The sequence below is a fragment of the Carya illinoinensis genome, chromosome 5, assembly GCF_018687715.1.
Source record: "Carya illinoinensis cultivar Pawnee chromosome 5, C.illinoinensisPawnee_v1, whole genome shotgun sequence".
Classification (NCBI taxonomy): domain Eukaryota; kingdom Viridiplantae; phylum Streptophyta; class Magnoliopsida; order Fagales; family Juglandaceae; genus Carya; species Carya illinoinensis.
The window spans coordinates 10,140-82,228 of record NC_056756.1 but is presented as its reverse complement, the minus strand read 5'-3'; the positions used below and the strand labels follow the sequence as shown (position 1 = coordinate 82,228).

The 72,089-nt window shown below is 36.3% G+C and overlaps 2 protein-coding genes across 2 annotated transcripts; one reads left to right on the top strand and one right to left on the bottom strand.

Moving 5' to 3' along the window:
* The first annotated feature begins 36,596 nt into the window (after positions 1–36,596).
* Positions 36,597–43,771, top strand: LOC122310942 (ferric reduction oxidase 7, chloroplastic-like). Its single transcript, XM_043125221.1, has 9 exons — positions 36,597–37,172; positions 38,467–38,572; positions 38,724–38,915; positions 39,025–39,259; positions 40,931–41,258; positions 41,342–41,615; positions 41,895–42,150; positions 42,248–42,677; positions 43,474–43,771. The coding sequence occupies exons 1-9, from the start codon at positions 36,728–36,730 to the stop codon at positions 43,641–43,643; spliced, it is 2,436 nt and encodes an 811-aa protein (XP_042981155.1). The 5' UTR covers positions 36,597–36,727; the 3' UTR covers positions 43,644–43,771.
* A 6,810-nt stretch (positions 43,772–50,581) lies between these two features.
* LOC122308858 (ferric reduction oxidase 7, chloroplastic-like) lies at positions 50,582–63,056 on the bottom strand. Its single transcript, XM_043122128.1, has 9 exons — positions 62,672–63,056; positions 60,241–60,346; positions 59,899–60,090; positions 59,550–59,784; positions 52,555–52,882; positions 52,198–52,471; positions 51,663–51,918; positions 51,136–51,565; positions 50,582–50,986 (listed from the first exon to the last, which is right to left on the bottom strand). Exons 1-9 carry the CDS (start codon positions 62,913–62,915, stop codon positions 50,967–50,969), a joined length of 2,085 nt encoding a protein of 694 aa, XP_042978062.1. The 5' UTR covers positions 62,916–63,056; the 3' UTR covers positions 50,582–50,966.
* Positions 63,057–72,089: the final 9,033 nt, after the last annotated feature.

Sequence of the window (72,089 nt, the reverse complement as noted above, 5' to 3'; positions counted from 1 at the left end):
AAAATTTTAAGAGATTTACAACATTATTCTATGAGCTTTAATGTAAATTTGTTCCCTTCTTGCTCATACTTGGTTACTTGATGTACTTGACTCCATTGTATAGACAACTTGAGTTTGAGACTCCTTTATTCTTTGAATTCATTTGTTATCATTAAAATCCATGTGTAGATATATAATTATATGAAACTTGAAACATTGGGTTCAACAATCTCTCCCTTTTTGATGATGACAAATACTTGATAGAACTTGAAACCTGTATTAATACTTAAGCTCCTCCTGAGAATGTGCGTTAGTTTTTCAAGCAAAAGTATAAATATAATTCTAAGCATATATAACAAGTTTTGCAATTTAAACAATTTTAATGTTCTAGTCCAAAACTTCTCCATCTTTTAGCATCATTAAAAAGGATCAGTAGCAAGTAAATGGACTGAAGAGAACGATGTGTTAGTAGAAACTATAAATAGTTAAAAAATTAGAGCCGCCTGTGACCCGACAAGTGCTACAAAGCCTTGAGGTCTAAATCTATGAATTTAGTATGGCTGAAGATTTAAACAATCGCCTGATGTTGTTGACAAACATTATCGAGCAGAAATTTGATGGCTCTATGTTTTGATTTAATCTCACTGACTTAGCAAGAAAACTTTTGACAATATGTGTCCTTCATATCTTCTATTTTTTTTACTAAATAAGATTTGAAGAGATGATAGCTTGTCTTGTTTTTTATGATATCTCTATAAAATCAATCTTAAAGTTCATCCAATCCGTATCAAATTTTCTTTTCATCTCTATAACTCATCTGCATTATTTCAATATTCTCGTTTTAAGCTTTCAATTCTTTTCTCAATGGCTCATTCTTCTAACATTCCTATGGATTCATCCATAAGGTATTCTACACCTCAATCTCCTGTCTTTTCTGTAGCTACTAGCTACCATTGGTGCCATGTTGTAGCAAGAGAATAATAATTGTGCTAATAAGTCAGATTTCGATGCTATCTATGACTTGGTGAGTCTCGGGACTCGCTACTCCTCCTCTATAGTTGTTTTTTTCAGCAGCTACAAGCCAAAACCCATGAGGTTGAAAAACTTAAAGAATAAATTGTTGTACTTCAGTGAATTGTTCAAGAGTCTCACACAAGGGAATGAATCATTCGGCAGAAGAATAAACAGTTGAAATCTCTATTAGATTAAAGTATTTATAAAAATTCTCTCTCTATTTTTATTGACTTTGGTCTGTCTTTTAAGAGATATTCATAGCATGCATCATACCTATTTCTCTTCTAATTATACATAATCTATCTTCTGGTAAAGGTTTTGTGAAAATATCTGCTAATTGATCATGTGTGTTTGTGAACTTTAGTACTATATCGCCTTTCCGCAAATGATCTCGAAGAAAATAATATCTTATTTCAATATGCTTAGATCTAGAATGTTATATTGGGTTCTTTGAAAGATTTATAGCACTTGTATTATCACATTTGATTGGAATGTGATTATACATGAGTTTAAAATCTTCAAGTTGTTATTTCATGTAAAGAATTTGAGCACAATAACCACCCGTAGCAACGTATTCTACCTCAGCAATAGATAATGCAACAGAATTTTATTTTTTACTAAACTAGAAAATTAGTGCATGACCTAAGAAACGACATACTCTACTAGTACCTTTTCGATCAATTTTGCAACAAGAATAATTTGCATCTGTGTAGCTGATTAGATTAAAAGATTTGTGTTTAAGGTACCATAACCCTAGGTCAATTGTACTACTAAGATATCTAAGAATGCACTTAATTGCAATTAGATGAGATTCACATGGAGATAATTGAAAGCGTGCACATAAACACACACTAAACATAATATCTAGTCTATTGGTTGTCAAATATAATAAGCTACTAATTATACATCGATATACTTTCAAGTCAATTGTCTTACCGGATTCAACTTTTTCAAGTTTAGTGGATGAGCTCATTGGTGTTCCATTTTTCTTAGCACCTTTCATCCCAAACTTTTTGAATAATTTCTTAATATATTTTGACTGATTAATCAATATTCCACTTTTTGTTTGCTTGATTTGCAATCATAATTTTTTAAAATAATGCACTTATCCATTTTGAAAGTAACTGTAATTCTTTTATCACATAATTGACTTATGCTCAAAAGATTATGTTTTAAACTTTCAACAAGTAGAACATCTTCAATTATGAGATAAGATTTATTATCAATTTTACCTATTCCAATGATCTTCCCTTTCGAGTTGTCTCCAAAAGTCACGTATCATTCTTATTTAGATCTAAGATCAAAGAACTTAGTTTTATCTTCCGTAATGTGACTTGAACATCCACTATTTAAAAATTATTTACTTTTGCTTGTAGAGGACTTTATGCATACTTATAAAAACAATTAAAATGATTTTCTTTGTACCTAAGTTCTTTGGGTCCTTCATTTATTAGTATTAGAAGAAACAAGATTTTTAGGTACCCATATGACCCTAATAGTCATTGTATGCTTTCTTCTAATAGGACAAGTATGATAATTATGACTATTTCTATTACAAAAATTGTAAATAATATATGGCATATATGAAGAACTTGAGTGATTATAATAGTATCTTTCTTTGAAAAAATTATTTTTATGAAAATAATTTTGATACTGGATTTTGATGTAGAAGGATTATCAAAAAAGTTTTTATAAGATTTGTATTTTTTTGGGCATATATCCCAAGCCTGCTTTAACACACCTTTGACTACTAAGAAGTTTTGCAAAATTTCTTTTTCCATTAGTAAAGTTTCAACAATATTTTCTAAATCAGTTTTCTTCTTTTTCAACTCAAGATTTTCATTTTTTAAAAATGCTTTCTTTTCTTAAAACATCAATTTCGTTTGTTAAAGAAGAATTTTTCTTTTTCAAAGTAGTATACTTGATACCCAATTTTCAAGTTCCTCATATATCTCTTCTAAAATATTTTACAATTCTTCATATGAATGATCTTCAATATTATCAAGATTTGTTATCTCAATGTCATCTTTAGCCTTAAGACAAAGATTTGCTGATTCTTCATTGCTTACTTCACTATCTGAACTACTTGAATCATTATTCCATGTAGTTTTCATTACTTTCTTACCATTATTTCGATCTTTCTTTAGCAGATGACAATCTAGGTTGATATGACTAGACTTATTGCATTTATAACAAATTAAAGTGTGATTTTTACCTGAATCTTTCTTGAAAAACTTTTTGAAAGATTTCCTCGGATGAGCTTTATTTTTCTTTAAGAACCTCTTAATTCTTCTTGTTAACATCGTAAATTCTTCATCTTTGTCGTCATTTTTCTCATCTTCATCACTTTCACTTTCATGAGAAACAACTTTAAGTGTCAAGCTTTTCTTTGGCTTTCCTTCTTCGTCTCCTCTTTTCAATGTGTACTCATGTGTGGTAAGTGGCTTGATAAGTTCATTTACTTCAAGATTCTTGAGATATTTAGCTTCAAGAATCACTATCACTTTTGATTTCCAATATTTTTGTAGAGAGTTGAGAATTTTTATTACTATCTCTACCTTAGAATAAATTTTTTCAAGAGCTGTCAAGCTGTTTATGATATTTGTAAAACGAGTGTACGTACTAGAAATAGATTCATCATCATGCATCTTAAACATTTCATATTCATGAGTAAGAATATAAATTTTTGATTCCTTAACTTGCAAAGTTCCTTAATAAATAACTTTTAAGTTATTCTAAATTTTTTTTGCCGTAGCGCAAGTCATTATTCTATTAAACTCATTTCCATTGAGAGTATTATATAATAAATTCATAGCAGTTAAATTCAATGTATAAAGTCTATTATCTTCACAATCAAACTTTTCTTCTTCTTTTTTGACCTTTACTCCATCAATCACTTTTGTTGGAATATAAGGTCCATTTACAATGCATTTCCAGATGTCTAGATCTTGAGCCTGAAGGAATATTTTCATTTTAACTTTACAGAATGAGTAATTGTTTCCACAAAAGAGTGGAGGCTGACTGCTAAATTGAACTTCATCAAATGAAGCTGCAATGTTAGCCATAACATTTTAACTCAAAAGATAGTTAATCTTTTAACAGAGCCCTTACTCTGATATCAATTGTTACTGATCATAGGTAGCATTTATGTCACGTAACAATTGTACCTACCAGACTAGCCAGCCATCGTCTCTACCGGTGCACCGTCACACATGGTCAGAGAGTCTTGCTTCGGTGACACAGTTACAAGTGAGAGTTCTCATGAGTGATCTGCTGTATGAATAATATAGGTCAACTAGCTCTGATACCAATTGTTGTCCATATGATTAACACAAGAGGGGGTGAATTGAGTTGCATTTAAAAATTAACAATTATAAATTAAATATAAAATATAAAATATAAAAAAAAAATACGAAATAACAATAAATATAAAGAGTAAGGGTAAGAGAGAAGTAAACTCAGTATGTTAACGAGGTTCGGCACCACTACCTACCTCCTCGCCTCAAGCTACCCCTTGAGGATTCCCAACTTCACTATTTAACCTCTTTTAGGTAGAGATAGAAACCTATTACACCTTTAAACAATACCGCTACAAAGGATCCGTATAGAACACCCTCTACACTTGCAATCACCTTACACGTGGTGATTCAATTATTCCCTGTGTAGAACACTTTCTACACGCATAAGGGTTATACACACCCTTTTACTGATACAAGAGCTGATAATGGATATGTTATTAGATAACACTTCTCAATGAGTGGAATAAGAACAACACAATGCAAACTATATTTCTCTTAAAATGAACAAGGGTTAAGACTCAAAACATAGAGAAGAGATAATGAAAGATTTGAATGAATGTTGTATGCTCTTGGTGTTGTGAATGTGAAGCTCTCAAATGATTTATTTATATGCATATGAGATTTCATATTCAAACTTAAAAGGATTTACATGTCAAAGACAACATCATTCACTTTTCTAAAATATTCAAATAGAAGTTTTTTTTTTTTTTCATTTGTCAAGGAAAACATCATTCACTTTTCAAAAATTTCAAACTTAATTTTCAAAAATTTCAAACTTAATTTTTTTACTTTTCGCATATGACAAGAGTACACTTTACTTTTCAAAATTTTCAAACAAAATCATCTATTTTTACATAAGTCAAAAAGAGCATCAATCATTTTTGAAAATATTCAAATAAAACATATACATGTGAAAGATGACAATCAATCATTTTTAATATTTTCAAAATTTTCAAGCAAAATCATCTACCTTTTGTATAAGTCAAAAAAAGCATAAATCACTTTTGAAAATATTCAAATAATGCATGCATATGTAAAAGATGACAATCAATTATCTTTCAAAATTTTCAAATTTAATTTTCAAAATATTCATGCACATGTGAGAAATGTATTTTAATGTTTTATGATAAAATATTAATTTTGAATCTTATCCTAATTTTGAATTTTTAAGAGATTTGTAACATTACTCTATGAGATTTAATGTGAATTTATTCCCTTCTTGCTTATGCTTGGTTCTTTGATGTACTTGACTCCATTGTGTAGACAACTTGAGTTTGAGACTACTTTATTCTTTGAGTTTATTTGTTATTATTAAAATCCATGTGTAGATATATAATTACATGAATCTTGAAATCTTGGGTTCAACAAAGATTTTTCCTATCTCTTCTTTAGATAATCTTTTTGAACCATTGTAATATTTAGGACCATGCTTTGGACAATGTCGTACTAATATGTTTGTAATACTTTGGATAATGATTTAGACCATTTTGTGCTGGTGTTGTAATATTTTGCTGGCAAGATGTTGCTCTCTTTGGGCTTTACATTGTAATCTTCAAGCTCACTTGCTCCATCACGAGTGTTTGGACATAGTTAGGTAGGGCCCACTACGAGTCTTTGGACTCTACTTTGGTTGTTAAGCAAGGGAGTCGTGGGGTCTTGGCCTCCACGCCCTTTGGTTGCACCTTAAATCTTTAGACTCAACTTTGGTGGCTAAGTATGAAGGTTTTTAGGTCTTTTGACTTCCACTCCCTTTGGTTGTAATGCGAGTCTTTAGGCTCGATTTTGGTGTCTAAGTATAGGGGTCGTGGGGTCTTTTGACCTCTATGCCCTTTGGCTGCATTGCGAGTCTTTAGACTTAACTTTTGCCGCTTAGTATAGGGGTCATCGGTACACAAATTGTTCAACCATTTGTCTTTATTGATCTTGCTTTATTGAATACATAGGAAAAAAGAATCAAGGGTAAAAATTTTTCAAATGCTCAGATTTCCAAGGGTGCTGTAACTCCTTTCCTTGGCTATCATTGATCCAATATGACCCCGGTTGGTTGTTAGCGACTACTATGTATGACTCTTCCTAACGTGGCTCGAACTTTCCTTCATATTGTGTTGTCACTCCCGTTTCTTTGAGAACTAGGTTGCCTATTGTAAAGGATCTGGGCTTGACTCACTTGTTGAAGTAGCGCTCTGTCCTTTCATGAAGGACATTTTGGATCTCAGCTTCTCTATTTCCTCCTCTATGAGGTCGAGGTGCTCCTCCAACACGTTGTTGTTCTCAGTTTGGCTAAAATGGCAAGTTCTGTGTGTAGGCAAACCAACTTCCACAGGGGCGACTGCTTCGCACCTAAAAGCCAATGTGAACGGTGTTTCACCTGTTGGGGTTGTCATGGTTGTTTTGCATGCCCACAACACTCTTGGGAGTAGCTTTTCTAATCACTCTCTCTTCCTATTAGTTAGCTTATTTTTTAAAATCCAAAGTAAATACTTGTTTGTCACCTCCGCTTACCCGTTGGCTTGTGGGTGCCGAGTATTTGTCGTGGATTCCCAGCCCTTTGCACCATTCATTGTAATGTTCTGAGTCAAACTACTTCCCATTATTGGATCTTATACTGTGTGGGATTTTGAATCGATAAATGATGTTCTTCCATAGAAACTTAGTGATAATGTTTGCGGCTATAATCGCAAGGGGTTCCGCCTCCCCCCGTTTTGTGAAATAGAGTACGACAACGACTATATGCTTTATCCCCTTTCCCTGGTGGGAAAGGGCCAACTAGGTCAACTCCCTATTGAGTGAGTGTCCATGGGGTGGTGATAGAGAATAACTTCTCCAAGGGGTAGTTCGCGATGGGGGCATAGATCTGGCATTTGATACATTTTTTCACAAATTGCTTGGCATCCTTGAGGGCTAGTAATAGCCCGCCCTAAGGGCTTTTCTTGCCAATGCCTTTCCACCAGAATGGTTCCCGTAGATGCCCTCATGGATCTCCATAAGGACATATTGTGCTTCCTCAGGCATGATGCATCTTAGCAAGAGGGCGGCAAATCCTTTTTTTTGTCAAGGATTCCGCCAACTTTGACAAACCATGTTGCGCTCCTTTTGATTTTCTTTGCTGCCTCTTTGTCCTCGGGGAGCTTGCTTGAGTCCAGGTACTCATAAATTGTCTCGGTCCATTTTGGCCCCGTGGGCCCTACCTAGCTTACTTGCATTCCAATTGCTGAGATCTCTATCACCCTTCTATGCACCTCCCAGGGGAGATTTACCTCATCCCTTGCGGAGGCAGCTTTGACCAGTCTGTTAACTATCGTGTTGTCTTCTCTCGGTATCTGTTCAAGACTAAAATAGGGCAGTTGTTCATGGATCTCTAACACCTGACTTAGGTATTTTTTTCAGTTTTTTCCCTTTCATGGTGTACGCCCTGGTGACTTAGTTTACCACAACTTGGGAATCTGTCTTTGCTTCAATCTCTACAACGCCTAGAGCTTTGGCGATCGAGAGCCAACTATCAAAGCTTCATATTTGGCTTCATTATTAATGGTTTTGAATGTGAGTGTGACCATGTAATAGTGCTTTTTCTGACTTTCTTCAACATGTGGATCCGTATTCTTCCTCCTGTTTGACAAATGGATTCGTCAACGAAAACTCGCTAGGGTTGCTAGTGGGGTGTAACTTCAGCTTTTATTGGGAACCCGGTGAACTTGACGATGAAATTTGCCAAATTTTCTCCCTTCACTGCACTTCTGGGTATGTACTTGACATCGAATTCATTGAGTTCTATTGACCATGCAACTAATTTACCTGAGCTATTTGGTTTTTGCAGTATTCTCCCAAGGCATTAGGAAGTTGTTCTTGGAGCATGCTTTATTCAGGTCTATGAAATTGACATACATTCTCCACTTCCCATTAGCTTTCTTTACCAACACCATGTTGGAGAGTCACTATGGGTAGTATGTTTCTCTTATAAATCCCACGACTAAAAGGTGATCAATCTCCTCAGCTATGGCTGTGCACTTCTCTGTGCTGAAGGTTCTCTTCTTTTGTCATATCTTCTTTACTGCTGGGTCAACACATAGCTTGTGTTCCACGATGGTGTTGTCAATTCCTAGCATGTCTTCATGGCTCCAGGTGAATACATCCTTGTGCTCAATCAGTAGTTGTTTTAACGCTTCTCTATATTCGGGTGGGAGTCTTGTTCCCACATGAGTTGTGCTTGGACGATCTGGGTGCATTGTTATCAACTCCCAGAGGCTCATTTGCTTCTACTTGCATTAGATTATTCTCATCCCTAGTCTCCAAATCTTTGCCAGTTACGACTAATGGTGAAGGGGGTAGCTTAGTGCTTGAGTTTTCTGTGACACATAACCTTGGCGCCTTCGCCTTGAGTTCTTGCACGTAGCATTCCTAAGCCAAGATTTGCTCCCTTCGAACCTCGCCGATGCTTGTTTCTATTGGAAACTTTATTTTCAGGCAGTAGGTAGAAGTGATAACTTTCAAATAATTCAAAGTTGGGTGCCCCAATATAGCGTTTTAGGAAAAGGGGGCTTTAACCATCAAGAAGTCTATCATTGTTATAACCATGTTGGCCCCCTGATTGACCGTGACTAGTAATGCGATGGTGCCCATTGGTTGAAAAGCCTTGCAGGAAAATCCCTTAAGAGGGGTTGGTTATTAGGGTTAATGCCCATTTTGGCAAAGGCATCCCATAATAAGATGTCAGTTGAGCTCCTGTGATGTCCTCAACCTTCACTTGGGTTGGAATAGAGACTTAGAGCGTCGGGACATGTAACACAAGATTACATATTCTCCCGGTACATGACAGTTAACATGCAATGCATCCTATAAGTGTAACTAGAATAATACAATATTCATAGTGGATTAAGGGTGACTAAATAAAGCTTCTGCTAGTATAACTAAATATCCCAATTCATTCATAACTATCATAAGTTCAAACCAAATAGTAACATAATATTAGTACATTTATTCATGATAAGAAGTTTCTATAGTTAAATCAACTGCTGCATGCGTTCTAATGCATGAAATGCTAGGGCTATAAACATCAAGATGAGGTCTAGTCTTTTGTTGAGGTCTAGCTCCTCTTCAATCACTTGGATCCATTAGTCCATCTAGTCCGTCCTTGTCGGGTCCTAACACAACTTCTATCATTCCGAGTGGAATGATAATGGGTCCACAAATGGTGAGATTTACTTGAAATATCAGTAAGTTAGACAACTAACATGCATAAAAATAAATTATACATGATGAATGATAAATATAAAATACATGCAGTGCAAAAAAATGAGTATATGTTTCCCATCCATATTCTACAATATTTTCAGAAAAACTGAGATGCACATTTTCTTACAGAGAATATTTTTCACTTTAATTGACAAAAGTATCATAACATTTCATCATTATTAGCAATTCATACTTAATCGTAACATCATAACATATGGTATCGTCACAGTTTCCTACATGCACTGTGAATATTTGCTGGTGACTGTAGTACAACTCACTTTAAAACTAATATAACATAACATAACATAACATAATATCATAACATGTACACCCACCAGTCTTAGGTGTCATAACATTTGACTTCACTATGACATTATTTAAAAAGAACCTATTCTAAGCCTGTTTACTATTTTTCATCAACTCAGGGTTACCACTCTATTTTTCAGTACTCTAGAGTAAACAGAGGAGTTCCACTAGAATAATTTTCCATCCTCACCTTTGGAGACGTGACAAAAATTATTTTCATGCTATATTTGAAAAATGTAGTTAATGACATGTGCGCATGTGGTAAGCTTTCGTGTGAAAATGACATTTATATGCAATATGCTAAAAACAGTGAAACTTTCATATGTCATGTAGGTATGTACTCAATATATCATATAACATAATTTTTCATGCTCAAAATGACAATTATAACATGAATGCGACATTTATCAATAAATCATAAATAAGCTATCAAGATGTAAATTAGATGACAACTTACAAATTTCCTGAGTTTGGAAATATCGTAGGGGCTGAAATCAAATTCATACTAAATTAGAATTTTTACTATTACGGAAGATGTTCATAATCAAAAGGTTTTAAAAATTGATATTTATAAAAATACCCCTAAACTCTAAAAAATTGCCACTAAGGGCCTTAATTTTTTACTATTTGCAAACAAATCTTGAATTTAACCAAACTTCATGAACCTCATATTTTTCATATTCTAAAACCATATATAAGCTTATAATTGTAAAATTCAAAGTGGAACTAGCTCAAATATTTTCAACCCCTGGCATGCACTCTAGTTGATACCTAAGTGTACTTTTGACTATTGATCCCCATGAATGCATGCATATACAATTTTCTTAAATAAAAAATAATCACTATAGTCCTTGAAGACATGATAAAGGCTAAATCTTAAGTGAGCAAGTTCATCCCAACACTTAATTATGGCTAAAAATCTTAATCTTTATTAATCATCTATTAATCAAGCATGATGCTCTTAGCCTAAATCACAAAGGTATGCTTTCAAAATTTACCAAAAACATGTATTTTCATTCTTATCCCAATCATAAGGTCTTCTAAATTCTCATTGATCAAGCCTAGGCCAAATAAATGAAAACTTCATAAAAGAAGCATGATTTAATCAAAACCTTGCATGCTTGATGATCAACATAAGGTAGAATTAAAACCTATCATAGCATGCTTCTAATCTCAAAATCAAGCCTTCAATGATCATTTTAAGACATTAAAAAATTATATCAAAATATACTGAGACATGCCATAACTAAAAATTTCACTTAAAACAATTTAAACACTTAATCCATCCTTAATTAACCCTATTTTGAATTAAGCATGGTAACATTTTCTAAACTCAACCAAAATTCACTTCAACACTTAAAAGCAAGACTTGATATGAAAAATCATATCTAGGGTAGGAAAACGTACAATTTTAGTGGCACTCTAAAGCTCCCAACACAAGAACTCCCAAGAACATCCAAGCACGAACATCTTTTGGATTCACTCTCAACTCTTAGAAGGAAGAAGGTTCTCAATGCTTAAGAGAAGCTTGGAGATGAGGTGTGGAGGAAATGAGGGAGTGGAGGGACCTTTAATAGGAAGCAATGAGGGAGGGAGTATTGGCCTTAGTCCATGGTGATTGGGTGAAGTGGGCGGTGGTGTGAGGTGAAGTTTCCAGATTGGTTGCAGTGTAGGTGAATAGTGAATCAAATGAAATGATTTTCTTCATTTTCAGATGTTTCCATGCAAGGAGAGGGTACAGGTGCTGCCATGGTGCAGGCAGCATTTGAAGAAAAATAAAAGAAAAAAGTTTATAACATCAAGCACAGTAGCTGACGGATTCAAGGATGAAATCCTTGGATAGTTTCGATCATTTCCTTGACTCACCCTCTTGTCCTCTCCTCATGGATTTTTTTATTTAACTCATGAATCACTCTTGGAAGGCTTTTCCAGGTGGTGAAAGAAGGGGGATTGGCTGCCAAGTGATGATGGAGTGGCAGCTCAAAGGGAAGAGGTGAAGGCAAGGGTGTTGCCGAGTGGTGGTGGCTTGATGCCATTGGTTTGGTGTATTATTCTGTGGGAAAAGCTTGGAAAATTGTTGATAATGAATTTGAGGGTCTCTTGGGGATTGGATGGTGATGGAGGTGACATGAGGGTGTGGATCATTTGAGAGCAAAAAATAAAACCAAAATGCAAGCATTTGGTTTCCATCCAACTAGTGTTTAGGTGCATTTGGTTTTGGATTTTTGATTGGGTTCTTGAAACCAATTTCATCTAAACATTGGTCTGGTTCTAAAGGGATGATATGAGGTGTTTAAGACCATAGTGCCCAAGAAAAAGGCACAAAAATTTTGGGCTAGGGGCTGTTCAGCCCATTGCACACAATGGCACACATGTCTGCCGATTGGTGTGGTTTAATGGTTTTGATATGTCATTACTCTTAATGACATGTATGGAGACTTATCTACGGTTCTAATATGATCTAAAAATGATGCAATTGAATAATAAAACAAGAAAATTTTAGACAAAAAAGGCTAAAAAGATTAAGAAAGAAAATTTAACTCAAAACATGGTTTAAAGATCACTAATTATGGGTAAGTTGATTAATATCCTTAACTCAAGTTAGAAGCTTGATTATGGATAATTAGGAGTCTTAAGGGGCATGGGGTTCCATTTGAGCTCGAGAAAACCAATGGTATAGTCTATTGGGCTTCAAATAGAAGAATGAAAAAAATGCAAGAAAAGGCTTTTGGCCTTGTTGGGCTTAAAAGGCCTTGAGTGTGAGTTGCATGGTTCATAGGCTTTGGGTGTGAGTTGTTGGGTGGCCTTGGTTCCAGATTTTGAGAAATTATGATAGGTCTCAAGATCCACAAAGATGGGGCTTGAAAAGCTTGCCTTATCATAAATGACCCTTGGGTCAAACCTAACACCAAGTTAGGCCTAAGAGGCCTTATGCCTTCCTCATACTTGGGCCAATCGTTCCAAAGGCCAACCCACCATGACTTAAATTCTTATAAGACTTTTAAGTCTTGGCCCATAACTTTCTAAAGGTTCTAAGGGCCCTAAGTGAATCGCTAATGGGCTTGCTTACTAAACCACTTAGTCTTAACCCTCAAGCTTAACCATTAATGACACTAAGTGCCATAGTTTAAATAAGTCTAATTATCTCCAATCAAATAAAAAATAAAATGATATAATAACAATTCTTAAAAATATATATATCTATATATATAAAGGTTAATCCTAATGGGTAATTAGGCGGGGTGTTATAGCTCTTGCTGTCAATCAAGATCTGCCTAGTCGTATAGCTTGTGATTAACAAAGTGATTACCAAGGCATCATCATGGGGGTATAGGACGCCTTGGCAGTCCTCTTCTCCGAAGGAAATAATAGGTGTGGTACCCAATCTGGGATGCTTGAAGGGTTTATCCACCGAGTACAATTCATGATACCTTGCTTGATGAGCGTGAGCCTTTCTACTAGATGTTGTCACTCCCTTGCTAGCAAATCCACTTGCTATGGTGCAGATTTCTCCCAAGGGTGCTTGGTCTTGGTCGAATTGTTGCTGGGGGGGGGGGGGGGGGGGGGGGGGGGGGATGTCTTGCCTTCATTCTCTATCTTGTCTCTGTCTTTTTGCGCTCTCTTTCTGCTTGGACTCGCACCATCGAACTTCTTCCCTTCTTGGCTTAATGTGGTTGGTTAAAATTCATTCGAGTTCCCTGCTTCCTGCTATTTCGGCTACTCTCTTCTTCATGGTTGAGCAATCTTCTATCCAATAGGTATCCGATTGGTGGTACTTACAATAGCGTTGGCCTCTTGTAGGTGGTCGTGTATCTTTCCTTGTAGTTCTAGACTTTTCTCGTATGCTCAGGTTGTTGTGGATTAGGTGAGACCCTTGGTCTCGCTAGATGGACTGTCTCTCATGCTCCTCGCCTTGGTGACTGGACCCAGCCTTCCTGTCTCTCGAACTACTTGAATTTTTGGTTTCTGATTTCACCTCTTACTTTCTAGGCTCCAAGAGGGCCTACAACGTGTCCTCTGCATTAACATAATTGTCAGCCTTGTCCATGAATTCCCTTAAAGTCAAGGGGGTTTTCCTAGCCAACTTGGTGATAAATGGACTTCGGGGCCATATGCCTCACAGTAGGGCGGCTAGTGTGATCTTTTTATCAGGATCATCCGTGGTCAGTTTCTCCTTGTTGAATTGGATCAAATACGCTTTAAAGCTCTCTCCTTCTCTTTGCTTCATGATGAGAAGGTAAGCTGCGGGTCGTCGGCGTCTCCTGCTCGTCATGAGTTGTGTTAAGAGTCTTTAGCCAACTCTTCAAAGTTGTTGATAGACCCTGGCCGCAAAGTTCCAAACCAACCGCGTGCTATTCCTTTCAAGTTCAATGGGAAAGCACGACAAGCGACCTCTCTTGGGAAGCCGTGGAGAGTCATGTGCACTTAAAATCCTCCAAGTGATCTACAATATCCCTGGATCCATCATACATACTGATATGGGGGACTTCGAACTTGGGTTGGAGTGGCACCTCCATTACCTCACCACTGTAGGGAAGATCCGTCAAGCTCAGCAACTGCTCTATAGAGAAAGATCCTCCTGCCATCTCCTTGTATTTATCCAAGAGGCTCCAAAGTTCATCGAGTAGTCTCTTCTTTTCTAGCTTCTTAACATTGACTTTGCCTACACTTTGTGCATCTCCTTCTGTCTAATCATTGTTGACTAGTGGTGTACTAGCATTCTGCCACTTCAACACTTCATTCTCCTCTCGCAGCTGCTTTACCAGAGATGTCGCCTTTTTCAAATTTTCTTCAACATCCGCTAGCCTCGCTTCAATCACTGTCGTATTCATCTCTTGATCTTAGGTTATCTGTGATTGCGTGGTAGTTGGCATTTGAAAGTCACGTTGAAGTTTGTAAAGATCCCATAGACAGCACTACTATTAAGTACATGTTTCACACCACCAATAATACAGATGAACTGCAATGAAATGAGAGGGAGACAAGGGGTTGCTGGAGGAACTTCGATGCCTAAGTTAGGGAGAAGTGATTTCAATATAAGTATATGAATGGATGTCATAAATGTGTTACTTTTAGGTGTTATTTATCGGAGCTTGATGATGGTGATAATGACTGATTTTCAAAGTTTATCTTGAAGACTCTCTGTATAAAGTGGAGTGATCACTTGCCTAATCAATTGGAGGTGATATCTTTTCTCATTATCTATAACATATATCAACAAGACCAATATTTAGGCTCGTAGTTTAGCCCCTGGCACCTCAAACTTGGGCCCTTTAGTCTATGGTCTTATTCCTCTAAATCCCTAAATATGTAAGGGTTCAAAATGATGCTAGTATTGACAGCTTCATGTGCAGCAGCAAAATTGAGTGTTGATGGCTCATGTGCAGCAGGAAGAATTGGAATGAACTAGTAGTTTTGTTAGTTAAGAATGGTGTGAATATGGTAGCTCGTGTGTGTATGTGTAATGTCGTTTTGAGTTTAGTGTGTATTGATAGAACGATGTACTTACTTTGTCGTATGGGTTAAATGAACAACTACAAAAACAGAATGGAAGGAAGGGAATACTGCATGAAGAATTCAACTTTGTTTGACTTTCTCTCTCTATCTCTCTCTAAATCTCTTTCTCTACTTCTTGAAGCTTTATGAGTCACTAGTAAGGGGATCCATTATAGTTGGTATCAGGAGTTATGGCTAAAGGGATGCAATCCTATGCACAAGTGGTGGATTCTTTGAATCACCTTAGACAGCAACAAGATCATCATCAAAAGCAGCTTGAAGATACAATTGTTGCTTTGGTTCAATAGCAAGAAACTGTAGGAATTGACAAGGAGATTCAAGATAAAAGGTTTGTAGAAGTTATACAACAAATCTCAAGAATATCAGTAAATGGATCAACGGGTCATGAAGATATGGGCAGAAATCTCAAGGGCAATAATGAATTGCATGAAGGAAGTGATGAAGTGCATTATCGTGAGCCAGTTGATAGAGGAATCTTTAAAAACATAAAGATAGAATTTCCATGATTTTCTAGTGGGAATCCTGTGACTTGGGTGTATAAAGCTAATCAATACTTTTTATACTATCAAGTGCCACCAGGGCAAAGGATCTTTTTTGCTTCTTTTTACATGGAGGAAGAAGCCTTGGTTTGGTTCCAAAATTCCAGTGAAGCATGCCCTTTTCATTCTAAGTGAAGCATGCCCTTTACTCAAGCATTATAAGTGAGGTTTGGATGATCTATTTATGATGATCCAATGAAGGCTCTCACGAGGTTGAAACAATTGGGTACTGTAGCAGCTTACAAGACAAAATTTGACTTGATTTCTAGTAGACTCAAGGGGATTTTAGAGAAGAACAAGCTGAGTTTCTTTATAAGTGGCTTGAAAGATGAAGTGAGGTTTACTGTGAAGATGTTTAATCCCAAGAACTTGAATGATGTAGTTGGTTTAGCCAAGATTCAAGAACAAAACATTTGGAGTACAAAAAAGACTTCGATGAATGGCTTTTATGATCTAGGGGATAGTGTATAGAGATAAGTGCAAACCCTTTCTATTTTAGGAACTCCTCCTAGAGGGAAAGCTATTTCTAAAGTACCTTATCAAAGAATTTCAAAAGCTCGGATGCAAGATCGAAGAAAAAAGGGTCTTTGCAATTTTTTGTGAGGAAAAATGGCATCAAGGCCATAAGTGTATGAAACCAAGATTGTATGTTTTGGAAGGCATGGATTTGCCTCAAATGGAGTCGTGGGAATCACAAGAAGAAATTCAGCAGTCACAAAAAGATGAGTGATGAGTGCACGAAAGTGTACTCTGAACATTGCTTTTATGAGTTTAATTGCTAGATTATATGTGTTATTTAAGCATTTTAATTATATTTTTCCAAGTAAAACTTTAATTTCATAATGCCCAAGTTTTGATTCCGTGTCTAATGATTTTATTGCAAGAATGAATTTAAAAATGATTAAACTAAAGTCTGGCTAATAAATAAGAAGAGAAAAATCAATGGAGAATTTCATACATCCAAATTCAAAGAAATTCGAGTCATAAACAAAGAAAGAAAGAGCAATTAATGAAAAATATTCAGAATCCATAGTCTCTTTGAGTATCTATTAGTATTATGGTCATATCTTCCTCTGCTGATATCCGATTATGGCTATTCAAGATGCCTTGGAAAGCTAACTCAATGGGCTACAGTTGTTCCAAAAATAGCCATTTCCTAGTTCGGTAGTTTACTAAGCGAAAAATGGCCTGGAATCTACATGTGAAAATCTAGAGTATTACCTACCCAAGTTTGCACACGATTTTCTTTCCATATTGTGGATAGCTCGTGAAATAGAGAGCCAAGGGGTAGAAAAGAAAGATCCCTTCTTGTTTTGGGGGACACTAATCTTCTAGAAAAAAAAATTCTTATTTTTTCAAATGGAGAGCTAATTCCTTGGTGAGATTATGGATGAACTTGTTTGAATGATGATGATTTCAATTCTATTGGATTCATGTAATAAACTTTCTTGCTGATATAATTCTTGCTAATATAATTCTTGTTTATCATCTCTTATTAGTCTACCTTTTATTTGGATAAGTTTACAACCAATGCTTTTCATAAATTTAGTCATGCTTTCTCTATGAGATTGTTAAGGTGTTTATCATCTAGTTGTTGATCTTATAGGTATGATTCTCTGTTGTAGTATTGTTATTAAGTATATTGTCATCTTTGAATCTAATTCTAATAGTATAGCAATTCGTGCTTTCAAAAGAAGGGTGGTTTCATGAATTACATTTGAACAAATTAGTTATAAAGTTATATTTTCTGATTAGAAAGTCTAGTGCTACGATTTCTAATTGAGTATCCAATGAATCTAGTATGGATAGAATTATCAAGTTCAAGTAAGGGATTCTCGATACTTCACTGCTATTAATTTTGGTCAAACCTTTTCATTATTACATTTTGGCTTTTTAGTTTATTTCTTTTCGAAAAGCATTCATCTTACATTACTACTTTGATTTTTGTTCTCTTAAATTTTTAGTCTTTTTTAGTGTTTCTACTATCTCCTTGTGGAATCAACGCCCCAATTTATATTACAACAACTGTGTTATTTTTTGGGCCTAATCAATGAGCATAAGCAAGGATAAGTTGTTGCTGGTGTTGCCTCAATTTCAGTCCAAGCATTGGTTGGAACACCAAGTCCAAAGACTATGAGAGTTTTTGGCCAGATTAAGAAAAGAAGAGTCACTATTTTGATAGACACTGGCAGTACCCATAATTTTATGGATACTATGGTAGCAATCAAGTGTGGATTGCTAGGACAGAAATATGCTCCTATGTAGGTTAGAATTGCAAATGGTGATATGGTGGGTAGTGATAGGAGTTGTAGTGATGTGGCCCTACATATACAAGGTATAAATTTTGTATCTAATCTACTTACCTTAAATTTGGGTGGTTGTGATGTAGTATTGGGGGTACAGTGGCTACTGTCACTAGGGCCTATCCTTTGGGATTTTGACAAGTTGCATATGTAGTTTACTTACAAGGGAGTCTTTACATGTTTAAAAACATTAGCCTCCACTTCTAGCAACCTTGTTGATGATGTTGAGGCTGCTAAACTCTCTTAAATGGAGAACAAAGGCTTATTTTTACAGATAATTTCAATTTAGTCTCAAGAGGTGTTGCATGATGTGTTGCCCAGATGACTGACACAAGTGGGGGGGTGAATTGAGTTGTATTAAAAAAAATAATTATAAATCAAATATACAATATAAATATAAACAAAATATGAAATAGCAATAAATATAAAGAGTACGGATAAAAGAGAAGCAAACTCAGTATCTTAACGAAGTTCGGCCCCACTGCCTACATCCTCGCCTCAAGCTACCCCTTGAAGATTTTCAAATTCACTATTCAACTTCCTTCAGGTGGAGATAAAAACCTATTACACCTTTGAACAGCACCGCTACAAAGGATCTGTGTAGAACACCCTCTATACTTACAATCACCTTACATGTGGTGATTCAACTATTCCCTGTGTAGAACACTTTCTACACGTACAAGGGTTATACACACCCTTTTACTGATACAAGAGCTGATAGTGGATAGGTTATCAGAAAACACTTCTCAATGAGTGAAATAAGAATAATACAGCGCAAACTATATCTCTCAAAATGAACAAGAATTAAGGCTCAATGCTTAGAGAAGAGAGAATGAAAGCTTTGAATGAATGTTGTACGCTCTTGGTATTATAAATGTGAAGCTCTCAAATGATCTATTTATAGACATGAGATTTCATATTCAAATTTAAAAAGATTCACATGTCAAAGACGACATCATTCACTTTTTCAAAAAATTCAAATAAAAGGTTCTTCTTTTTCAATTGTCAAAGACAACATCATTCATTTTTCAAAAACTTCAAACCTAATCTTTTACTTTTGGCATATGACAAAAGGAGCACACTTTACTTTACAAATATTTCAAAACTAATCTTTTACTTTTTGCATATGACAAAAGGAGCACACTTTACTTTTCAAATTTTTCAAACCTAATCTTTTTACTTTTTACATATGACAAAAGGAACACATTTTACTTTTCAAATATTTCAAACAAAAACATCTACCTTTTGCATAAGTCAAAAAAAGTATCAATCACTTTTGAACATATTCAAATAAACATGCACATGTGAAAGATGACAATCAATCATCTTTAATATTTTCAAAGTTCAAACCTTTAATCAATGCATGCACATGTAAAAGATGACAATCAATCATCTTTCAAAATTTTCAAATTTAATTTTCAAAATATTCATGCACATGTGGAAAATGTATTTTAATGCTTTATGATAAAATATTAATTTTGAGCCTTAATCCTAATTTTGAATTTTTAAGAGATTTACAACATTACTCTATAACTTTAATGTGAACTTGTTCCCTTCTTGCTCATGCTTGTTTCCTTGATGTGCTTGACTCCATTGTGTAGACAACTTGAGTTTGAGACTTCTTTATTCTTTGAATTCATTTGTTATCATCAAAATCCATGTGTAGATATAAAATTACACAAAACTTGAAACTTTGGGTTCAACAATCCCCCCTTTTTGATGATGACAAATACTTTTTTTGTATTTTTTTTTTCTAATCAAGCTTGTTATATTATATATAAAGGAAGTTACATTGGTACATAGATCAAGGAGGATCAAAAAGAAAGTAATGAAAAGAACTATCTAAGGGTATGCTTCCAGAAACATGATTGGTTGCTGCCCATTGCGCTACAGAGTGCGCACATCGATTTGCAATTCGGTGTATTTTGGCTATTACCCACTATTCATGAAGATCAAAGAAGTGTTGGATATCACTTATGATAGGATTGATTTGCCAATTTGGAGAAGATGAAGCGTCTTCTACTGCTGTAATTACTTGTTGAGAGTCTCCTTCAAAGATGACCCGAGAGTGATGAGATGAGTCAGCCAGTCTTGTAGCTAGGAGAGTTGCACTTGATTCTGCCACTAGAGGATTTGTTGAATTGATTTTTCTAGTCTGTATTTTTAAGACTTTACCTGAGTGATCTCTGCAGACTACTGAAATAGTGGAGAAGTTGTCTCGAACTGCAGCATCAAAAGAGTAGCTTAAGAAACTTCTGAGTGGTGGTTTCAATTTTTTGATCTTCTTATTTTGCTTTAATTTGCAAGCGACTTGATAGTTGAGGTAGATTTTGTTCAACTGAGTTTTGGCTGTCTCCATTGAGAAGTTGAGCTGGTTATGCACAATATCATTTCGCTGTTTCCAAAGGAAGTCTAGAATTATGACTGCAAAGAGTTGGAAATGGTGGATCTCTGTGTCTTGAAGGCCTAATTCTTCTTTTGGATGGAGAATCATTCTAATCCAATCTATAATTGAGTGAACTGGCAAGTTTTTGAAGTTTAGAGGCCATGAGCTTTGACTCCATAATATTCTCACTATAGGACATTTGACGAAGAGATGGAGTAATGTTTCCTCAGCTTGGTTGCATAATAAACATTCATCTGAAATCGAACTTGAGATAACTTCATTCAATCTTGTCTTGGTTGGGAGCATGTTTCATTGCAGCTTCCATAGTAGTAATTTATGTCTTTTATGAATTTTCAAGTTCCAAATTGACCTGAAGATATGTTGTGCTTGGGCTACATTTTGAGTTGTCTCTGATTGTCCATTGATAATCACTTGGTATGCCGATTTAACTGTGAATTTGCCATTCTTGGATGGGGTCCAGATCATTTTGTCTTGGAGTTGAGAGAAGGTCGGGATTTGGATTTTCTGGATTTCATGATTGCTCTCTCTGTCAAAAAGAGTCTGCATTTTCCCTAGATCCCATTGTTTTGGATTACCTGTGATGATTTCCGAGACTTTCATTTTTGGATGTGCTTGATCCATTCCCTGTAGTGGTTTTGGTCTGAAATTAGACAATGTTGGTATCCATGGTGAATCCCATAAACTAGTATTGGCGCCATTGTTGATTTGGATGCATCTTCCTTTGCTGAGTGTTTCTCTTGTTTGTAGAATACCTTTCCAAAAGTAAGAGCCTGACTAATTTTGTATTGCCTACCAAAAGTTTGTATGTCTGAGATATTTTGCTGCTAAGATTTTATCCAAAGGCCATTATTTTTTTCATTGACTTCCCAGCCTATTTTTGTAAGTAGTGTCTTATTCACATCCGTCATTTGTTTGATTCCAAGACCTCCAAGTTTTTTAGGTTGGCATATGAATTTCCAGGATTTAAGGGTTAAGTTATGAGACTTGTCTTTTGGGAATCCCCACCAAAAGTTTTTGAAGTTTGTATGTAGGATCTTGCACAATATTTTAGGGAGCAGGAAGGTTGACATAGTATAAGTGGGGATGGTGTTGGCTACAGTTCTTATCAACATCTTTCTTCCTGCTTGTGAGAGGGTTTTTAATTTCCATCCTTCTAATTTTGTCTCCACTCGGCCTAGTAGATCCTGAAAATTTTCTTTCTTATTTCTGCCAATAGATGTTGGGAGATCCAGATATTTCATTTGTGCTGTGGATATCTTATAAGGAAGTAGAAGGTGGATTTCCGTTTTGGTTGCAGGGGTCACATTCCATGTGATAAAGATGGTAGATTTATGCATATTGATCTTCTGGCAAGACCACTGTTGGAATGTTTCAATGCTTTCTTTGATTACTTGTGCACTGTCTGTTGTAACTTTAGCAAAAATAATCGTGTCATCTGCAAATAGAAGGTGTGATACTGACGGGCTGTGCCTACTGATTTTTATCCCTTCTAATTGTCCTCTCGCTTCCTGTTTTCTAAAAGAATCCTTGATAGTACCTCTGTTACTAGGATAAAGAGGAAATGGGATATTGGGTCTCCTTGTCTTAATCCTCTTTGTGCTTTGAAGAAACCATAAAGATTGCCGTTAATGAGGATCGAAAAGGTAGCTGTGGTAATACACTCTTGAATCAATTTTATCCAATCTGTGCTATATCCCACTAACTTCATGACCAAGAATAAGAAGTCCCATTCAACCATATCAAAGGCTTTTTCCAAGTCTAACTTTATTGCCATCAGACCTTTTTTCCCACCTTTCTTTTTGAGATGATGGAATAATTCATGGGCAATTATAGTGTTCTCCCTTATGTGACGACCTGAGACAAAAGCTGTTTGAAGTGGGGATATAATGTCATCTAAAGTTGCTTTGAAATGGTTGGCCAAAATTTTGGTAATGATTTTGTAGATGACATTTGTGAGGCTGATTGGACGATAATGGCTCGGGTTATTTAGATTTTGAATTTTTGGGATGAGAGCTAGATTGGTATGTTTCATTTGCTTTAGCAGCTTTCCACTCACAAAAAAATTCTGCACTACTCCAATTACTTCCTTTTTGATAATATGCCAATAGTGCCTAAAGAAGAGCGTTGTCATACCATTCGGGACTAGTGCTTTGTGGTTTGGAATTTGTTTGAGAGCACCTAATATTTCCAGTTCATTTGGCACTGCTAAGAGAGTTTCATTTTCTTGGTCTGTGATTTGCTTCTCAAATAACCTTTCTAGGTTGTCTGGGAAGATTGGATTTGATGAAGTATATATGGACCTAAAATGACTAACAAAAGCATTTTCAATAATAAATTGGTCCATAGACCAATTACCTGAGTTGAGCTTGATGGTCTCTATTGAGTTTCTTCTTCTTTTGATCGTCGTTGATAAGTGGAAGAATTTGGTATTTAGATCCGTTGAGGTGAGCCATGATGTCCTTGACTTTTGGTGCCATAGTGATTCCTCATATTCGTGCTGCTTGTGGAGGTTGTGCTGTAAATAAGCTTCTCTTTCCTAAGTGAACTCACTTATTGGCTTACTCTGTACATCCAGTAATTCTAATTCCAGGTTTTGAATATTATTTTGGATTCGCCCGAAGTAGTTTTTGTTCCAGAGTTTAAGAGCTTATTTGGTTGTTTGGATTTTCCTGCATAGAATATAGGCTGGCTTTCCTTGAAAGAATTTGCTCCACGCTTCTCGGATGATATTCTGACTGATGGGTTCATGGATCCATAATTCTTCAAATTTGAAGGAGGAAGCTGGTTTCTGATTTTTGGACGTTTGTAGTAGAATCGGATGATGATCTGAAGCTGACGATGCCAGAATTTGTAGCGATGCGTCGGGAAAAAGTAATCTCCATTCTTTATTTGCAATCACTCTGTACAGTCGTTCTCTGATTAGTGCCATTCCACTTCTATTGTTAGTCCATGTATATCTCGGACCCGAGTATCCAATATCTATGAGACCATGAGTATCCATTGTATATTTGAGTCCACGGTTTTGATTTTGATGGAAAGGCCATCCCCCATGCTTCTCTTGTTGATTAGTCACTTCATTAAAATCTCCCATACACATCCATGAACCTTTGAATGTATGCTGTATTGAGTCCAGGTGATTCAAGAAGCTTGCTTTTAAATTATGATGTGCTGGAGCATAGACATAGGTTAATAGCCAAGGGTGATGAGATGGATCCAAGTACACCAAAACAGTAATAGCATTCATATTTATATTGACCGGTTCAATATCCATTCCCGGTCTCCACAAAAGTAGTAATCCCCATTTTTTACCAACAGCTGGAGAACTAACAAAAAGATGGAAACCTAAACTATTTACAATAGATATGGTGCGATCATCCGTCACTAAGGTTTCCGACAAAAAAACTAGGTCAGGGTTATATTTCCTAATATTTGCCCTTAAGTTTCTGATTGTTTTGGGTCGGGCTAGTCCCCTGCAATTCCAGGCTATCGTCCTCATTTAGTTCTTGGAGGCATTTTGTAGCTTGCCTCACTAGTTGTTTTGGATTGATCAAGGGATGGTGGAGTGGATTTACTGTAGGGATTGAATCTGAATTTTCCTTTTGGTTTTTTTCCCTTTCCCATTGAGCTTGAATTCAGTTCCAGTAGTGTAAGGGCCATTTCAGCTTCCTCTGAATTTTGTTTATTTTCTATATCAAGCATGGACTCGATTGTTGCTATTTTGCTGAGACGTTGTGATTTTCTTTTTGGTGCTTCAGTGGGTTCCAATTGATGATTCACTGGGATGACTGATTCGGTAAAATTCATGTCCTGCGAGCTCGGGATGACAACTTTAGTTAATTCCTCCATTTTCCTTTTTGTTTTCACCGATGATGATGAAATGGATGCTGTCTGCGTGGGACTTTTATCTTGACTTGGGCTTTTATCCTCTAGTAGCTAGAGAGTGAGTGCACTGGAAGTATGGATTTTAACAAACGGGTTGATGTCCATTGGGATAGGAATTGCTAGGCCCCCCGTGTATGTTGACTGATAATGCTGGACGTGATTAGCTTTTGGTGGGCCCATGAAGAGGGGTCTCGTTTCGGCTTGAGATATGGAGTTTACAGAGGGCGTGCTTTGTTAGGCCAAACCAAGCCCGAGTCCTTGAGTATCTTGCATCGGCTTCAGGTTTTTTATTGCAGAAAAAATCTACTTCCACTGCTTGTTCCATGTTTGAGAGTTGACTTCTTGAGATAGCTTTAATGCGTTCTGTACCTACACGTGAGAGATTTTCTGCAGTTAGAGATAAATCTTGGATTTGGTTGCAGTAGGAACCGATATTGATGGGTGCAATCGGTGGCTCCACAGTGATAATATTTATTTCGTTAGTTGGGGAAATGAATGTATTTTGATCACTGTAGTTGAACAGTGCATGCGTTTTTGCAGAGTCTGTTTGCAGGAAAAGATCTGCTGAAGCTTGGTTGCCGACTAGAAATGGGTTGTGCTTGGAGCTTTCTCCGGCGACTGGAAGTGAGTTAATTGGCTGGAGAGTGAGCCATTCACCTGGATTAATAAGATGATTTCCTGGCTTTTTTCTAGGTACCATACCACTCTCATTATAACCTCTTGTAAGTATTTGTTTTCCTTTAGAAACGGGCTAAGTGAAATCCTCTGTTTGTTGCTCTGTTTTGACTTGGATTGCATGATTGACTTCCCCACTAGATTGAGAGTTAAAGGTTTCGGTGGTAGTATTCGTGAGATTAGTGTCCCTATTCTGCCCTCTAACTGTTTGATGAAAAGCTTGTGTATTGCCGAGAGTGTTGACATATTCTGCTCTTAACCATGGGCCATAAGTGAGTGTTGTAGAGGTTGAATGTAGGAAACCACAGAAAACTTGTGAGTGGCTGAGTCTTCCACAATAGTAGCAAAAGTCCGTGAGTTTTTCATACTTGATTGCTATCCAAATTTTAGTGTTGTCTTCTTTAGGCATCATGAAACCTTATTGAAGAGGTTTTGTTACATCAATCTCAACCTTGAGTCTAATGTATTTTCTGAAAGCTAAACCATAGAGAGGGTCTTCTTCCACCTTAATGAGATCACCAAGGGCTTTCCCAATTTCAACAGCATTATCAAAGGTTATATAATCTAGTGGAAGACCATATATTTGTACATAAAACGTAGCATGGTTTAGATTGATTTCTTGGAGAGTAACTCTAGGAGGCCAAGATTTAAGAACTAACAGGTGCCCTTTAAAATTCCAAGGGGCTTGGTTGATGACTCGTAGCTTGTCTTGGAGATTTCTAAATGTGAAAATGAACTTGTTTATCTCCAAGTCTTCTATGAGAAAATTTGGGATAAAATTCCAGGATGCTTTTATGCATGAGTGCATGGCATATTTGTTAAGAGGTCGATCAGCTACTAACCTTCCTATCAGGATTTTGTTTGAAGTGACTATTTCTCTTTCTGGTGCAGGTTGTAATTTGAGATCATGCCATGACAATGCTTCAGTTAGAGTGATGAGAGATTCCAGATCCATTTTCGATCAGCTACTAATCTTTCTATCAGAGAAGCAACAATAAGTGCAAAAGAGACTAACACCTCCTAGATGATGACAAATACATGATAGAACTTGAAGCCTGTATTAATACTTAAGCTCCCCCTGAGAATGTGCATTAGTTTTTCAAGCAAAAGTATAAATATAATTCCAAACATATATAACAAATTTAGCAATTTAAACAATATTAATGTTCTAGTCTAACACTTCTCCCCCTTTTGGCATCATTAAAAAGGATTTGCAGCAAGTAAATGGACTAAAGAAAACGGTGCGTTAGTAGAAACTGTAGATAATTGAAAAAATGGATCCGTCTGTGACCCGACAAGTGTGGCTGGTGATTTAAAAAAATCGCTTGATGTTATTGACAAACGAGATTGAAAGCTCCAAGTTTCTAAAAAAATGTCATTTTCACTGATCGGTGAAAAAAATCACATTGCTCTTTGACTTGGATGATAGCTCGTCTTGTTCTTTATGCTATCTCTATAAAATCAGTCTTAAAGTTCATCCAATCCGCATCAAGTTTTCTTCTCATCTCTATAACTCATCTGCATTCCTTCAACATTCTCATTTTAAGCCTTTTATTCTTTTCTCAATGGCTCATTCTTCTAACATTTCTTTAAATCCATCCATGAAACATTCTGCACCTTAACCTCCTATCCTTTCTGTAGCTGCCATTGGTGTCATGTTGCAGTAAGAAAATAATAATTTGGCTAATAAGTCAGATTCTGATGCTATCTATGACTTGGTGAGTCTTGGGACTCGCTACTCTTCCTCTATTGTTGCTTTTTCCCAGCGGCTACAAGTCAGAAATCATGAAGTTGAAAAACTCAAAAAATAAATTGTTGTACTTCAACGAATTGTTTAAGAATCTCACACAAAAGAATGAACCATTTGGCAAAAGAATAAACAGTTGAAATCTTTATTAGATTCTTCATTCTGCTTGCCGGTTCCCATGGATAAGAATGACATGATATTGTATGAAGAGAATGAGCGTCTCAAATATGAGGCTAAGAATCTCAAGTTTATGTAAAAGTATTTAAAAAATCTATCTTTATTTTTATTGACTACGGTCTATCTTTTAAGAGATATTCATAGCATGCATCATACCTATTTCTCTTCTGATCATACATAATCTATCTTCTAGTAAAGGTTTTGTGAAAATATCTGCTAACTGATCGTGTGTGTTTGTGAACTCTAGTACTATATCGTCTTTCTGCACATGATCTCGAAGAAAATAATATCTTATTTCAATATGCTTAGTTCTAGAATGTTATATTGGGTTCTTTCAAAGATTTATAACACTTGTATTATCACATTTGATTGGAATGTGATTATACATGAGTTTAAAATTTTCAAATTGTTGCTTCATGTAGAGAACTTGAGCGCAACAACTACCCGCAGTAACATATTCTGCCTCAGTTGTAGATAGTGCAATAGAATTTTATTTTTTACTAAACCAGGAAACTAGTGCATGACCTAAGAAATGACATGCTCCACTAGTGTTTTTTCGGTCTATTTTACAACCAGCATAATCAGCATCCGTGTAGCTGATTAGATTAAAAGATATGTACTTAGGGTACCATAACCTTAAGTTAATTGTACCACTAAGATATCTAAGAATGCGCTTAACTGCAATTAAATGTGATTCTTTTGGAGATGATTGAAAACGTGCACACAAGCACACACTAAACATAATATCTGGTCTACTGGCTGTCAAATATAATAAGTTACCAATTATACCTCGATATACCTTCGAATCAACTGGTTTACTGGTTTCATCTTTATCAAGTTTAGTTGATGGGCTCATTGGTGTTCCAATTTCCTTAGCACCTACCATCCCAAACTTCTTCAGTAATTCTTTAATATATTTTGATTGATTGATGAATGTCTCACTTTTTGCTTGCTTAATTTGCAATCCGAGAAAGAATGTAAGTTCTCCCATCATGCTCATTTCAAATTCTTCATGCATAGTTTTAACAAAAACTTGGCACATATTTTCATTAGTAGCACTGAATATTATATCATTAACATAAATATGAATAAAAAGAATATCATCATTTTCGTATTTAATGAAAAGAGTTGTATCGATTTTTCCTCTTGAAAAACCTTTTTCGATCAAGAAACCACAGAGTCTCTCGTACCAAGCTCTAAGAACTTGTTTGAGTTTATATAGTACTTTTGTAAGTTTGAAAACATGATTTGGAGAAATATGATCTTCAAAACCTGGAGGTTACTCAACATATACCTATTCATTTATAAAACCATTTAAGAAAGCACTTTTAACATCCATTTGAAAAAGTTTGAAATTTTTATAACAAGCATATGCAAGTAGCATTTGAATAGCTTCTAATCTTACGACTGGTGCATATGTCTCATCATAATCGATTCCTTCTTCTTGATTAAAACCTTGGGCTACAAGTCGAGCCTAATTTCTAGTAATGACTCTGGACTCATCTTTCTTGTTTCTAAAAACCCATTTTGTTCCAATAACAGTATGATTTTTAGGTCTAGGAACAAGTATCCAAATATCATTTCTTTCAAATTGATTCAACTCTTCTTGCATAGCTAGAATCAAGATTCATCAAGAAATGTGTCATCAATATTTTTGGGTTCAATCTGAAATAGAAAAGCAGTATGATTGCAAATATTTCTAAGAGATGATCGAGTACTTACACCTCGTGAAAGTTCTCCCAAAATTTGTTCCACTGGATGATCTTTCACAAATTTTCACTGTTTGGTTGCATCTTGTATTAAATTTTGATGATCTTTTCTGATGGTTCCATATTGAACTTCTTCTATTGTATTCTCTTTGTTGAGATTGAGACTTTTCGTGTTATTTATACCTCCTATTTCTTCATCAATAGATTTCTTGGAGAGTGGAGAATTAGATTCATTAAATACTACACGCATAGATTTTTGTACAATCAAAGTCTTTTTATTGAATATTCTATAAGTTTTACTATTAGTAGAATACCCGAGAAAAATACATTCATCAGATTTTGCATCTAACTTGCTTAAATTATCCCTGTCATTAAAAATAAAACATTTGCATCCAAATACATGAAAGTAACCATTGTTGAGTTTTTTCTCATTCCAAAGCTCATAAGGGGTTTTATCTAATTTAGACCTTAGCATAACTCTATTTATAACATAACATGCAGTACTTACCACTTTGGCCTAAAAATAACTAGACAAGTTGTTCTCATTGAGCATTGTTCTTGCCATCTCTTGAAGAAATCTATTTTTCCTCTCTACTACCCTATTTTGTTGAGGAGTTCGAGGAGCAGAAAAATTATGCACAAAACTATTTTCATTACAAAATATTTCAATATTTTTATTAGCAAACTCTTTTCTCCTATCATTTCAGATACTTGAAATAGTATAACTATTTTCATTTTGAATTCTCTTGCATAACTTGGTAAAGGCATTATGTGCCTCATCTTTATTAGCAATAAAGATTACCCAAGTATATTTAGAGAAATCATCAACAATAACAAATGCATAATATTTTCCTCCTAAACTTGCAACTCTATTTGGTCCAAAAAGATCCATGTGTATCAGTTGCAATTATCTAGTAGTGGAAATATGTTTCTTGATTTTAAAAAAAGTTTTTGTTTGTTTACCAAATTGGCATGCATCACAAATTTTGTCTTTAAGAAAATTTATTTTTGGTAAACCTCTCACAAGATCATTTTTTGAAAGTTTGGAAATAAGTTCTATGTTAGTATGACCTAATCTTCTATACCATAACCAACTAGTTTCATTTTGAACTGAAAAGTAAATAGTATCTTGTGAGGTAATTTCTTCAAAATCGATTGTATAAACATTATTGCTTCTAAAAGTAATAAAACAAATATTACAATCATGATAATTCAAAATAATGCACTTATCCATTTTGAAAGTAACTGTAAATCATTTATCACATAATTAATTTATGCTCAAAAGATTATGTTTTAGACCTTCAACAAGTAGAACATCTTCAATTATGAGAGAATATTCATTACCAATTTTACATATTCCCACGATCTTCCCTTTCGAGTTGTCTCCAAATGTCGCGTGTCCCTCTTTTTTAGATCTAAGATCAAAGAACTTAGTCTTATCTCTCGTCATGTGTCTTGAACATCCACTATCTAAAAATCATTTATTTTTGCTTATAGATGACTTCATGCATACCTATAAAAACAATTAAAATGATTTTTCTTAGTACCCAAGTTCTTTGGATCCTTTATTTATTAGTATTAGAATAAAAAAAAATTTAGGTACCTATATGCCCCTAATAGTCATTGTATGATTTCTTCTAATAGGACAAGTATGATAATTATGACAATTTCTATTACAGAAATTACAAATAGCATGTGATATATATGAAGAACTTGAATGATTATAATAGTATTTTTTTTTGACAAAATTATTTTAATGAAAAGAATTTTGAATATTGGTCTTTGATGTAAAAGAATTATCAAAGAAATTTTTATAAGGTTTATATTCTTGTTTTGGCATATATCCCAAGCCTGCCTTGTCAAAAACACATCTTTGACCACCAAGAAGTTTTTCAAAATTTCTTTTTCCATTCGTAAAGTTTTCAACAATATTTTTTAAATCGGTTTTCTTTTTATTCAACTTAAGATTTTCATCTTTCAAAATGATACTTTCTTTTCTTAAAATATCAATTTCGTTTGTTAAAGAAGAATTTTTCTTTTTCAAAGCAGTATGCTTGATACCCAATTTTTCAAATTCCTCATATACCTCGTTCAAAATATTTTACAATTCTTTATATGAAAGATCTTCAATAGTATCAAGATTTGTTACCTCAATATCATCTTTAGCCATAAGATAAAAATTTGCTGATTTTCCATTACTTGCTTTATTATTGAGCTACTTGAATCATTATCGCATGTAGCTTTCATTACTTTTTTGCCCTTGTTTCGATCTTTCATTAGTAGAGGACAATTTGGTTTGATATGACCAGGGTTATTGCATTTATAACAAATTAAAGTGTCATTTTTACCTAATTATTTCTTAGAAAACTTTTTGAAGGATTTCCTTGGAGGAGTTTTATTTTTCTTTAAAAACCTCTGAATTCTTCTTGTTATTATCGCAATTTCTTCATCTTTGTCTTCATTTTCCTCATCTTCATTACTTTCACTTTCATGAGGAATAGTTTTAAGTGCCAAACTCTTCTTTGGCTTTCCTTCTTCTTCTCCTTTTTTCAATGTGTACTCATGGGTGATAAGTGACCCGATGAGTTCATTCATTTCGAGCTTCTTGAGGTCTCTAGCTTCAAGAATCGCTGTCACTTTTGATTCCCAACATTTTGGTAGAGCGTTGAGAATTTTTTTTACTATCTCCACCTTGGAATAAATTTTGCCAAGAGCTGTCAAGCTGTTTATAATGTTAGTAAAACGAGTGTGTATACTAGAAATAGATTCATCATCATTTATCTTAAACATTTCATATTCATGAGTAAGAATATAAATTTTTGATTCCTTGACTTGCGAAGTTCCTTCATAAGTAGCTTCCAAGTTATCCCAAATTTATTTTACCGTAGCACAAGTTATTATTCTATTAAACTCATTTCCATTGAGAGCATTAAATAATAAATTCATAACAGTTAAATTCAAAGTATAAAGTCTATCGTCTTCACGATCAAACTCTTCTTCTTCCTTTTTGACCTTTACTCCATCAACCACTTTTGTTGGAATATAAGGTCCATTTACAATGCATTTCCAGATTTCTCGACCTTGAGTCTGAAAGAATATTCTCATTCTAACTTTTCAGAATGAGTAATTATCTCCACAAAAGAGTGGAGGCCAACTGTTAGATTGACTTTCACCAAATGAAGTTGCAATGTTAGCTATAAGATCTTAACTCAAAATATAATTAATTTTATAATACAACTCTTAGCTCTGATACCAATTATTGCCCAGATGACTAACACAAGAGGGGGGTGAATTGAGTTGTATTAAAAAAAAATGACAATTATAAATCAAATATACAATATAAAATATAAACAAAATATGAAATAGTAATAAATATAAAGAGTAAGGGTAAGAGAGAAGTAAACTCAGTATGTTAACGAGGTTCGGCCCTACTACCTATGTTCTCGCCTCAAGCTACCTTTTGAGGATTCTCAAATTCACTATTCAATCTCCTTTAAGTGGAGATAGAAACCTATTACACCTTTAAATAACACCGCTACAAAGGATCCGTGTAGAACACCCTCTACACTTACAATCACTTTACACGTAGTGATTCAACTATTCCCGGTGTAGAACACTTTCTACACACACAAGGGTTATACATACCCTTTTATTGATACAAGAATTGATAGTGGGTAGGTTATCAGAAAACACTCATCAATGAGTGAAATAAGAACAATACAGTACAAACTATATCTCTCAAAATGAACAAAAATTAAGGCTCAATGCTTAGAGAAGAGAGAATGAAAGCTTTGAATGAATGTTGTATGCTCTTGGTGTTGTAAATGTGAAGCTCTCAAATGATCTATTTATAGACATATGAGATTTCATATTCAAATTTAAAAAGATTCACATATCAAAGATAACATCATTCACTTTTTCAAAAAATTTAAATAGAAGGTTCTTCTTTTTTAATTGTCAAAGACAACATCATTCATTTTTCAAAAATTTCAAACCTAATCTTTGACTTTTGGCATATGACAAAAGGAACACACTTTACTTTTCAAATATTTCAAATCTAATTTTTTATTTTTTGCATATGACAAAAAGAGTACACTTTATTTTTAAAATTTTTCAAACCTAATCTTTTTACTTTTTGCATATGATAAAAGGAGTACATTTTACTTTTCAAATATTTTAAACAAAAACATTTACCTTTTGCATAAGTCAAAAAAAGTATTAATCATTTTTGAAAATATTCAAATAAAACATGCACATATGAAAGATGACAATCAATCATCTTTAATATTTTCAAAGTTCAAACCTTTAATCAAGGCATGCACATGTAAAAGATGACAATTAATTATCTTTCAAAATTTTCAAATTTAATTTTCAAAATATTCATGCACATGTAAAAAATATATTTTAATGCTTTATGATAAAATATTAATTTTGAGCCTTAATCCTAATTTTGAATTTTTAAGAGATTTACAACATTACTCTGACTTTAATGTGAACTTGTTCTCTTCTTGCTCATGTTTGTTTTCTTGACGTGCTTGACTCCATTGTGTAGACAACTTGAGTTTGAAACTTCTTTATTCTTTGAATTTATTTGTTATTATCAAAATTCATGTGTAGATATATAATTATACAAAGTTTGAAACCTTGGGTTCAACATGATGTACCTCAGGATATCTTGAATCTGTTAGACAGATTTCAAAAAGTTTTTGTTGAGCCAAGAGGCTTACCTCCACAAAGGTCTCATGACAATCAAATACTTTTGAAGAAAGATTCAACACTAGTAAGTGTGAGGCCATATAGGTATCCATATTACCAAAAGACTGAAATTGAGAAAATTGTTAAAGAATTGCTGAAGTCTGGTGTCATTAAACCAAGTCAGTTCCCATTTTCTTCACTTGTTCTCTTGGTGAGAAAAGGGGATAGTTCTTGGAGGATGTGCATATATTATAAAGTACTTAATGAAACTACAATCAAAGGTAAGTACCCTATACCAGTGGTGCATGAGTTACTTGATGAACTTTTTGGAGCAGCTATTTTCTCTAAGCTTGATTTGAGGTCAGGCTATCATCAGATTCGAATGAGGGAGGATGACATATCAAATACAGCATTTTGAACACATGAGGGGCATTATAGGTTCCTTTAATTTACCATCCACATTTTAAGGCCTTATGAATGATGTGTTTAGGCCCATTTTTTAGGAAATTCGTCATTGTTTTCTTTGATGATATATTGGTTTACAATAGAGATTTACAATCCCATTTGAAGCATCTAGCTATTGTTTTAAACACTTTACAAAGCCACGAGTTTTATTCAAAAAGATCTAAGTGTCATTTTGCTTGCTTTAAGATTGAGTACTTGGGTCATCTCATTTCTAAGGAAGGGGTCAAGGTAGATCAGAAAAAGTTGGATTCAATGCTTAAGTGGCTACTTCCTAAATCTGTTAAAGCATTGAAGGGTTTTTTGGGGTTGACTGGTTATTACAGAAAATTTATTAGAGATTATGGCATCATAGCTGCCCCATTGATAGGTTTGTTGAAGAATGAAGCCTTTAAGTGGTCTAAGGAAGCAACCGAGGCATTTGATCAACTCAAGTAAACTGTAACACAGCCTCCTGTTTTATCTTTACCTGATTTTTTTTAAAGTATTTATAATTGAATATGATGTGTGTGCTAGTGGTGTAGGGGCTGTATTGAAGCAGGAGCAAAGGCCTTTGTTTCTAAGCCAAGCCTTGAAGGGCAAAAATATACAACTAGCAACCCACGAGAAGGAATTTTTGGCTTTAGTCTTGGCAGTCAAGAAATGGAGGCCTTATCTGTTGGGAGGCTCATTCATTGTCAGAACTAACCATCATAGCTTGAAGTACTTGTTGGAACGAAAAATTGGAACACTTGCTTAGTAGAAATGACTCTCAAAGCTGCTAGGATATGACTTCTTTATTGAATAGAAGAAATGAGTGGAGAACAAGGTGGCAGATGCCTTGTCCAGAAGAGATCAGGATGGGGATGATGAAACTGTGCTAGCCATATCTGTTCCAAATCCCACTTGTCTATAAGAAATCAAAAGGGCCTATGCAAAGGATTAAGTGGTACAGCAGCAGTTTGCTGTTTTACGTCAAAACCTTTTAGCAAGCACAATATTTTCTGTTAAAGTTGGAATTTTGTTCAAGAAGGGTAGGCTTATATTCCTGATTCTGCAGAGTTAAAAGTTAGAATATTGTATTTTGTTCATACAAGTCCTAGTGCAAGTCACTTAGGCTTTCATAAGTCATTACATAGGGCAAGATCTGACTTTTATTGACCTGGTATGAAAATTGAGATAAAAAAAGTTTATTAAGGAGTGTGAGATTTGTTAGAAAAATAAAGTTGAAAATATTCACCCAGTTGAGTTGCTTCAGCCCTTGTCAATTCCTCAAACAGTTTGTATTGATATTTCTATGGATTTTGTGGAAGGATTGCCTGTGTTTAAGGGCTATTAAGTTGTTATGATAGTTGTTGATAGGTTGTCGAAATATGCTCATTTCTTACCTTTGAAGCATCCTTTTATAGCAATTAAAGTGGCCTTAGTACTCTTAGATCATGTTTTTAAGCTACATGGCATGCCTAAAAGCATTGTATCTAATAGAGGTTCTACTTTTATTAGTTCTTTTTGGAAAGAGTTCTTCAAGTTGCAAGGTGTGAATTTGTCCTATTCTTCAGCATACCATCCTCAAACTGATGGTTAAACTGAAGTTGTAAACAAATGTTAGGAGCATTTTTTAAGATGTTTTTTTTTTTTTTTTTTTTGTTGTGACAAACCAAGGCAGTGGTCTAAATGGTTGGCCTTGGCTGAGTAGTGGTATAATACCATTTTCCATGCTTGTACTAAGCTAATTCCATATGAGCCAGTTTATGGAGTACCACCCACTCTTATTCAAGCATATATTCTAGGTCTCTCACCTAATTAGGACGTGGAAGTAATATTGAAGACTTGAGAGTAGATTTTAAATACATTGAAGAGTAATTTGGTGTTAGCACAAGATAGAATGAAGTTTCAGTTTGATAAATAGCATACTGAAAGGGTTTTTGTAGTAGGAGATTGAGTCTATTTGAGGCTTCAACCTTATAGACAAAGGCCTTTAGGAATGCGAAGGAATATGAAGGTGTCACCCAAATTTTTTGGTCCTTTACAGATATTAGAGAAGATTGGGCAAGCCGCTTATAGGCTCGAGTTGCCTTCACAGTCACAATTACATTCTATGTTTCATATTTCTTGCCTGAAGAAGAAGGTTGGACAACATATTTCTCTTTTGACAACATTACTACCAATAGATGCTCAAGGTGAGATTGCACCAGAACCTCAAGCCATTTTACAGCGCCTTAGCATAAATGTAAACAATAGGGTCATAGTGGAAGTCTTGGTTCAGTGGCAAGGAACTGGTGTTGAACAAGCCACTTGATAACTCTATTGGAAGGTTAGGCAGAAATTCTCACACCTTGTGGGCAATGTGCTTTGAAGAGGAGGGGTATGTAAGGCTTCAAAATGATGGCAGTACTAAGGGCTTCGCGTGCAGCAGCAAAAATGGAGTGTTGATGGCTCATGTGCAACAGCAAGAATTGGAATGAACTGGTAGTTTTGTCAGTGAAGAATAGTGTGAATACGGCAGGTCGCGTGTATGTGTAACGTTATTACTTGTCACTGGGAAGGGGGTCCAACAAAATATCCATTCCACTCCCAATATTTCTTGGTCTGGAATTAACAAACAGATTAAAGAAAGTTAGATGCCCGACGGCACACAGCCTTTTTATTGACCAACTAATTTTCTCCGACACCTATACGCCAGACGCCCCACCTGTTCATCGTACTCAGCGAACTTGGTCAAGTGTAAAGTTGTAAACAATACCAGCCGGTGTGGAGGAACTGTTCACAGTCACGGACACCGTTACAGGAGTGCACAGAGAAAGTTGGATGGCCATCTTTACATCCTCTATATCCTTCGAATGTAGACACGAGGAGGAATTAGGTGAGGATTTTGAAGTACAGCTGCGAGGTGAAGTGAGTCCCAATACGAAAATGAGGGAATTGGACATGTTCAGGAACAAAGATATATATTCTCGCTCCCAGTCCCAGAAGAGCTCGGGTTCTTATTGCTGTATATTGCTGGTCACCATGGCCGTGGGTGAATTATACTCTGATCAACAACCTCTTCTTTCCAACGGAGGTCATGATAACGAGTACAAGATCAAGGAAACGCGCATATTCTTATCATTGGCCAAATGGGTTCTCAAATTCACTATGTGGGTCGTGTTCGTTGCTTGGGTTGCTCTCTTTTTTCTCGTTCCCACAGACTTCGGGACCGGCCTCTACGATGTCTGGGTCAATGCTACCAGTGGAACTCTGTTCGGGGAGACAGGTGCTTGTTTAGTGTTATTTTTTGTAATTTTTTTTTATAAAATTACAAAATACAACTTAAAAACAGAAAACAAAATACGTGACAGTAAGTTAATATCTTCCCTGATATATTGATATTTGCCCTTTGTATTTTCTGTGGCTGCCCTTGATCTGTGTTCTCTCCACGACCCCCATCTTCAAGCTTTGTCCTGCAAGCCTGAAAAAAAATGCAGCTGACCCAAAAGCCATACACAGCTTCTCCGTCCGAAAGACGGAAACTGAGTTTTACCATTTTTAGCTTTCCTTCTATTTTCAGTTGGATTTCGAAAATACTACCATTCGAAAGATGCATCGATTTGCAGACCAGTCGTCTTGAGGCTTCATTCAGATGTTGAATTGAATTGAAATCAATTAAATTTTTTTATAAATAATAATGAGTAAAAGTGTAGAATGAGTTTTGTGCAGTTTATTTAAAATGAATTTAGACATATTTAGATGTTAAGATAAGTTTACAGATATTTATAAAAAATTAAAAAAGTTTATGGGTCTTACGTATAAAGATGTGCTGAATTAAAAAAAATTGTGAGTTTTATATATAAAGAAATTTTGAATTAAGATGAGTTTAGTAATTTGAAAGTTTGGTGTTTAAATATTAGACACAATTTAAAATTTAGTAATATTATATACAGTCGTAGAGTGTGTAAACGCCGCATAATCGTTTTGAAAAACAGTCGGGTCTACGATTAAAAAGTTAACTTTTATTTATTTATCTAGGTCACGTATTAATTTATTTTTTTAAAAAAGACTGTACGGTACTTACATAATTACAACTATAAATATAATTTCTTTTTAAAGATAAAATAAATTAAATTGATTTGAGTTGAATCTAATAATAAAAAATAACTCGTTAGAACCAAAAATCTCCATTATTGAGTTATAAAATTTCTTTACGCTTTTCGTTAAAGATTTCAACTTGAGAGAAGGGAACAGAAAGGACTTCAGATATTCATCAAAACACAGGGTTAAACCAAAATGGGTGTGAAACTCGGTGGATTTAAAAGGAGAAGGGGGAAAAGGTATAGAAAAGGAAATGTTTGCCCTTAACAGTGAACACATTTCCTTTTTTACAGTTGGATGAATATATAGTTGAGGTTCCATGTGGACTGTGACGGCAACAAAAGTGTGCTACTCTTTTATATTTATAAAAATAACTACGTAAACAAATTCTAAAAGGTAATTATTGCTCTCTATAATTCGAACTCACCATCGCATTCATGCTTGGTAGTCTAAAGAGTTAGACGCGGTGTACTTTTCAGGGAGCGTCTTGCTGTTATACAGTGGCCCCATTGTCATTATCGCCTTTCTTGCTGTTCCATATCTTCTCGTCTCTGGGGAAGAGCAACAGAAAGAACAACTACAAGAGTCAGTGATTCTTTTGCACTCTTACAAGTTCTTATTGTATTTGTGTTACTTACAGACCAGATTATTGGAACTTGGATAACCAAAAACAGAGGCATCGACCCAATATGTCTGTTTAAATTCTAATACTTCCAAAAAAAATCATCTATTACAGGAAAAGGCCTCCAAGATTCCGACTGTGGACTTTTCCCGTTCTGGTGGATGGACCATTTGGGGTCGTTTCCGCTGCCGAATTGATTGGCATAGTCCTCTTTGTTATGTTTGTTCTCTGGGCTGTTTATGCCTATACGGTAGTGAACTTTGAAATTTTACCTAGCTATGGCGACTTGACCCTCCAAGAGAAGAGGTATGATAGTATTTTTTGGGTTTGGTTGGGTATTAGTCTGTATTAGAAGTGACATGCTTTAACTAGGCAATATCAGTTCCAAATAAATCTGATTTCCCTTATTTTTCAGGTTGTTTATGTTGCAAATGTCAGCATATACTTTTGGTTTGATTGCATTATCTTGCTTGGCTTTTCTCTTTCTCCCAATCGCGAGGGGGTCGATTCTCCTCCGCCTTGTGGATATACCTTTTGAGCATGCCACCAGATATCATGTTTGGTTGGGAAATCTCACAATGTTCCTCCTTACCCTTCATGGACTTTTCTACATGATTTTATGGGCGATACGGGGCATCATACTATCTGAAGTGAGTGCTCATACTGAATTATTTATTGCCTCTGCAGGTAGAAACTGTGTTAAAAACTTATCACTGTTTTATGTGTATACATATTTCTCAAATTAATTTTGTAGTCCTCTTACTTGTTAAACATTGTTGAAACAACTTTATGATGCTTCTGATAAAAAAGCAACATGTACCAAGGAAAGACAAAAATTAGTGGTTATAGGGAAGACCAAAAATAATTGTTTTACCTTTTTCTAGCACCTATGACATTATCTCTATGGAAATGCATACAAGTGCTCTTTTTATTTTTATTTTTACCCTACTTTATTCCTTAAGTTCTTGTTATGGATATTTCGGATAATTATGTGGTACCCATGTAGCTTGAAACTTCAAGTTGTTTGAGAAGTTGGATAGAATAGTATTTCACCACGCATTGTGGATTTTTAATTTTGGGTTAGATGCTAAAGTAATTACCGTGTTTAGACATATAGTAGTTCCTAAATTATAACCGAGTTTCTTCTTCCCTATGCTTTTTACTTTGATCTAATCAGTCTTTTTCATTAGTTTTCCTTTAAGAATCGGTTAAAACGCCACTTAGCAGAAAGGACTGAATGCATTTCATTTAAAACGTAGAAAAATAAAAATATTAATTAAACAACAAAATAATTAAGAAAAAGACAAAATACTGCCAGGGCTGGCACCATGCTCCGCTTGGGTGGTTGTCCAAGGCTTGGCCTGGGTCGTGCGCCGATGACTGGGTCTTTAGCTTGTCTCTGCCTACCACTTTTTCCTTTTTAATTATTCTTTTGTTTTTTAAATTTTTTGTTTTTTATCTTTATATTTTCTTACAATGACGTGTGGCACTTAATTAGTGATTAGTTTTGACGTGACATTTTAATGAGTTATTAGCGAAAGAGAAATACTATAAGGAAGCTTTACGCTATACACTTCCACTTGACCAACATGCGATTTGTCATTTTTGCCCTTATATTTAAACACACATATTTAAGCATTAAGATAGAAGGGCAAAAATGAAATCACATGTTAAAGGTGGATGTGCGTAGTGTAAGGCTTCCAAGTAGAATTTCTCTTAGACTGATTTGAAAAAAGTTGAAAACACAAGGACTAAAAGGTTCAAAATTAAAGTTTAGGGACTAACCTGCCTAAAAGAAAAAGCACAAAAACTGTTTTAGTATATAATCCTTTTAATTTTGGTATACTGAATATTTCAAACATGAGGCTGTATGGTACATTTTAACAGATATTGGGCCTCGTCAAATAAATTGTGGCATGTTCGTGACTCATGCTCTACAGGATGAATTTTAACCTTTTTTTTTTTTTTGTCCCTTTTAGTTATGTGCTTCTTGCTACACTGATTGATGAAGATTTGGTGGGGCTGAAAGGATTTTTTTTGTTTGTTTATAATAACTCATGCTCTTGGGATGCAAGACTGAACTATTTTTCTGTGTTTTACCCCACTATGTAGTGAACAAAAAATGTTGACTTCAAGAATTGATTTTGACAAAAAATAAAAAAACAAACTGACATCGAAATTTCTTTAACGAAATTCTCTTGTTTCTTCTTGTTACCTCTGTCAGACTTGTCTTATTACTTCCTTGAGAAATCGGAAGAAACATGGAAACAAAGAAAGTTCTCTTTAACAATTTTTTTCCTTAACTTTTTGGGTTCATGCAGATAATTGAGTGGAAAAGTGATGGTGGAGCAAACCTTGCTGGGGTTATCTGCTATGTATTTGGTCTATTGATATGGGTGACAACACTTCCTCCTGTGAGGAAGCGATATTTTGAGCTTTTCTTCTATACACATCAACTCTACGTACTTTTTGTCATTTTCCTGGCTTTGCATATTGGTGATACGAATTTTAGCAAAGTTTTTGGGGGAATATTTCTGTTCATGCTTGATCGCTTTTTAAGGTTCTGCCAATCACGTATGACTGTCAACATAGTTTCGATGAAAAGCCTTCCGTGTGGAACAGTGAAATTGGTGCTTTCCAAACCTGGAAGTAAGATTAGTTCAACAATTTGTTGTTTTATTGTGTTCTGTTTTTTGACCAAAAATCTTAGAGCTTCCTCTTTGATTATGTAGACCTGCGGTACAATGCCCTCAGTTTCATCTTCCTACGAGTGTGGGAAATATCTTGGCTGCAATGGCATCCTTTCAGTGTTTCATCAAGTCCATTGGATGGTAAGTATCATCTTTCTGTGCTCGTAAAGGCTTTTGGTGACTGGACATCAATGCTAAGTCGGAAAGTCTCAAATATCACTGAGGATTCTCAAATAGAGCTACCTTTACTACCCCCCGGTCAGATTATGGCTTCTGTAGAGGGGCCTTATGGGCATGAATCACCATACCACTTGATGTGAGTACTCTGTTCATCATATGCATATGTGTGTGCAACCATAATGGATACCTTAGTAAATGGCTAATACATGTTCCTTTCACTTGGCGGGTTCGCCCGGGGTGGGGGGAGGGGAACACTAAACCAAAACTACAGAGACACAAAATGATGATTCATCAGGACACCTGTATTTTTTTTCATACCAGTATTCTAGCAGTAGATTTTACTAAATTATCTGTTACTTCTATTGAAAGATGTACTGTGCACTTTTTAACAGGTTAACAACTTTTGTCCTCTTAGGTATGAAAAGCTTGTACTGGTTGCAGGAGGTAGTGGGATCTCTCCATTTTTAGCTATATTGAGTGATATTCTCCATCGTACTAAGGATAAAAAAACTTGCGTACCAAGAAATGTTTTACTTGTTTGGGCTGTGAAAAGGTCGAATGAGCTATCTCTTTTTTCCTCTACTGGTGTGGAGTCAATCTGTTCATTTTTCTCTGATAAATTGAATATCGAAGTTCAAATGTATGTCACTAGAGAATCAGAGCCTTCATTGGTAAGTTAAAAGTCTCCTGTTTCTTATCTTATCTATGCTGTCATTTTTCACGATCAAGATCATCTCTTCAGTCTAGATTTGACTGTTGCTGATGCAGGAGGAGGGTAATATCCACAAGGCTACAAGCTCTTCTGTTTTCTCTATTGGAGGGGGCATTTCAGCCTTGGTTGGCACTGGAAATAAGATATGGGTTGGATGCTATGTTATCATATCTACAATTGGCTTCGTTATCTCTTTGAGTTTGTTAGACATCTTTTACATAAATCCTTTTAGTATATCATATTGGTGGTACAAAGGCCTTCTTTTTGTAGCATGCATGGTTGTCAGTGTTTTCATCTATGGGGGCTTTGTGGTTGGTTTATGGCATCTTTGGGAAAAAAGGACCTTAGCCATGGAGGAAAGTCAGGAAGATGGGGTAAAGACCGACATGATGCGGCCTAACGAAGTATTCACAGAAAAGAACTTATACCAGGAAAGTCTTGCTAGTTCATATGCAGTTCGGTATGGTTGCAGACCAGACTTCAAAGGTACGTTTCCAATTTTTTATGGCAGGAGGTAGTTGTTAATATTTTAATAATAAATAGGTTTCAGGTCAAATATCAAGTCGGGTGGCCCCTTTGGGTGCGGGGCTTATTTATTCTAACAGACATATTTCTCTGATACTTGAAAGCCAAGCTACCGATTAAAATTTCAGTAATGTTAAATATTTTCTTCAGAATGGATGTCAGATTCTATTGGATAAACTGCAAATACAATTATTTATTTCTGTAACGGCCAATGAGCTTGAGAAGTTAAAACAAAAACTTTCCATGTTAGCATGTTTGCATATATGGGTTCATGGTTTAAGGTTTAATCACAAAACTGACCAGGTTGGATTAGGAGAAATGAACAAGCAGAATTTCTTATTCTTTCATGGTATAAACCAGATGCCGCCAGCTTAAACAGCATTGATGACAATGTCTATGTCAAGCAAAATTTGCGGTACCTATCAAAAAAAAAAAAAATTGGAAACACTTCCTCTTAGCCCTGGGCATATATGGTTTCATGCTACAGTGTTGAGAAGCTGATTTTACCTCGGTGCTTTGCAATATCAAAATTGCAAACTGTCACAGCATGCGTGACAACGTTTTTCTTTCTACAGTGTTCTTAATATTTGTTGAAATGGAAATTCCGCTTCAACAAATACAAAGTATGTTTGGTACTAGATTGCTGCTTTCTGACATTTGAAATTTGTAAATCTGATGTCAAAACCCACATAGGCTTTCATCTGATTTATAAGGTACCACACTGTTTTCTTGACTCCATATTTATTTTTGCTTGCAGAAATTTTTGGATCAGTATCAGCTCGTTGGGGGTCTGTTGATGTGGGTGTCGTTGTGTGCGGTCCCCAAACTCTTCTCTCTAGTGTAGCTAAAGAGTGTAGGTCGCAGAATTTGAAAAGAAGAAACTATGATCCGATCTTCCACTTCAACAGCCATAGTTTCTCTTTGTAGGGTTATAGTCAAGACTTCTCTCTTTATTTATAGGCTTGACACGCTTTGAATTTCTTGTACGTAATTGGTTTGGGTCTGCTGAAAACGATGATTGATATTCTGATATCGGACGAGTGGAAATTTCCTAATGCTAGGTTGTCTTATCAAAGCATACCCATAGTTTCCATCTTCCAGAGACATACATATATGTCAAGCGTCGATTATTCTATTGCTTAGCAAATGATAATCCCTTATATACTTGATGAATCTATGAAGTCAGCCTTTGCATCGGAAGAATGGAAAAAATAAAAATAAAAATAATAAAAAAATAAAAATAAATAAAAAATAAAAAAAATCAAAGCCGATCAACAGGAGTCAACTTGACACCATATGTACATATGAGATATTTTGGGGGCAACGGAATATTTTTAACGAATAGTATTGTTATGTTTATCAATCAAAGCGTTGGCTATGTGAACTACCATATGGGTTTAGGGTAATTGTAATGTTAAGAAACCAGGATTGACGGAAGAAAAATAGATATTGAAGAGAATTCTTCTGCATACTTTATTATGTAAAACGGATTTGAGTTTAAAAAGTCGTCCAACAAATGGCAAAAAGTTTAGAGAAGATACGGATGGCATCAGACTTTTGCTTAATTGGAAATAACCAAGTATAGAGGGTAAAATGATCAACAAAAGAGATCGTATTTGAAGCCCAATTGAGATACATAAGGGGTTGGGCCCTAAAGATCAAAATGAACGAGAGCTAAAGGCCTATTCTAGATGCTTTGACTAGGAGAAAAAGATAAATGGTGAGACTTTGCCAGCGGACATTCTGGACATTTGAAAACATCCTGAGTAGGGCTGGAAGACAAATACTATGCGCAAAACATGATTGACGAGTGCTAAGGAAGGATGACCCATCCAGCAGCGCCATTGAGCAAGAGAAGTTGTCTCACTGACATTGACGGTGGGAAAGGAAGTGTTGTGAATTGGAAACAAGTAGAGATCGTCACGGGTTGGGCCGGTGAGAAGAGTTTTCTTAGTCAGGGAATCATTTATAAAGACGTGAGATGAGGGAAATTCAAAAAAACAATTGTTATCTATGCAAAAATATAGAACAGATACGAGGTTCTTTGTAATGGAAGGGACATGAAGCAAATTGCGAAGAAGAAATGGAGAGGAAGAAGTAGATAGAGAGGATTCACTGTGATTGTGCATGGGGAGACCCATGCCATCTCCAACTTGAATGGTCTCACTACCAGTGTATTGCTCAAAGGATAGGTTCAAGTTAGACAACTTGTTGGTGATGTCGTGGGTTGCCACAAAGTCAGGTTAGTAGACGTTATCTGAGAGTGAACTTGGAGCAGTGTAATTAGCAGAGAAGGTACTTGGAGTAAAGGAATGAGTAGGGAAATTAGTTGGAGATTCAAACTAATAGGAGTGATTAAACATGTGCCTGCATTGGACTGCAACATATCCATACTTATTACTGATTTGACAAGTAGGTCGTTGCATGTTGGCTTACTAGGTTCCATTGTTGGGGAAGAAGGATTTGCCACCATGAGAATTGGACAACGTTCGTCCCTGTCCACGGCCTTGTCAACCACCACGAGAAGAGCTGCCACCATGATAAAAATTTGCTGCACTGAAATTAGCAGAGAAATCAAGTGAAGGAGCATTAAGTTTGGCATTATGAGAAAGGCAATTTTCATGGATTAGGATAAGCTGATATAGCTCATAAGAGGTTAGTGGGTCGGTTCGTATGGTGACAGAGGTGATGAAAGACTCATAGGAGGAACTAAAACGATTGAGAAGGTAAAAGACAAGTTCCTTCTCAAAGATGGTATTACTAGTGACTGCTAATGAATCGGCAAGTAGACGTACTTTGATGAAGTAATCTGAGATGGATTGTTCACCCATAGAGAGATTTGTAAGCTGGAATCAAATTTGAAATTCTTTGGCATTGGAATGCGATGAGAACATGGAGGCTAAGGAGTTCCATAGATCTCGAGCAGTGGTGGAAGAAAGAACATGTCCCAAAATTGAATTGGAGAGAGAGAAAAACAGCACATTTAGGACTAGTTGGTCTGTGCGTTTCATGAGAGCATAGGCAGGGTTGGGTTTTGGGGGTTGACCTAGAGTATTAGCTAGAAATTCAAAAGGACTTGGTAACATGCCATCAACATAGGAGTACAATGGTGACTATATGGGAGAAGGAAGTGGGGATAGAAGGAGGGAAAGAAGAGGAGAAGATTGAAGAGAATAATTCTACATACTTTATTATGTAAAACAATGGTCTATATATAGATTTTACAAGGGAATCAAAGAAGGAATAAAAGAATAAATGTTTGTTACATCACAGTAGAGAGAACTGTATTTTATTTACAACTGTACTTTGTAGTGGTTGTTTTCATTCTGTTGTGATTCTTTTGAAGGTGCAATGGTTTCTGTGCTATGCGTGTAATGGTTTACTGAGTGGTAGTATTTATGTTAGATGCACATATGCTAATATGTAAAACTCCCTTCCCTTACTTTAAGAATGTCATGTACTTATGTAAATAAAGTCAGAGATTTGCATAATTAAATAAAAATATTGTTTATCTCATAAAAGAGTTAATAAAATAAAATATACTAAAAACATAACAATAGCTTATCAAATAAACTAAACTGGACAATACAATCATAAAATAAAAGTTAACTAAAGTTTATCAGTATGCTCCTCCTAAGTTTGGCATGCCTGCTCATGCTCATCATTATTCTCACCTGGGTAGTTAAAAACATAAAATAAAACTAAAATGAGTTGATGACTTAGTAAAAAATTCATCACAACATAAACATAAAAAACTTAAGACTTTTTATAAAAATTTTCATGCATAAGAGAATGTAAAATCATGACTGTTCATACTTATGTTTATGTTATACATGACTCGTCTTGATTTATCTAAATTGGTCAACACACTAAGGGTGGGTAGCAGGGCCCCGCATCTTGTTTGCCTCTCCTCTGGCCCCTACCTGGGCGGTGTGGGGGCCCAAATTGTCAGATGCTGGCGACGGCATATCCGCTTGCATATGTGAGTCCAGCGGGGGTAGGGGCGAGCTAGGCCCGAGTCTGCCTGTATATTCCCTCGTTCGGATAGCTTATATATATAAAATATATATTTATAATAAAATGACACCGTTTCATTAATCCTAACTAAACTAACCCCCATTTTGAGACTTTCCACTCGCACTCTCTAATCTCTCAAACCATCTCTCTCTCTCTCTCTCTCTCTCTCTCTCTCTCTCTCTCTCTCTCTCTCTCCCCTTTCAAATCTTAGTTGTCTTCACTGTCCGCAACTCACGCAATCTCTGAGCATCGAATACTAGCATTTTCCCCCTTCATCTCTATCAGAATCTTAAAAACCCTCAAATTTTTTTTTTTTTTTTGAAGTTTTTCAATGTATTGGATTATGGATGATGAGATTGATTAATGGATTTTCAGGATGAGATTGTGTTTTTTGTTTTGTGGAGGATTATATTGTGATTTGTGGGTATTGCTTTGAATGGTTGATTGTATGTTAATTTGGGACTAATTTAGGGTTTCCTTAACCCTTGCCGCAATATGATCCACCCATGCCTTTCCATTGACCATTTCCAAGCCATAAATCATGCCCTCAATTTTGTAGTGGGAGTCAAGAATAATAACCACATATAGGAAAATATTGTTCCTACTCAAATCTCTCCAATACTTCTCATACTTAGTCCTCATACTCATTGTCATATTATACAAAGTAGGCTCCTCACTCTCGCAAATTTTAGCCATTTTTTCTTTCACTCGATATACTTGCTGACAATATTCAATTAATGTGACATATAAAGACCCAAAGATTGTGCATGTGACCTCGTAGAAAAATCCTCAAAAATTCTACAGAAACCCGCACTATGTCCCAATCATCATCCCCTAGTTCCCCTAATCTCCCATCTTTGTCAAAGTGTTTGACATATTGCATGTCCTCATCAACCAATAAGTCAAAGGCCTTTCTATACTGTTTGGTCATCTACAACATCAAGAAAGTTGAGTTCCATCTTGTACGAACATCAAGACAGAACTCTTTCTTGCATTCAATAGTCGCAGCCCTCACTGAAACCTTGAGTTTATCAAGCCCAGCCAGTGAAGATATCATAAACCTCAGCACACTTCTAACTCTTGCAACCAAATTATGAACATCTTTCAAACTATCGGTTACAATAAGATTTAGGACATGTGAAGCACATCAAATATGTAAACACTCACCACCCACGATTGACTTATTGTTTTTTCTAAGCTTATTCTTAAGATACTCCAAAGTGATATTGTCAGACGAGGCATTGTCAACTATTATTTTCACAACCTGCTCCAATTCTCACTCCTTTTTTGCGACCTCCATGGTCTTTTCTATGACCTCACCCTTGTGATTGGAAATTGAACAAAACTATAATTCTTTTACTTAATTGTCAATCACAATCTACAAAATGGGTAGTTAAAGAGATATAGTTCAAATTTTGGACCGATGTCCATGTATCGGTGACGAGTCAAACTCTTTAACCCTTCAATTGTTTTCTCAACAATTCTTTATGAACACCATATAATTTAATAATATCCTACACTATTGTGTTGCAAGAATGAATATTAAGCCTGTATTCCTAAATAATAGGCTAAAAAATGGTTTAAAAATGATACTTAAAAGTATACTTTAAATTTATGTTTTATAATCCCTTAAATACTTTCTATAAAATCAGTCTAATATATTTATTTAAGTAAAATAGCCCAGCCCCAACCAAGGAAAACAGCCTACTCAAATACACTAAAACAGTTTTTTATAAACACAATCAGTCCATTAAAATCATCAAGCCCACAAGAAATCAACCCACTTAAACAATTATGAAAGTTTCTGAAATAATTCAAGCCCACCCAATTAAAACACAAGCCCAGATACAAACTCAACCCAGCCCCTAGCAAAACTCAACTTACTAAGAAGGGCATTTTGGGAAGGTTGAAGACAAAGTAAATAGACTGTGAACAGGAGGGCTTCAACTCACTAAGAGAGGAGACTATGGTGGTGGTGGATCTGAGAGTTAGTCACGACGGCATAAGCTGAGAGAGAGAGAGAGAGAGAGAGAGAGAGAGAGAGAGAGAGAGAGAGAGAGAGAGAGAGAGAAACTGTCAACCCGAAACAATAGAGGGTAGCGGATAGTCCTGGGCTTATCGTAGAGGTGTGGGTTCTCAGTTTGTAGAGGCTGCTACAGTGGCTAAGGTTTCCTTGTGTTTAACTCTAGAGGGTCTCGGGGTGGGTCTTATCTGTGAGGGAAAAGATTTTACGTCAGTTTTCAGGAGATTGGATAGAGAATTTGAGTGTTAGTTCTAATCTAGGAATTTGAAGGATAACTATGTCAATAAGGAAACTTCCTAATGAAATACAAACCCTTTTTAATTTGATCCATTGTTAAAATCTGGAAATAATAAGAATAAAAATAATAGATAAAAAAATGAAATAAATCAAAATCACACTTTTGGGTCTCGATGTTACAAGAACTAATGCTAGTATTTGGACTTAATCCACTATCTATGAAATTGACTCACAAATACCTAATATAATACAAAAATCACATAACAACTAAAATCATACAAATCACAATTTATTGGGGTTTAAATTTTGAAACTCCAGAATTACTTGGAATTTCAAAAATGAAACCCCAAATCATATTAAGTTAGAGGTTTTAGTATGAGCCCCTAACCTAATTTAGGGTTTTAATCAGAAACCCTAACATAAATTAGGGTTTCAATAAAAAATCCTAACATAAATTAGGGTTGGATTGAAATCCTAAATTAGTCACAAATTAACATACAATCAACCATTCAAATCAATACCCACAAATCACAATATAATACTCCACAAAACCAAAAACACAATCTCATCTTGAAAATCCATTAATCAATCTCATCATCCATAATCCAATATATTGAAAAACTTCAAAAAAAAAACAAAATTCGAGGGTTTTTGAGATACTAATAGAGATGGAGGGAAAATGCTAGTATTCGATGCTTAGAGATTGTGTGAGTTGCGGACAATGATGACAATAAAGATTTGAGAGAGAGAGAGAGAGAGAGAGAGAGAGAGAGAGAGAGAGAGAGAGAGAGTACAAGTGGAAAGTCTTAAAATGGGAGTCAGTTTAGTTAGGATTAATGAAACGGTGTCGTTTTATTATAAGTATATATTTTATATATATAAGCTATCCGGAAGAGGGAATATATAGGCCGGCCAGGGCCTAGCTCGCCCCCTACCCTCGCTGGACTCACATATGCGAGCGGATATGCCGTCGCCAGCATTTGACGATTTGGGCCCCCACATGGCCCAGTTAGGGGCCAGAGGATGGGTGAACAAGATGCGGGGCTTCGCTACCCACCCTTAGTGTGTTGACCAATTCAGATAAATCAAGACAAGTCATATATAACATAAGCATAAGTAGGAACAGTCATGATTTTACATTCTCTTATGCATGAAATTTTTTATAAAAAGTCTTATGTTTATTATGTTTATGTTGTGATGAATTTTTTGCTAAGTCATCAACTCATTTTAGTTTTATTTTATATTTTTAACTACCCAGGTGAGGATGATGATGAGCATGAGCAGGCATGCCAAACTTAGGAGGAGCATACTGATAAACTTTAGTTAACTTTTATTTTATGATTGTATTGTCCAGTTTAGTTTATTTGATAAGCTATTGTTATGTTTTTAGCACATTTTATTTTATTAACTCTTTTATGAGATAAATAATGTTTTTATTTAATTATGCAAATCTCTGACTTTATTTACATAAGTACGTGACATTCTTAAAGTAAGGGAAGGGAGTTTTACATATTAGCATATGTGCGTCTAACATAAATACTACCACTCAGCAAGCCATTACACGCATAGCACAGACTACCATTGCACCTTCAAAAGAATCACAACAGAATGAAAACAACCACTACAAAGTACAGTTGTAAATAAAATACAGTTCTCTCTATTGTGATGTAACAAACTTTTATTCTTTTATTCCTTCTTTGATTCCCTTGTAAAATCTATATATAGACCATTGTTTTACATAATAAAGTATGCAGAATTATTCTCTTCAATCTCTATTTTTCTTCTGTCAATTCTGGTTTCTTAACATGGTATCGAGAGCCGCTCGACTTAGCCAGTTTCTCTGAACCATGGCAACTTCCTCCTCTCCTTCCCCTCCTTCTATCCCCTCTTCCTTCTCCCATATAGTCACCACTGTACTCCTATGTTGATGGCACGTTACCAAGTCATTCTGAATTTCTAGCTAATACTCCAGGTCAACCTCCAAAACCCAACCCTGCCAATATCAAGTATCAGAGAAATATGTCTGTTAGAATAAATAAGCCCCGCATCCTAAGGGGCCACCCGACTTGATATTTGACCTGAAACCTATGTATTATTAAAATATTAACAACTACCTCCTGCCATAAAAAATTGGAAACATACCTTTGAAGTCTGGTCTGCAACCATACCGAACTGCATATGAACTAGCAAGAGTTTCCTGGTATAAGTTCTTTTCTGTGAATACTTCGTTACGCTGCATCATGTCGGTCTTTACCCCATCTTCCTGACTTTCCTCCATGGCTAAGGTCCTTTTTTCCCAAAGATGCCATAAACCAACCACAAAGCCCCCATAGATGAAAACACTGACAACCATGCATGCTACAAAAAGAAGGCCTTTGTACCACCAATATGATATACTAAAAGGATTTATGTAACAGATGTCTAACAAACTCAAAGAGATAACGAAGCCAATTGTAGATATGATAACATAGCATCCAACCCATATCTTATTTCCAGTGCCAACCAAGGCTGAAATGCCCCCTCCAATAGAGAAAACAGGAGAGCTTGTAGCCTTGTGGATATTACCCTCCTCCTGCATCAACAACAGTCAAATCTAGACTGAAGAGATGATCTTGATCGTGAAAAATGACAGCATAGATAAGATAAGAAACAGGAGACTTTTAACTTACCAATGAAGGCTCTGATTCTCTAGTGACATACATTTGAACTTCGATATTCAATTTATCAGAAAAAAATGAACAGATTGACTCCACACCAGTAGAGGAAAAAAGAGATAGCTCATTCGACCTTTTCACAGCCCAAACAAGTAAAACATTTCTTGGTACACAAGTTTTTTTATCCTTAGTACGATGGAGAATATCACTCGATATGGCTAAAAATGGAGAGATCCCACTACCTCCTGCTACCAGTACAAGCTTTTCATACCTAAGAGGACAAAAGTTGTTAACCTGTTAAAAAGTGCACAGTACATCTTTCAATAGAAGTAACAGATAATTTAGTAAAATCTACTGCTAGAATACTGGTATGAAAAAAAATACAGGTGTCCTGATGAATCATCATTTTGTGTCTCTGTAGTTTTGGTTTAGTGTTCCCCTCCCCCCACCCCGGGCGAACCCGCCAAGAGAAAGGAACATGTATTAGCCATTTACTAAGGTATCCATTATGGTTGCACACACATATGCATATGATGAACAGAGTACTCACATCAAGTGGTATGGTGATTCATGCCCATAAGGCCCCTCTACAGAAGCCATAATCTGACCGGGGGTTAGTAAAGGTAGCTCTATTTGAGAATCCTCAGTGATATTTGAGACTTTCCGACTTAGCATTGATGTCCAGTCACCAAAAGCCTTTACGAGCACAGAAAGATGATACTTACCATCCAATGGACTTGATGAAACACTGAAAGGATGCCATTGCAGCCAAGATATTTCCCGCACTCGTAGGAAGATGAAACTGAGGGCATTGTACCCCAGGTCTACATAATCAAAGAGGAAGCTCTAAGATTTTTGGTCAAAAAACAGAACACAATAAAACAACAAATTGTTGAACTAATCTTACTTCCAGGTTTGGAAAGCACCAATTTCACTGTTCCACACGGAAGGCTTTTCATCGAAACTATGTTGACAGTCATACGTGATTGGCAGAACCTTAAAAAGCGATCAAGCATGAACAGAAATATTCCCCCAAAAACTTTGCTAAAATTCGTATCACCAATATGCAAAGCCAGGAAAATGACAAAAAGTACGTAGAGTTGATGTGTATAGAAGAAAAGCTCAAAATATCGCTTCCTCACAGGAGGAAGTGTTGTCACCCATATCAATAGACCAAATACATAGCAGATAACCCCAGCAAGGTTTGCTCCACCATCACTTTTCCACTCAATTATCTGCATGAACCCAAAAAGTTAAGGAAAAAAATTGTTAAAGAGAACTTTCTTTGTTTCCATGTTTCTTCCGATTTCTCAAGGAAGTAATAAGACAAGTCAGACAGAGGTAACAAGAAGAAACAAGAGAATTTCGTTAAAGAAATTTCGATGTCAGTTTGTTTTTTTATTTTTTGTCAAAATCAATTCTTGAAGTCAACATTTTTTGTTCACTACATAGTGGGGTAAAGCACAGAAAAATAGTTCAGTCTTGCATCCCAAGAGCATGAGTTATTATAAACAAACAAAAAAAATCCTTTCAGCCCCACCAAATCTTCGTCAATCAGTGTAGCAAGAAGCACATAACTAAAAGGGACAAAAAAAAAAAAAAAAAAAGGTTAAAATTCATCCTGTAGAGCATGAGTCACGAACATGCCACAATTTATTTGACGAGGCCCAATATCTGTTAAAATGTACCATACAGCCTCATGTTTGAAATATTCAGTATACCAAAATTAAAGGGATTATATACTAAAACAGTTTTTGTGCTTTTTCTTTTAGGCAGGTTAGTCCCTAAACTTTAATTTTGAACCTTTTAGTCCTTGTGTTTTCAACTTTTTTCAAATCAGTCTAAGAAAAATTCTTCATGGAAGCCTTACACCACACATATCCACCTTTAACATGTGCTTTTATTTTTACCCTTCTATTTTAATGCTTAAATATGTGTGTTTAAATATAAAGATAAAAATAACAAATCGCATAATGGTTAAGTGGAAATGTATGGTGTAAAGCTTCTTTATAGTATTTCTCTTTCGCTAATAATTCATTAAAATGTCACGTCAAAACTAATCACTTATTAAGTGCCACATGTCATTGTAAGAAAATATAAAGATAAAAAACAAAAAATTTAAAAAACAAAAGAATAATTAAAAAGAAAAAAGTGGTAGGCAGAGACTAGCTAAAGACCCAGTCATCGGCGCACGACCCAGGCCAAGCCTTGGACAACCACCCAAGCGGAGCATGGTGCCAGACCTGGCAGTATGTTTGTCTTTTTCTTAATTATTTTGTTGTTTAATTAATATTTTTATTTTTTTATGTTTTAAATGAAATGCATTCAGTCCTTTCTGCTAAGTGGCGTTTTAACCGATTCTTAAAGGAAAACTAATGAAAAAGACTGATTAGATCAAAGTAAAAAGCATAGGGAAGAAGAAACTCGGTTATAATTTAGGAACTACTATATGTCTAAACACGGTAATTACTTTAGTATCTAACCCAAAATTAAAAATCCACAATGCGTGGTGAAATACTATTCTATCCAACTTCTCAAACAACTTGAAGTTTCAAGCGACATGGGTACCACATAATTATCTGAAATATCCATAACAAGAACTTAAGGAATAAAGTAGGGTAAAAATAAAAATAAAAAGAGCACTTGTATGCATTTCCATAGAGATAATGTCATAGGTGCTAGAAAAAGGTAAAAAAATTATTTTTGGTCTTCCCTATAACCACTAATTTTTGTCTTTCCTTGGTGCATGTTGCTTTTTTATCAGAAGCATCATAAAGTTGTTTCAACAATGTTTAACAAGTAAGAGGACTATAAAATTAATTTGAGAAATATGTATACACATAAAACAGTGATAAGTTTTTAACATAGTTTTGTTGAGTACCGTGGAGTTTGGTCCACACCACTCGAGCGGAGGCATTGGCCGCTCGAGCGAAGTCAGGCAGAGTCGAACGCTCGACGTCAGCTCGACAGTGAACTCGAGCGGGACGCGGAAGGGAAGTTCGCTCGACGCGCGCTCGACACGCCGCTCGAGCGAACATGCGATTTTAGTGATTCCGCCATTTGAACTATATATATGATGTTTAAACTCATATGGCCGGTTACTGTAGACACGAAAACACTGTGGTTGAACAGTGTTGAGATTCATCTTATAGTGTGATATTCCTCGATAATAAAATCCTCTACAGCTCCCGTGGACGTAGGCAATTTGCCGAATCACGTACATCTTGTGTCGTGTGTGATTGCGTGTGTGATTGTTTTTCTCGTTCGTTATTATCTTTCAATTCATTGTCATCGTTTTTCACAACAATTGGTATCAAGAGCCAAGGTTCGGGTCTGAGGAGAAACGATGGCTAGAGATGAATTGAAAGTATCGGGGATCGAGAAGTTTGATGGCACGGATTTTGGATACTGGAGGATGCAGATAGAGGACTACCTCTATGGGAAGAAACTTCATCTTCCACTATTGGGGCAGCAACCGGAAAAGATGGATGATGCTAGTTGGAACCTGTTGGATCAACAGGTTCTAGGGGTTATTCGATTAACCCTGTCGAGATCTGTTGCACACAACGTCATCAAGGAGAAGACGACGGCGGATCTCATGGCGGCTTTGTCAGGTATGTATGAAAAGCCGTCAGCGAATAACAAGGTACATCTGATGAAAAAGTTATTCAATTTGAAAATGGCAGATGGTACGTCTGTTGCACAACATCTGAATGATTTTAATACTATCACAAATTAATTGTCGTCTGTTGAAATTGAATTTGATGATGAGATACGTGCACTAATACTATTGACTTCATTGTCAAATAGTTGGGAAGCCATGAGAATGGCTGTTAGTAATTCTGCTGGTAAAACTAAACTGAAATATGATGATATTCGTGATTTGATTTTGGCTGAGGAGGTGCGCAGGAAAGATTTAGGCGAGACCTCGGGTTTGAGTTCAGCCCTAAATGTTGACTCTCGAAGGAGATCACATGACAGGAACTCAAACAGAGGAAGATCAAAATCAAAGTACAGGGGTAAGAGCAAGTCGAGGCCTGGTCAGCAGGCAACTTGCTGGAATTGTGGCAAAGCTGGCCACATAAAGAAAAACTGCAAAAACCCCAAGAAGACGGAGAATGATAGTGCTAATGCGGTAACTGAAGAAGTACAGGATGCACTATTGCTTGCAGTTCATAGTCCAGTTGATGATTGGATACTGGATTCAGGGGCTTCCTTCTATACATCTTCCCACTGGGAGCTAATGCGGAACTATGTTGCAGGTGAGTTTGGGAAGGTATATTTGGCTGATGGTGAGGCTTTGAACGTAGTGGGGATGAGAGACATTGACATTGCACTCCCTGGCAAGAACAAATGGACCTTGCAAAAGGTCAGGCACATTCCTGAGTTGAAAAAGAACCTCATTTCTGTTGGGCAGCTTGATAAGTGTGGTCATTCAGTGGTGTTCTCAGATAGCACCTGGAAGGTCACAAAAGGGGCATTGGTACTAGCTCGGGGTAAGAAAACTGGTACACTATATATGACTATTGGTTTAATTGACACTATTGCTACTACCGTTGCAGAAAGCACATCAGATTTGTGGCATTGCAGGCTTGGCCATATGAGCAGAAGGGAATGATGGAACTTCTGTCTAGAGGCAAGCTACCAGAACTGAAGACAGTTGATCTCAGTTTGTGCGAGAGTTGTGTTATGGGGAAACAAAAGAAGGTCAGCTTCTTGAAAAGTGGTAGAACGCCAAAGACAGGAAGACTTGATCTTGTGCATACAGATGTGTGGGGTCCTTCCCCAGTTGCATCTCTTGGAGGTTCTCGCTACTATGTTACGTTCATTGATGACCATAGTAGGAAGGTATGGATTTATTTTTTGAAACATAAATCTGAAGTATTTAATGTTTTTAAAATTTGGAAAGCCATGGTTGAGACAGAGACAAGCTTGAAACTGAAGTGTTTGAGGTCTGACAATGGTGGTGAGTATGTTGATGGCGGGTTCAAGGAGTATTGTGCAGCTCTGGGTATCAGAATGGAGAAGACCATTCCTGGGACACCACAGCAAAATGGAGTTGCTGAGCGTATGAATAGGACTATTAATGAGCGTGCTAGAAGCATGAGGTTGCACGCCGGACTACCACCCACTTTCTGGGCAGATGCAGTCAGCACTGCCGTTTATTTGATAAACAGAGGGCCATCAGTTCCACTGGATTGTGGATTGCCTGAGGAGGTTTGGAGCGGGAAAGAGGTTAAGCTTTCTCACCTTAAAACCTTTGGTTGTCTTTCTTATGTGCTTGTTGATTCTGATGCTCGTAGTAAGCTTGAGGCTAAGTCAAAGAAATGCTATTTCATTGGCTATGGAGACGAGGCATTTGGCTATCGTTTCTGGGATGATCAGGGTCGGAAAATCATAAGAAGCAGGAATGTGATTTTCAATGAGAAAATGATGTACAAGGATAAGTCGAGTATAGCTTCTGCAGTAGCTCCTCAGGAGTCCGAGTTTGTAGGATTGGATGACCTACCAGAGGTCACAGTGCAGTGTAGAGATGTGAGTGATGGGGAGAGTGGGTCCAGTGCACCCATTCCTATTATTCCGCAGGCAGTTTCAGAATTGTCTACTCCTACAGTTGCAGTTCGCAGGTCAGTTAGGACTATACGTCCTCCACAGCGTTTCTCACCTATTTTGAATTACATTTTGTTGACAGATGGTAGAGAACCGCAGAGTTATGAAGAAACCTTGCAAGATGAGAATTCTAGCAAGTGTGAGCTGGCCATGAAAGACGAGATGGATTCCCTGCTAGGGAATCAGACATGGGAGTTGACAGAACTTCCATCAGGGAAGAAGGCATTACACAACAAGTGGGTGTACCGGATGAAAACTGAGCATGACGGCAGTAAGAGGTACAAGGCTAGACTTGTTGTAAAAGGCTTTCAGCAAAAGCAGGGTATTGATTACTCTGAGATCTTTTCTCCTGTGGTGAAGATCACAACTATCAGGATGTTACTAGCTATGGTTGCCACTGAAGATCTATTTCTTGAGCAGTTAGACGTGAAGACAGCTTTTCTTCATGGAGACCTTGAAGAAGACATCTACATGCACCAGCCTGAGAAGTTTGTGGTACAGGGAAAGGAAGGTTCAGTTTGCAGACTGAAGAAGAGCTTGTATGGCCTGAAGCAAGCTTCTAGACAGTGGTACAAGAAATTTGACAACTTCATGCACAGTGTAGGGTATATTAGATATCAGGCAGATCACTGTTGCTATGTCAGACATTTTGACAATTTTTACATTATTTTGCTGTTGTATGTGGATGACATGCTTATTGCAGGGGCTAGTATTGATGAGATCAATAATCTGAAGAAGCAGATGTCAGAGCACTTTGCAATGAAGAATTTGGGAGCTGCAAAGCAAATCCTTGGCATGAGAATTGTCAGAGACAGAGTCAGAGGTACGTTGAGGCTCTCACAGGCTGAGTATGTGAAAAAGGTACTCAGCAGGTTCAATATGGACAAGGCCAAACCAGTTGGCACACCCTTGGGAAGTCACTTCAGACTCAGCAATAATCAGTCACCAGAGTCAGAGGAGGAACAAGATTACATGAGTAAGGTTCCTTATACCTCAGCCATTGGTTCACTTATGTATGCTATGGTTTGCACAAGACCGAATATTGCCCATGCAGTGGGAGTTGTGAGTAGATACATGAGTAACCCAGGAAAGCAACATTGGGAAGCAGTGAAGTGGATTTTGAGGTACCTAAAGGGTTCCTCAGAAACCTGTTTATGTTTCTCTGGAGAGAGATTGGAGGTGCAGGGCTATGTTGATGCTGATTTAGCTGGAGATATTGACAGTAGAAAGAGTACCACGGGCTTTGTTTATACACTTGGTGGTACTGCAGTGTCATGGGGTTCTAATCTACAGAAAACAGTTTCTTTGTCTACAACAGAAGCTGAGTATATTGCAGTGTCAGAGGTTGTAAAGGAGATGGTATGGCTACAAGGTTTCTTAGAAGAATTGGGTAAGAAGAATCAGAAAGAAACTCTCTACAATGACAGTCAGAGTGCCATATTCCTAGCCAAGAATCCAGCATTCCATTCTAGGACCAAGCACATTCAGATCAGGTATCACTTCATACGGTCATTGTTAGATGACGGACAGTTGTTACTTGAGAAGATTTGTGGAAGCAAGAACCCTGCTGATATGTTGACAAAGGGTGTTACGCTTGAGAAACTGAAGTTGTGCGCAACTTCAGTTGGTCTTCTAGAATGAAGACAGGAGCAATGAGTTGCAGAGGTGGAGGATATCATGTTTGAGGAAGACGGCGATACAGCGAGTGTACCAGTCTCCAAGTGGGAGAATTGTTGAGTACTGTGGAGTCTGGTCCACACTGCTCGAGCGGAGGCATTGGCCGCTCGAGCGAAGTCAGACAGAGTCGAACGCTCGACGTCAGCTCGACAGTGAGCTCGAGCGGGAGGCGTTCGCTCGAGCGGAGGCATTGGCCGCTTGAGCGAAGTCAGGCAGAGTCGAACGCTCGACAGTGAGCTCGAGCGGGACGCGGAAGGGAAGTTCGCTCGACGCGCGCTCGACATGCCGCTCGAGCGAACATGCGATTTTAGGGATTCCGCCGTTTGAACTATATATATGATGTTTAAACTCATATGGCCGGTTACTGTAGACACGAAAACACTGTGGATGAACAGTGTTGAGATTCATTTTATAGTGTGATATTCCTCGATAATAAAATCCTCTGCAGCTCCCGTGGACGTAGGCAATTTGTCGAATCACGTACATCTTGTGTCGTGTGTGATTGCGTGTGTGATTATTTTTCTCGTTCGTTATTATCTCTCAATTCATTGTCATCGTTTTTCACAACAAGTTTCTACCTGCAGAGGCAATAAATAATTCAGTTTGAGCACTCACTTCAGATCGTATGATGCCCCGTATCGCCCATAAAATCATGTAGAAAAGTCCATGAAGGGTAAGGAGGAACATTGTGAGATTTCCCAACCAAACATGATATCTGGTGGCATGCTCAAAAGGTATATCCACAGGGCGGAGGAGAATCGACCCCCTCACGATTGGGAGAAAGAGAAAAGCCAAGCAAGATAATGCAATCAAACCAAAAGTATATGCTGACATTTGCAACATAAACAACCTGAAAAATAAGGGAAATCAGATTTATTTGGAACACGCCTGATATTGCCTAGTTAAAGCATGTCACTTCTAATACAGACTAATACCCAACCAAACCCAAAAAATACTATCATACCTCTTCTCTTGGAGGGTCAAGTCGCCATAGCTAGGTAAAATTTCAAAGTTCACTACCGTATAGGCATAAACAGCCCAGAGAACAAACATAACAAAGAGGACTATGCCAATCAATTCGGCAGCGGAAACGACCCCAAATGGTCCATCCACCAGAACGGGAAAAGTCCACAGTCGGAATCTTGGAGGCCTTTTCCTGTAATAGATGATTTTTTTGGAAGTATTAGAATTTAAACAGACATATTGGGTCGATGACTCTGTTTTTGGTTATCCAAGTTCCAATAATCTGGTCTGTAAGTAACACAAATACAATAAGAACTTGTAAGAGTGCAAAAGAATCACTGACTCTTGTAGTTGTTCTTTCTGTTGCTCTTCCCGAGAGACGAGAAGATATGGAACAACAAGAAAGGCGATAATGACAATGGGGCCACTGTATAACAACAAGACGCTCCCTGAGAAGTACACCACGGCAAACTCTTTAGACCACCAAGCATGAATGCGACGGTGAGTTCGAATTATAAAGAGCAATAATTACCTTTTATAATTTGTTTACGTAGTTATTTTTATAAATATAAAAGAGTAGAACACTTTTGTTGCCTTCACATTCCACATGGAACCTCAACTATATATTCATCCAACTGTTAAAAAGGAAATGTGTTCACTGTTAAGGGCAAACATTTCCTTTCCTATACCTTTTCCCCTTCTCTTTTTAAATCCACCGAGTTTCACACCCATTTTTGTTTAACCCTGTGTTTTGATGAATATCTGAAGTCCTTTCTGTTCCCTTCTCTCAAGTTGAAATCTTTAACGCAAAGCGTAAAAGAAATTTTATAACTCAATAATGGATATTTTTGGTTCTAATGAGTTATTTTTGATTATTAGATTCAACTGAAATCAATTCAATTTATTCTAATTTAAAAAAAATGATATTTGCAGTCATAGTTGTGTAAGTGCCGCGCAATTTTTTTGAAAAAAATAATTTAATACGGGATCCATATAAATAAAAAAAAAACTAACTTTTTAATCGTAGACCTGACTCTTTTTCGAAGCGATTGCGTGACATTTATACACTTTACGACTGTATATAACATTACTAAATTTTAAATAGTGTCTAAGATTTAAGTACCAAATTTTAATATTACTAAACTCATCTTAATTCAAAACTTTTTTATACATGAAACTCATAATTTTTTTAAATTTAATACATCTTTATACATAGGATCCATAAACTTTTTTAATTTTTCATAAATGGGTTCGGCTTACCTCCAGTGCGTCGTTAACAGGACATCTCCTGTTCTAATAACTAAACATTGACATGTGTAGTCTCTTCCAACAAACGGTACTGAAGATTCAAACTGAGTTTTAAAACTCTATTTTTCAAGCATCTTGCATAACTTTTATATTGACCAATAACTTGAACAAAATATCTATGACAGATTACATATAAAATCACAAAAATGCCACCAACAAAATTACCCCAAAGAAGGAATATATATTTGTTTATATATTTATATATAACTCACTATTATATGAGCATAATTATAAAAAATATTGATATTTTAAGAATTTCACATAATATTTCTAATTGTTAAAATTATATACTTACGTCTATACTATTGTCTCAAATTTCAAAAACTAATAGGTTATATTGTAATCAATAGAGTTCAAGTTAAGTGGTGTCTGGCCAAACTTGGCTTGAATATTAAAAAGATCAAATTCGAGCTCAACTCGAATAAAGCTTTTTCAAATTTTTTTAATATTTAAACTCAACCTGATAAGATATTTTTATATTCAAATTTAACTTGAGATTGATTAAAAATTAAGTGGAGCACTAGATTTGACTAGTTTATCACTTCTTTTCTTTTTTAAAAAATGAGTTTAATAAATAAAAAATAAAATAACATATATATTAGAATATTTTAGTCACATTAATATAAAGGTAGGTAAATATTTGTTTCCTTGCAGTCACAATATTTTACAAAACAGAGTTAAATGCCGACAAGACTATACAACTCCAATCAATTATATTTATATAAAATAACAATATTTTATAATAGTTCATAATTATGCTCATTAAATAATGAATTATATATATACATGTATATATTCCTTAAGGGGCCGATTCTCGAAAAATAAAATTTTAAAATTCAAGAGTTATCTCCACCGTTTGTTAAAAAAGAATACACATGTCAATGTTTAGTTATTAGAACAGGAGATGTCCTGTTAATGACGCACTGAAGGTAAGCCGAACCCTTCATAAATATCTGTAAACTTATATTAATATTTAAATATATTTAAATTTATTTTAAGTAAATTCTATAAAATTCATTCTATACTTTTAATTTATTATTATTCATAAAAAAAAAAAAAAAAAAAAAACTCAATTTATCTCAATTAAATTCATCGCCTAAACGAAGCCTCGACATGACTGGTCTGCAAATCGATGCATCTTTCGAATGGTAGTATTTTCGAAATCCACCTGAAAATAGAAGGAAAGCTTAAAATGGTAAAACTCAGTTTCCGTCTTTCGGACGGAGAAGCTGTGTATGGCTTTTGGGTCAGCTGCATTTTTTTTCAGGCTTGAAGGACAAAGCTTGAAGATGGGGGTCGTGGAGAGAACACAGATCAAGGGCAGCCACAGAAAATACAAAGGGCAAATATCAATATATCAGGGAAGATATTAACTTACTGTCACGTATTTTGTTTTCTGTTTTGGAGTTGTATTTTGTAATTTTATAAAAAAAATTACAAAAATATAAAACACAATAAACAAGCACCTGTCTCCCCGAACAGAGTTCCACTGGTAACACTGACCCAGACATCGTAGAGGCCGGTCCCGAAGTCTGTGGGAACGAGAAAAAAGAGAGCAACCCATGCAACGAACACGACCCACATAGTGAATTTGAGAACCCATTTGGCCAATGATAAGAATATGCGTGTTTCCTTGATCTTGTACTCGTTATCATGACCTCCGTTGGAAAGAAGAGGTTGTTGATCAGAGTATAACTCACCCACGGCCATGGTGACCAGCAATATACAGCAATAAGAACCCCAGCTCTTCTGTTACTGGGAGCGAGAATATATATAGCTTTGTTCCTGAACATGTCCAATTCCCTCATTTTCGTATTGGGACTCACTTCACCTCGCGGCTGTACTTCGAAATCCTCACCTAATTCCTCCTCGTGTCTACATTCGAAGGATATAGAGGATGCAAAGATGGCCATCCAACTTTCTTTGTGCCCTACTGTAACGGTGTCCGTGACTGCGAACAGTTCCTCCGCACCGGCTGGTATTGTTTACAACTTTACACTCGACCAAGTTCGCTGAGTACGAGGAACAGGTGGGGCGTCTGGCGTATAGGTGTCGGAGAAAATTAGTTGGTCAATAAAAAGGCTATGTGCCGTCGGGCATCTAACTTTCTTTAATCTGTTTGTTAATTCCAGACCAAGAAATATTGGGAGTGGAAGGGATATTTTGATGGACCCGCTTCCCAATGACAAGTAATAACATTACACATACATGCGACTTGCCATATTCACACTATTCTTGAGTATGTTAATTCAGTATGTTAACGAGGTTCGGTACTACTACTTACGTCCTCGCCTCAAGCTACCATTTTGTCATGGGTGTGCTTGAAGGCAATGGCCTTGAAGGAGGTGGGTGCTGTATTGAGGAAGAAAGCAGAAGAATAACAAGATTAACGGAAAGAAGAGAAGCAGTTAATGATACAGGGCGTTTTGGTAGTGTGTGTGCTGGTAAACGACATGCATTGTGTGTTTTAATGAAACGGGGCGCTTAGGAAGGTGTCCTTTTAAGTAGAAGAATAGGCTTAATGAAACAGTGAGTTTTGGGTTATTAGAAGTTAGATGCATTTTTTATGCGAGAAAGTTGCGTTTTGAGTCTTCTTACTAAGTTGTTCAGTATAAATAGTAGGTTGATCTTGCATGTAACTACTTTTGGATGAATAAGAATCTTGAAGTCTTGGAGGTTGAGAGTTCCTTGAAAATTCCCCGATCAGGTTCAATATGGAATCTGGAGTTTGAATAATTTTTGTGCTGTACAATTCTTGTGTACTGTTTTCATTGTTAGTGTTTTGGCAAGGTTTAGCAACATGAGGATCATTCAGTGGTGTTCTTGATTATCAAGAATGTTACAAGTGGTATCAAGAGCAGTCGATTCTGGGAGTTCTGATGGTAGAAGGTACTCGAAGAGTGTTGAAAGGTCAGCAAGAGATACCCTTATGACAGCAAGAGTTGGTTCAAAAGCAATTAGACCAGCAACAGCAACTCATTAATGGAGTGACAGAAAGGTTAGATCAAGTCTCTAACATGATACGTGCTGTAGTTGAAACTGTAAATGTCATTTATCATAGAGATAGAGAGAAAGATAGAGAGGTGTCTAATGAGCCAAGAACTTAGAAGGAGCGGGGTGTTTTTCAAAGGGGTCTTAGATTGGATTTTCCACATTTTAGTGGTAATGATCCAGCTGGTTGGGTTTTTAAGGCTTATCAGTATTTTGATTGTTTTCAAGTTCCTTTTCATAAGAAGTTAATGGTGGCTTTGCACCATATGGAAGGTGAGACTTTGATATGGTACCAAAATGCCTTAGATTCGGGGCAATTTAATTCTTGGGAGTCATTGTTTGTTGCAATGCAAGTAAGGTTTGGGCATCAACATTTGATGACCCAATGGAGGCTTTGACCAGATTGAAGCAAACCAGTTTGGTGAGTGTGTATACTTCACAATTTGAGGCGTTGGCAAATAGGCTTAAAGGCCTGTCTGAAAGGCATAAGCTTAGTTGCTTTGTTAGTGAGTTAAAAGATGAGATTAGAATCTCTGTCAAGATGTTTAATCCATTGAATCTTGGTACTATCTTTGGTTTAGCAAAATTACAAGATGAGTATGTCTTGTCCTCGAGGAGCGACCTTGGAGAGTGTAGTATGCTGATAAGTCACCTGTCATGGGGACTATGGATTCAGCTAATAAAGACCAAGAACTATTTTTCCTTTAAAGAAGGTTCATTTTGCTCAAATGGATGAGAAAAGGGAAAATGGGTTGTGTTTTCATTGTGATGAAAAGCGGAATCCCAGGCATGTGTGCAAGAATCCTTGTATTTATTTTTTAGATGGTGAAGACTATAATGACCAAGAGGAAGTTGACAGTTGTGAAGAAGTTGAAAAAATGGTGCAACAGCCCTTACCAAATTCAATTGAAAGGGTGGAAAAGGGTCCTGAAGTTTTGGAGGTGCCTATACATGCTATTTCTAGGGATATAAATAGCAATGCCATGAAGTTACTGAGCAGAATTGGGTCTTTCTCTGTAGAAATACTTGTGGATTCAGGTAGTACTCATAACTTCCTAGATCTATTGGTGGTTGAGGCAACCAATCTTAAGGTGGAAAAGAATGTAGGCTTGCAAGTTAAAGTTGCAAATGAGGCTAAGATTGTTAGTCAAGGCAATTGTGTAGAAGCTATTAACATTCAGGGATCTAAATTTGTTGTTCCATTTCATGTCCTGACACTAGGTGGTTGTGACATTGTTCTTGGGGTTCAATGGCTCAAGACATTGGGTCCTATTCAATGGGATTTTACCAACATGACTATGGAATTCTTGGTAGCGGGCAAGAAGCTTTTGTTACAAGGTCTGGTTGTTGGAAATGTAGAGATGGAAGCTGGAGTGAATTTGTTGAAGTCATCTTTTGTGAGGAAGCAAGGGTGGCTTTTACAATTAGTAGCAGTGCAAGAAGGGGATGAAAAGCAAACAATACAACCAGAAGTGGAGAACCTTTTAAAGCAGTTTAAAACTTTTTTTGAAGAACCAGTGGGTTTGCCCCCACCTCGAGCTTTTGACCATCAAATTGTTTTGAAGAGTGGTTCTGCTTTAGTGTCAGTAAGGCCTTATAGATACCCTCATTATCAAAAGTCTGAAATTGAGAAGATTGTTCTAGATTTACTAAAGAATGGAGTGATTAGACTGAGTCAAAGTCCATTCTCTTCACCTGTTCTCCTTGTTAAGAAAGCTGATGGAACATAGAGAATGTGTATGGATTATAGAGCTCTTAATCAAGAAACCATCAATGACAAATTTCCAATTCCTATCATTGATGAACTCCCTGATGAGTTGCATGGAGCACAATATTTTTCAAAGCTTGATTTAAGGTCAGGCTATCATCAGATTAGGGTGAGAGAGGAAGATATCCCTAAGACATCATTTAGAACTCATGAGGGCCACTATGAGTTCTTAGTTATGCCATTCGGGCTTACCAATGCTCCTGCCACATTTCAAGGTTTGATGAACCATGTCTTTAAATCACATCTTAGAAAATTTGTTTTAGTTTTCTTTGATGATATTCTGTTTTATGGTAAAGACTTGAAGAACCACCTTGAACACTTAAAAACAGTTTTATCTATTTTAGAACAGCATACTCTCTTTGCCAAGATGTCTAAGTGTCGATTTGGGGTTATTGAGGTGGACTATCTTGGCCATATTATTTCTGTAGAGGGAGTTAAGTCTGATCTTACAAAGATAGCAGCCATGATTGAATGGCCAGCTCCTAGGAATGTGAAAGCACTAAGAGATTTTTTGGACCTTACTGGGTATTACAGAAAATTCATAAGAGGCTATGGATCTATAGCTGCTCCCTTGACTTTGTTGTTGAAAAAGAAGTCATTTTTGTGGTCTGAAGAAGTTGAAAAAAGTTTTCACAGCTTGAAGAATGCAGTAACTAATCCTCCAGTTTTGAAATTTCCAGATTTTAGTAAAGAATTTACTATGGAATGTGATGCCTTTGGAGTGGGGTTGGGGGTTGCGTTGATGCAAGAAGGACACCCTATAGCATTTTTTAGCAAGGCCTTGAAGGGAAATGCATTATTTTTGTCCACTTATGAAAAATAATTTCTTGCATTGGTGAGTGCAGTGGGTAAATGGAGACCATACCTATTGGGTCGAACATTTAAGATAAAAACAGACCAACAGGCTTTGAAGTTTGTATTGGAACAGAAAATAGCTAGTGAAGCTCAACAAAAGTGGATCTCAAAGCTTATGTGTTATGATTTTCAAGTGGAATACAAGAAGGGTCGAGATAACAAAGTTGTTGATGCACTTTCAAGGAAAATGGAGGATGAGACAGCAACACTGGCCTTAATTTCTTTTCCTACTCCAGTATGGTTGGATGACTTAAAACAAAGTTATTCTCTTTTTGTCGAGATTACTAATTTGGTTGATGCATTGCAGCAGGGTCAACAAGTTCCTAAGGAATACTCTTTGCAGCAAGGCCTTCTTCTTAGGAAGGGTAGATTGGTCATAGTGCCTGATTCTCCATTTCAGCAAAGGGTCTTGCAGCACATTCATTATAGTCCAGAGGCAGGACATGTTGGGTACCATAAAACTCTTCAGAAAGCAAAACTGAACTTTTACTGGCCAGCCATGAGAAGGGATATCAGAAAATTGGTAAGGGAATGTCAAACCTGTCAAGTGAATAAAAATGAAAATGTTTGTTCGGCTGAGTTACTTCAACCTTTACCCATTCCTCAAGAGCCTTGGTTTGATATTTCCATGGATTTCATTGAGGCTCTTCCAAGTTCAAAAGGCATGACTGTTATACTGATTGTAGTAGACAGGTTGACAAAATATGGCCATTTCTTTCCTTTGGCACATCCTTACACAGCTAGCAGGGTAATTGAGATATTTTTTTCTGGAGTATTTAGGCTTCATGGCCTACCCAAGACCATAGTGTCTGACAGAGATGTGGTTTTCACAAGCTTGTTTTGGAGAGAATTGTTCAAAATGCATGGGACTACACTGGCTTATACTTCAGCTTACCATCCTCAATCTGATGGTCAAGCTGAGGCTTTAAACAAGTGTATGGAGTCTTATTTGAGAGCATATGTGGGGTCTAAAGGGGCAATTGGTTACCCATGGCTGAGTGATGTTATAATACCACTATCCATTCATCTACAGGATTTTCACCTTTCCAAGCTTTGTATGGAATTCCACCTCCGAAACTTTTGACTTATGTACAAGGAACTACTGTCAAAGTAGCAGTGGATCAGCATTTAAGGTCTAGAGAAGATATCCTAAGACTTTTGAAGGAAAACTTGAAGAAAGCACATAACAGAATGAAGATGCATGCAGATAGAAAGAGGACTGAAAGAAGTTTTGTAGTGCGGGATTGGGTTTTTCTTAAATTACAGCCTTATAGACAGAAAATTGTGGCTGTGAGACATAACTTGAAGTTATCTCCTAGATATTTTGGACCTTTCCAGGTGCTTCAAAGGATTGGTTCTGTAGCTTACAAGCTTGATTTGCCTTCTTCATAAAAAATACATCCTGTTTTCCACGTTTCATGTCTTAAAAAGAAATTAGGGGACCAGATTTCTCCATTACCAACCTTACCACCAGTTGACAATGATGGTGTGATTCAACCAGAGCTTGAGAAGATTTTGGAGAGAAGGATTAAAAAAGTAGGGAACCGTGCTTGTACTGAAGTGCTAGTTAAATGGCCCGGGGCTGTTATGGAGGATAGTTCATGGGAATTACTGTGGAAACTCATAAATTTATACCCTTATTTGGTGGGGACAGTGTTGTAATTGTCACGGGTGTGCCTTGTGGACAAGGCCTTGAAGAGATGAAGATTGTCACGGGTGTGCTTGAGGGCAATGACCTTGAAGGAGGTGGGTGCTGTATTGAGGAAGAAAGTAGAAGAATAACAAGATTAACAGAAAGAAGAAAAGCAGTTAATGATACGGGGCGTTTTGGTAGTGTGTGTGCTGGTAAACGACATGCATTGTGTGTTTTAATGAAACGGGGCGCTTAGGGAGGTGTCGTTGTAAGTAGAAGAATAGGCTTAATGAAATGGTGAGTTTTGGGTTATTAGAAGTTAGGTGCATTTTATATGCGAGAAAGTTGCATTTTGAGTCTTCTTATTGAGTTGTTCAGTATAAATAGCAGGTTGATCTTGCATGTAACTACTTTTGGATGAATAAGAATCTTGAAGTCTTGGAGGTTGGGAGTTCCTTAAAAATTCCCTGATCAGGTTCAATATGGAATTTGGCTTTTGAATCATTTTTGTGCTATGCAATTCTTGTGTACTGTTTTCATTGTTAGTGTTCTGGCAAGGTTTAGCAAGGTGAGGATCATTCAGCAGTGTTCTTGATTATCAAGAACGATCTCCAAATTCACTATTCAACCTTCTTCAGGTAGAGATAAAAACCTATTACACCTTTGAACAACACTGTGTAAAACACCCTCTATACTTGCAATCACCTTACATGTGGTGATTCAACTATTCCCTGTGTAGAACACTTTCTACACGAACAAGGGTTATACACACCTTTTTACTGATACAAGAGTTGATAGTGAGTAGGTTATTAGAGAACACTTCTCAATGAGTGAAATAAGAACAATACAGCGCAAATTATATATATCTCAAAATGAACAATGGTTAAGACTGAATGCTTAGAGAAGAGAGAATGAAATATTTGAATGAATGTTGTATGCTCTTGGTATTGTGAATGTGAAGCTCTCAAATGATCTATTTATAGGCATATGAGATTTCGTATTCAAATTAAAAAAAATTAATATGTCAAAGACAATATCATTCACTTTTTCAAAAAATTCAAATAAAAGTTTTTTTTTTCATTTGTCAAAGACAACATCATTTACTTTTCAAAAATTTCAAATTTAGTTTTTTTACTTTTCGCATATGACAAAAGGAGTACACTTTACTTTTCAAAATTTTCAAACAAAATCATCTACTTTTTGCATAAGTCAAAAAGAGCATCAATAATTTTTTAAAATATTCAAATAAAACATCTACATGTGAAATATGACAATCAATCATCTTTAATATTTTCAAATTTTAAACAAAATCATCTACCTTTTGTATAAGTCAAAAAGAGTATAAATCACTTTTGAAAATATTCAAATAAAGTATGCACATGTGAAAGATGACAATCAATCATTTTTCAAAATTTTCAAATTTAATTTTCAAAATATTCATGCACATATGGAAAATGTATTTTAATGTTTTATGATAAAATATTAATTTTGAATATTATCCTAATTTTAAATTTTTAAGAGATTTGCAACATTACTCTATGAGTTTTAATATGAATTTGTTTTCTTCTTGCTCATGCTTGGTTCCTTGATGTATTTGACTCCATTGTGTAGATAACTTGAGTTTGAGATTCCTTTATTCTTTGAATTCATTTGTTATCATTAAAATTCATGTATAGATATATAATTACACGAACCTTGAAACCTTAGGTTCAACAAAGATTTTCCCTTTCTCTTCTTTAGATAATCTTTTTGAACCATTGTAATATTTTGGGCCATGCTTTGGACAATGTCGTACTAATATGTTTGTAATACTTTGGATAATGATTTAGACCATTTTGTGCAGGTGTTGTAATATTTTGCTGGCAATATGTTGCTCTCTTTGGGCTTTACATTGTAATCTTCGAGCTCACTTGCTTCATCACGAGTGTTCGGACATGGTTAGGTAGGGCCCATCACAAGTCTTTGGACTCTACTTTGGTTGTTAAGTAAGGCAGTCGTGGGGTCTTGGCCTCCATGCCCTTTGGTTGCAACGTAAATCTTTAGACTCAACTTTGGTGGCTAAGTATGAAGGTTTTGGGGTCATTTGACCTCCACTTCTTTTGGTTGTATTGTGAGTCTTTAGGCTCGACTTTGGCGTCTAAGTATAGCGGTCGTGGGGTCTTTTGATCTCTATGCCCTTTGGCTGCATCGCAAGTCTTTAGACTCGACTTTTGTGGCTTAGTATAGGAGTCATCGGTACACAAACTAAACAACCATTTGTCTTTATTGATCTTGCTTTATTGAATACATAGAAAAAAAGAATCAAGGGTAAAACTTTTTCAAATGCTCAGAGTTCCAAGGGTGCTGAAACTCCTTTCCTTGGCTATCATTGAGGCAATATGACCCCGGTTGTTTGTTAGCTACTACTATGTATGACTCTTCCTAACGTGGCTTGAACTTTCCTTCATCTTGTGTTGTCACTCACATTTCTTTGAGAACTAGGTTGCCTATTGTAAAGGATTTGGGCTTGACTCACTTGTTGATGTAGAGCTCTGTCCTTCTTTCATAGAGGACATTTTGGATCTCAGCTTCTTCTATTTTCTCCTCTAGGAGGTCGAGGTGCCCTTGTAGCATGTCGTTGTTCTCAGTTTGGCTAAAATGGCAGGTTCTGTGTGTAGGCAAACCAACTTCCACTGGGGTGACTGCTTTGCACCTAAAAGCCAATGTGAACGGTGTTTCACTTATTGGGGTCGTCATGGTTGTTTTGCATGCCCACAACACTGTTGGGAGTAGCTTTTCTAACCACTCTCTCTTCCTATTAGTTAGCTTATTTTTTAAAATCCAAAGTAAATACTTGTTTGTCACCTTCGCTTACCCGTTGGCTTGGGGTGCCGAGTATTTGGTTTGGATTCCCAGCCCTTTGCACCATTCATTGTAATGTTCTGAGTCAAACTACTTTCCATTGTTGGATCTGATACTGTGTGGGATTTTGAATCGATAAATAATGTTCTTCCACAAAAACTTAGTGATAATTTTTGCTGCTATAGTCGCAAGGGGTTTCGCCTCCCCCCGTTTCGTGAAATAGAGTACGACAACGACCATATGCTTTACCCCCTTTCCCTGGTGGGAAAGGGCCAACTAAGTCAAATCCCTATTGAGTGAATGTCCATGGGGTGGTGATAGATAATAACTTCTTCGGGGGGTAGTTCGGGATGGGGGCATAGATCTGGCATTTGATGCATTTTTTCACAAATTGCTTGGCATCCCTGAGGCCTAGTAATAGGCCGCCCTAAGGGCTTTTCTTGCCAATGCCTTTCCATTAGAATGGTTCCCGTAGATGCCCTCATGGATCTCCGCAAGGATGTATTGTACTTCCTCAGGCATGATGCATCTTAGCAAGAGCATGGCAAATCCTTTTTTTGTAAAGGATTCCGCCAACTTTGACAAACCATGTTGCACTCCTTTTGATCTTCTTTGCTGCCTCTTTGTCATCGGGGAGTTTGCTTGAGTCCAAGTACTCATAAATTGTCTTGGCCCATTTTGGCCCTGCGGGCCCCTACCTGGCTTACTTGTATTCCAATTGCTGAGATCTCTATCACCCTTCTATGCACCTCCTAGGAGAGATTTACCTCATCCCTCGCAGAGGCAGCTTTGGCCA

Bases quoted from the DNA above. Each gene is read 5' to 3' on its own strand.
- LOC122310942 (XM_043125221.1), top strand. From the start codon at position 36,728: ATGGCCATCTTTACATCCTCTATATCCTTCGAATGTAGACACGAGGAG. The intron at 38,573-38,723 runs GTCAGTGATTCT...CATCTATTACAG, and splicing joins CAGAAAGAACAACTACAAGA to GAAAAGGCCTCCAAGATTCC. The intron at 42,151-42,247 runs GTAAGTTAAAAG...TTGCTGATGCAG, and splicing joins GAGAATCAGAGCCTTCATTG to GAGGAGGGTAATATCCACAA.
- LOC122308858 (XM_043122128.1), bottom strand. From the start codon at position 62,915: ATGGCCGTGGGTGAGTTATACTCTGATCAACAACCTCTTCTTTCCAAC. The intron at 60,347-62,671 runs GTGCTTGTTTAT...TGTACTTCTCAG, and splicing joins AACTCTGTTCGGGGAGACAG to GGAGCGTCTTGTTGTTATAC. The intron at 51,566-51,662 runs GTAAGTTAAAAG...TTGTTGATGCAG, and splicing joins GAGAATCAGAGCCTTCATTG to GAGGAGGGTAATATCCACAA.